We start from the raw sequence: 72,089 nt of genomic DNA, 5'->3' as shown, positions 1-72,089 counted from the left end.
GGGTCGGCGATGCCATCATTTCCGGCCGCCCGGCCGGATGCGGTAGTTAAATTCCGCTGTCTGCGTTTGACAACGGCATTTAACTAGTTAATAGGCGCGGACAGATCGCGATTCTGCCCACGCCTATTACGGGCGAATGTCAAAACAGCTGACATGTCCCGGCTTTGATGCGGGCTCACCGTTGGAGCTCGCATCAAAGCGGGGCTTCTGACCTCGGACGTACTATCCCATCCGAGGTCAGAAAGGGGTTAATTGAGACATCAGTAGTTTAAGTGTTTTTGAATATCCATATTGAACGAGGTGCCCAATATAATGCTCCATACAGTTCATGATGGGCCCCATAAGATACTCCATACAAAATACGCCCCATATAATTCTCCATACAGTTTATGATGGCCCCCATAAGATGCTCCATACAAAAAATATGCCCCGTATAATGCTGCACAAATGTTGATTATGGCCCCATAAGATGCTCCATACAGACATTTGCCCCATATAATGCTGCACAAATGTTGATTATGGCCCCATAAGATGCTCCATAGACACATTTGCTCCATATAATGCTGCACATGGCCCAATAAGATGCTCCATAGAGATATTTGCCCCATATAATGCTGCACATGGCCCCATAAGATGCTCCATACAGATATTTGCCCCATATAATGCTGCACATGGCCCCATACAGATATTTGCCCCATATAATGCTACACATGGCCCCATACAGATATTTGCCCCATATAATGCTGCACATGGCCCCATAAAGATATTTGCCCCATATAATGCTGCACATGGCCCCATAAAGATATTTGCCCCATATAATGCTGTACATGGCCCCATACAGATATTTGCCCCATATAATGCTGCACATGGCCCCATACAGATATTTGCCCCATATATACGCTGCTCATGGCCGCATAAGATGCTCCATACAGACATTTGCCCCATATGCTGTTGCTGCGATAAAAACAAAAATAAAAAATTACATACTCACCTCTCAGGCCCCCGGCACTTGCTATATTCACCTTTCCCATTCCACCGCTGAGCGTCGCTGTGTCTTCCCCGTCCTCTGCTCTGACTGTTCAGGCAGAGGGCAGCGCGTACTTATCGCGTCCTCTGACCTGAGCGTCACTGCAGAGGACGGGGAAGACACAGCGGCGCCGATGGTGGAACAGGGGACAGGTGAATATAGCGCACTGCGTTATACTCACCTGCTCCTGGCGCGGTCCCTGCATGTCTGTTCCTTGGCGCCGCCAGCTTCTTCCTGTAGTGAGCAGTCACATGGTACCTCTCATTACAGTAATGAATATGCAGCTCCACCCCTATGGGAGTGGAGCCAGGTCCCTATTTATTACTGTAATGAGCGGTACCATGTGACTGCTAACTACAGGAAGAAGCTGCCGGCGCCCGGGAACCAGGGATGTGCAGGGACCGCGCCAGGAGCAGGTGAGTATTATTACACAGCTGCCGCTCCCCCTCCCCTGCAGACCCCTGGGAATGACTAGAGTGTAAGCCGAGAAGGGCAATTTCAGCCTAAAAAAATGGGCTGAAATTCTCGGCTTATACTTGAGTATATACGGTAATAAAGCTAATACTGCCCTCCCGTGCCGCTCCAGTGGGGTCGGCACTCTCTCTCCCCGGGGCTGTGATGTGGTGTTGGGACACGTGACACTGCCACCCAATCAGCGCTGGAGTCACTGTTTCTGCCTTCGGACAAACTGACAGACGGTCCGCAAGAAAACATGGACATGATAACAGCCCTGTGGACTATAAAGGGTAAATGTTCTGTGAAAACCACAGATTGAACATGTATAGTGGTGGAAATAAGTATTTGATCCCTTGCTGATTTTGTAGGTTTGCCCACTGACAAAGACATGAACAGTCCATAATTTTAAGGGTAGGTTAATTTTAACATTGAGAGATAGAATATCAAAAATAAAATCCTGAAAATCACATTGTATAAATTATATACATTTATTTGTCTTTGTCAGTGGGCAAACTTACAAAATTAAGGGATCAAATACTTATATTCCTTCACTGTAAGGGAAAAGCGGACATGTAAGGCTGCTTTCACACTAGCGTCGGTACGGGTCCGTCGCAGTGCGTCAGGCCGACGTACTGACGCATGCTATGACGCATACTGTGAAAGAACAACGGGGGCAGCGGAAGCAGTCTTCCCATTGTAAGGTCCGGGGAGGAGGGGGCGGAGTTTCCGCCGCACATGCGTGGTCGAAAATGGCGGACTAGACGCACAAAAAAAGTTGCATGTAACTTTTTTTGTGCCGGCGGTCGGCCAAAACACGACGTGTGGCGATACGTCGCAATGCGTCGGTAATGTAAGTCTATGGGGAAAAACAACAACTTTGCAGGATGCGTTTTTTCTCCTAAACGACGAATTGCGATGTCCACCGAAAAAGGCTAGTGTGAAAGTAGCCTAAGTGAAGTCTTATGGTGGATTCGGGGATTTCAGGCTATACATCTGTTTAAAACCCATCTGCAACTAGTTCATGCACAGGCAGGAGAATAGTGGCATGTTTCATCACATCTGTGTTACAAACCCCTACTTGTACAGAAGCACCATTGGGCAGCACAGTGTGACTACCATTCATGATTGTATGCCACCATGTAGAACCAGTGCACACAGCAGTATGTGAGAGAACTTGCACCATTTTGCACACTGACTTGTGTTATTCAATGGGGCTGTTCAGGTGACTGATATTTCTATTGGTCTGTATATCGGATGAGACTCACTTATTCAAGTCTAAGGGAGCATAAAAAAAATTAAAAACTCCGGATTACTTAACGGTAATACTCTTTTATGGAGCCACGACAGCACCCACTTGAGAGAGGGGATCCGCCCCTAGGAACAGGAAACCCTATGGAGAGATAAAAGGGTCCCCCTCGCTCCCACAGTTGGGTTAAAGAGATTGCGAGGAACCGCCCATCAGTTTTAGTAGGCAATTCAATATCATTATTTATCTTTAGTTAACTTAAGTATGGCTAACTATAAGAACCAATCACCCTTAACATTGCTCATATCCAAAATTAACTTATTAGGGAGGGAAGTGAAGGGGTGCTGTCGTTGCTCTATAAAAGAGTATTACCGGTAAGTAATCCGGTGTTTTCTCTTCGCCACGAGAGCACCCACTTGAGAGACTTTCAGAGATAGTCATTTGGGAGGGATCACCGTGTTAAGAACTGATCTACCGAAAGACAAGTCAGATGAGGTAGATAAATCCAATCTATAGTGATTATAAAAGGTAGTAGGAGGAGACCAGGTTGCGGCCTTACATATTAGTTCTATTGGAACCTCCGCTCGTTCAGCCCAGGTTGATGCTATCGCCCGGGTGGAATGGCGGGCTCTCCCCTTTAGATGAATAGGCCAGACATATTGCACCTCGAATCCACCGAGATAAAGTACCTTTCGTGATTCCAGCTCCTTTTCTATGCCCCTGGAAGGAAACAAAGAGAGCCCTGCCCTTCATCCAGGCGCTAGTTCTGTCTAAATAAGCTATTATAGCCCTCCTCACATCTAATGTATGGTATTTTTCTTCTTCCTGATTTGTAGGGTTATTATAGAAGGAAGGAAGGAAAATTTCTTGTGATCTATGAAATTTAGCGCAAACTTTAGGTAAGTAGTAAGGGTCCGTTTTTAGGACAACTCTGGAAGCACGGTGGCGCAGTGGTTAGCACTGCAGCCTTGCAGCGCTGGAGTCCTGGGTTCTAATCCCACCTTGGACAACATCTGCAAAGAGTTTGTATGTTCTCTCCGTGTTTGCGTGGGTTTCCTCCCACACTCCAAAGACATACTGATAGGGAATTTAGATTGTGAGCCCCATTGGGGACAGCAATGATAATGTGCACAAACTGTAAAGCGCTGCGTAATATGTTAGCGCTATATAAAAATAAAGATTATTATTTATTATTATCTGGAAATATTGACAGAAAAGGAGGATCTATTGACAATGCCTGTATGTCACTTACTCTTCTTGCCGACACTAAGGCGACAAGAAGAGCTGTCTTGAGGGAGACGTGTTTTATGTGAGCTGAATGTAGTGGCTCGAAAGGGTGCCCTGTCAGAGCTTCGAGGACTAAATTAACATCCCAAGGTGGTATGTGGGGAATTTGGACTGATTCTGACCTTTGGCACGCTGCAACAAATCTGGCTACCCACTTGTTACCTGCAATATTGTGACTATATAAAGCTCCAAGGGCAGAAATGTGTACTTTTAAAGTACTAACTGATAGACCTAAATCACACCCTTTTTGGAAAAATTCTAAAATCACAGGAATAGGAATTTCGTTCAACAAGGCTGTCGGGTAGAGGTTTAAAAATTTTTTCCACACCCTTACATATATAGATGTGGTGCATTTTTTTCTACTTAGTAGAAGGGTATCAATTACTTTGTTTGAAAAGCCTCTTAGTTTTAGCAGCTGCCTCTCAAATTCCAGGCTGTCAACCGTAGGCCCTTCACATGAGGGTGGTTGAAGGGACCCTGGAAGAGAAGATCCTGATCCTCTGGGAGAATCCATGGATCTGAGATTGACATGGCTTTCAGCCAGGAAAACCATGGTCTCTTGGGCCAAAACGGAGCTATTAAGATCACGTTTGCTCTGTCCTCCCTTATCTTTCTGATCACAGTTGGTAGAAGTATCAACGGAGGAAAGGCATATGCTTTTCGGAGTGTCCATGGGACTTGCAGGGCATCGAAGATATTGGGATTGTCGGACAGGAACAATGAAGCAAACTTTTTGACTTGTCTGTTTTTTTGTCGCAAAAAGGTCTATTTCGGGAGTGCCCCATTTTTTGGTTATCATTAAGAAGATACGACAACTGAGTACCCACTCTCCTTGGTGGAGGGTGTGGCGGCTGAGGAAATCTGCCTTTGAAATGTCGACTCCTCTGACATGCAGTGCTGATAAGGATAGAAGGTGTTCTTCGGCCATGGCTAGAATGTCGTCGGTTATAGACATGAGAGCTTCCGATCTTGTTCCACCTTGTTGATTTATGTATGCGACTGCTGTCATGTTGTCTGAAAAAATCCTTGTATGCGTTCCGTGTAGCTGCGGACGGAATTTACACACGGCATGATAGATAGCTTTTAGCTCTTTTTCATTAGATGAATCGTTCGATTCCCTAATAGACCACTGAACTTGAACTATCTGATCTCCTAAGTGTGCTCCCCAACCACTAGGACTGGCATCAGTGAAAATCATCTTTGAGGGATTAACCACCCAGGGGACCCCACTGACAAAATGATTCGGCTCTAGCCACCAGGTCAGAGATTGTAATACGTCCGTTGGAAGGGATAATCGACCATCTAAATGACCCTGTAATCTTTCTTCTTCCTGTAAGATTGTATACTGTAACCGCCTAGTATGGAATTGAGCCCATGGGACAGCCGGAATGCATGATGTGAAAGAACCAAGAAGGGACATACCTTCTCTTAGGGAAATTAGGGGGTTATTAATCACTGATTGTACTTTGTGTCTAATTGCTAATTGTTTAGAATCTGGAAGGAAACACCTCTGATTTACGGAGTCTAAAATAAGTCCTAGAAATGTTTGCCGAGTTGTGGGAGACAATCTGGATTTTTCCCAATTTATTAACCACCCCAATTCCTGCAGGGACGAAATTATATTAACCCCTTCATGACCCAGCCTATTTTGGCCTTAATGACCTTGCCGTTTTTTGCAATTCTGACCAGTGTCCCTTTATGAGGTAATAACTCAGGAACGCTTCAACGGATCCTAGCGATTCTGAGACTGTTTTTTCGTGACATATTGGGCTTCATGTTAGTGGTAAATTTAGGTCGATAATTTCTGAGTTTATTTGTGAAAAAAACGGAAATTTGGCGAAAATTTTGAAAATTTCGCAATTTTCACATTTTGAATTTTTATTCTGTTAAACCAGAGAGTTATGTGACACAAAATAGTTAATAAATAACGTTTCCCACATGTCTACTTTACATCAGCACAATTTTGGAAACAATTTTTTTTTTTGCTAGGAAGTTATAAGGGTTAAAATTTGACCAGTGATTTCTCATTTTTACAACAAAATTTACAAAACCATTTTTTTTAGGGACCACCTCACATTTGAAGTCATTTTGAGGGTTCTATATGGCTGAAAATACCCAAAAGTGACACCATTCTAAAAACTGCACCCCTCAAGGTGCTCAAAACCACATTCAAGAAGTTTATTAACCCTTCAGATGTTTCACAGCAGCAGAAGCAACATGGAAGTAAAAAATGAACATTTAACTTTTTAGTCACAAAAATGATCTTTTAGCAACAATTTTTTTATTTTCCCAAGGGTAAAAGGAGAAACTGGACCAGGGACGTTGTTGTCCAATTTGTCCTGAGTACGCTGATACCTCATATGTGGGGGTAAACCACTGTTTGGGCGCACGGCAGGGCTCGGAAGGGAAGGAGCGCCATTTGACTTTTTGAATGAAAAATTGGCTCCAATCTTTAGCGGACACCATGTCGCGTTTGGAGAGCCCCCGTGTGCCTAAACATTGGAGCTCCCCCACAAGTGACCACATTTTGGAAACTAGACCCCCCAAGGAACTCATCTAGAGGCATAGTGAGCACTTTAAACCCCCAGGTGCTTCACAAATTGATCCGTAAAAATGAAAAAGTACTTTTTTTTCACAAAAACATTATTTTAGCCTCAATTTTTTCATTTTCACATGGGCAACAGGATAAAATGGATCCTAAATTTTGTTGGGCAATTTCTCCTGAGTACACCAATACCTCACATGTGGGGGTAAACCACTGTTTGGGCACATGGTAAGGCTCGGAAGGGAAGGAGCGCCATTTGACTTTTTGAATGAAAAATTATCTCCATCGTTAGCGGACACCATGTCGCGTTTGGAAAGCCCCTGTGTGCCTAAACATTGGAGCTCCTCCACAAGTGACCCCATTTTGGAAACTAGACCCCCCAAGGAACTCATCTAGAGGCATAGTGAGCACTTTAAACCCCCAGGTGCTTCACAAATTGATCCGCAAAAATGAAAAAGTACTTTTTTTCACACAAAATTTCTTTTAGCCTCAATTCTTTCATTTTCACATGGGTAACAGGATAAAATGGATCCTAAAATTTGTTGGGCAATTTCTCCTGAGTATGCCGATACCTCATATGTGTAGGTAAACCACTGTTTGGGTGTGCAGCGCCCCAGAGTCCTGGTCGTTGCAGTACTGTGGCTCCGCCACTACGGGGAGCTATGGTGCGTCTGATGGCACTGAAGGGGTTCATCTGATCAGGTATCACAGACACCAATACATTTCACAGCTGGGCCTCCGGGGGGAGCTAAGGGTGCTATTCATAAGGCCACTCCCCACCATAGTGGGTAAACTGGGGGTCAGGCAGGAAGTTAGATCAGAAAGCTGACTGGGTTGGAACCAGGCAACACCTTGTGGCAGAGGGTGTTGTAGGGGAAGATACAGTAGGGTCTCTGTCAGGGGTGGGATCCTGACAGAGGCTTGGCAACAAGAACGAACGTAACGGGACCATGCCTGCTCCGGGTAGCAGCGGTGCCCAAGAAAGGATTAGAAGAGAGATAGATTGTGCTGAGTGAGAAACGAGATCACGCAAAGGAGAAATACCAGTAGGAGTCGTGCTGTAAGACCGAAGCAACATCCTACTGAGGCGCACTACCGGTGGCCGGAACGCCGAGGGAGTAGAATAACATTCAGCTTCAAGCAATACTCCAAACAGCGGCAGGACAGTCAGTCTAAGGCGGGCTGTCTAACACATATCACCTATGCAGTCTTGGGGGGCAACTTGTGGAGAGGGGCGACTCTAGGGTCCCGGAAGAGCTCCGAGCCTACCCGTCAAACAGGTGCCGTCCCAACCAGAACATCAGGGAGGGACGGAGGATTAGCAGAACATCATCTAATCGAGTTGTGAGGGAACTTAAGAAACAGACACAACAGTTGTGGGGGACTTTCCGTAAGCACAGCAGGGAAGGACCACAACACATAGCGCTAGTAGGAAGGCACCGATTTCCACCTGTGAAGAGAACTCTGGAGGTGCCATTGGACCGGCCGGACTTGCGCAGCCTGGTGAACTGTGTTCCGGACTGAGGACCCAGAGATCTTCAGTAAAGAGGTAAAGAGACTGCAACCTGGTGTCCTCGTTATTTACTGCACCGCACCACCACAGCATCACCACCATCATCCACACCTGTTATTCACTTTGCGCCCCACGGCAGGGTCACGGACCGGGGCCTAGCCGCCGTGACAACCCCAGAGCAGAGACTCACAGGCCCGGTATCGGGTACCCCTCGGCCCTGCGGCAGTGGGGGCGCCACAACTTGGCGTCACAAACAGGATCTACTTAAGCCTGAAGAATCAGGTCATGTGTGCCTTGGAACTGTGATTTGTTGTGCTTGGACTGTACTTTATTGCAAAGACTGTGCTGTGCCCTTTACCGCCAAAATCCGCCGCCATTGCAGCGCTAAGGAGAGCGCCGAAGAAGAGGAGGGGCGTGGAGTAGGCGTAGGCAAGCTGGAGAGCGGGAACAGCAATGGCCGCCCAGTCTAAATATTTCTGTGTCCTGCGGACGTGTCCGTCAACAGCTGAGGTCCGCCTCCTGATCCTGTTTGGAGGGTGGAGACCATGGAGACGGGGCCGCCCACGAAAAAGACCGCGGGAAGAAGACACTGGAGAGGAAATAAAGATGGCGACACCGGAGGCACCGCGCGGGAATGGTCGAACCCGGAGAGAGGCTGGACAGCCCGAGGTGGCCCAGGGTACGCCGTCACTGCGAGAGCTGACCCTTACAGAACCAACGATGGGCCGACCTCCCCGGCAGCCGTCAGAGGAGCGTATGGCCGCGGCCGAAGCCCGGCGGATCGCTGCCCGCCTGGAGGCCGATGCCCGCGTGATTGCTCGGCTGGGCCAGCCCACGGAGGTCCGCTTGGCTCCAGTGTCTCCTGCTCCTCCCGACCCGGTCGCGGCTGAAAGTGCGCCGCAGATACAGGGCCTGAAGCTTATGCCTGAGGCCGAACACCTGCGGCGCCTGATGGCTGCATGGCGAGCCCAACCACAACCGGCGACCCAGGTGGATCTAACCACCGTTGCGGAGCCCCCCTTTTCCCACTGGGGTGTAGTGGTCTCCTTCAACCCCCGACATGGATGCGGGGTTATCCAGGAGATCGGGGAGCCGCTACAAGTCCACGTGGACCGAGGAGGTGGAACCTTGCAGTGGAAGGTTTGATCGCGACCTGGAGCCGGGTGACGCCGTCACGTACACCAGGTGGAGGAGAGCAACCGGCTAAGCAGGCTGGATGGCGCGGGGCGTCCAGCGATGCGTTGCGCTCCAGGCCGCCGCTGCAACCCCCGAAGATGAACCTCCCGCCGAAAAAACCACAGAACCTGATCCTGTGGAACAGCGGAGCAACCGGACTCACCGTGTACCTTGGGGGCGTACCGGAGCTTCGGAGAAAAGAACATCCCGGCGAGGGATCCTGTCGTTGTTGGGGCGGGACCCGATCCTTGAACCAGCAGGACGACCCGTTGGTCTGGTGATGCCCGGGAGGAAACCACCTTCCTCCCCGAAGAACGAGTAAGCATAATGCTTTAAAGATGTACATAGTTTTTTAACTGTTTGTTGGTTTCCTGATTGTTGCTGCTGAACCCGTCCAGGGTTAACTCTTAAGGGGATCCTTCTGTGGACCTAGGATCCCTATTGTTTGCTTTTGTTTGATTTTTCTAAAGTTTTGCACAAGTTTCTAGTTAAAAAGAACTGCTGAAATCATGAACAGTGCATGATCCGAACTTCTTGTATATAGTTTGCACCTTATTAAAGGTGACCCCTACTGGTTTTACTTAAAGAAGGACTCTTTGTGAAGATACCACACTGGAACCTTTGCTGAGTATGGACTGGTAGCTTGAGAAGGCGCGCTACCTCATAGAGACTTGGTCCCCTCTTAAAGGGGATGTTCATTTGTTGCGCTTAACCCGTGATATTGCTTAAGATAGGAAGCAATAATGTCTTGACCAAAGAAAGAGATGATAATGTTTACATGAGAACGTTATATGTATTTGATTAGTTAATTGTGAAGAAAAGCTGATGATGTTCTCTGAGAAGGAAAAAGTGAAAGATAGAAGGAGGATGCAGTGGGCCCGTAGGGATAGACGTGGTGTCCAGCATGCATGATAGAAAGAAAGATAATGAGAAGGCTTAATGTTCGATAGAAAATGTTTTGATAATGTTGATAGTTAGGATAGAAGGTAAACCCTGAGTCCTCATAGGAGTCATGTAGAGATGGCTCAGTGCTCTTAAACTGAAAGTAATGTTATGTTCTATACTGTGTATAGTAGTTGAAAAGGCAGTAGGCCCTGGCTGAACGGGGCGGTCCTGTAACCGAAAGGAGAGGCAGAAGGTCTGGTGCCGATAGGACAGGCGGTCCTGCAGATCTAAAGAAGGAGAATGAAAAAGTTAAATGACCTTATAATGTGATTATAGGAAGGTCTTTAGTGGATTTAGAGTGTATGTCCTTAAAGGCAATGTTAAATTATTGTCCAACAATTTTGCACTTAGTAGAATACCCGGTTGGGTAACAGGAGTTATTTATAGCCTGTAATTTATAACGTTAACCATGTTTGTAACGTTCAAGTGTCCTCACCTCCCATAAAGGGAAGCCTGTTCAAGTATACTTATTGTTATTGCACTCAACAAAACTGTATGTCTTTTTGCTAACTTGTATTGTTGTTTTCTTCCCAGTCCCGGAGTACTTTGTTTAACCAGGGGGGAGTGCAGCGCCCCAGAGTCCTGGTCGTTGCAGTACTGTGGCTCCGCCACTACGGGGAGCTATGGTGCGTCTGATGGCACTGAAGGGGTTCATCTGATCAGGTATCACAGACACCAATACATTTCACAGCTGGGCCTCCGGGGGGAGCTAAGGGTGCTATTCATTAGGCCACTCCCCACCATAGTGGGTAAACTGGGGGTCAGGCAGGAAGTTAGATCAGAAAGCTGACTGGGTTGGAACCAGGCAACACCTTGTGGCAGAGGGTGTTGTAGGGGAAGATACAGTAGGGTCTCTGTCAGGGGTGGGATCCTGACAGAGGCTTGGCAACAAGAACGAACGTAACGGGACCGTGCCTGCTCCGGGTAGCGGCGGTGCCCAAGAAAGGATTAGAAGAGAGATAGATTGTGCTGAGTGACAAACGAGATCACGCAAAGGAGAAATACCAGTAGGAGTCGTGCTGTAAGACCGAAGCAACATGCTACTGAGGCGCACTACCGGTGGCCGGAACGTCGAGGGAGTAGAATAACATTCAGCTTCAAGCAATACTCCAAACAGCGGCAGGACAGTCAGTCTAAGGCGGGCTGTCTAACACATATCACCTATGCAGTCTTGGGGGGCAACTTGTGGAGAGGGGCGACTCTAGGGTCCCAGAAGAGCTCCGAGCCTACCCGTCAAACGGGTGCCGTCCCAACCAGAACATCAGGGAGGGACGGAGGATTAGCAGAACATCATCTAATCGAGTTGTGAGGGAACTTAAGAAACAGAAAATAAGAATAATGGCGGGTGCACCACTAGAATATAGGCAAGTATATAATGAAGTAACAGGGTGCTACATTAGGCATGGAAACAGCAAATATGATCAAAGAAGAGAAAGAGCCAAAAAGAACGTGCACACCTACTACAAAATATATAGCAAAATATAGAATAAATTTTATTACAAGCAAAAACACCATACCAATATAAAATCAATTAAAAAACGTGTAACAAAGTACACAACACCCCAATATAACAGCCTATGCAGGAAATGCGAAATCTGCAAAAAACACGCTAAATACACTGTGCTGATAAACACCTAGTTCACAAGAGATACAATATGAGGTATGCCAACATAAATGTTTATAACAGAAATGCACGGACCAAGCCCTCTAAAAAGCACACACACATTATAGGCGTCCCTATATGTGTCCTAAATGAAAGCACATGTAAAGGGCATATAGCGTGTACACATATACAATATGCTAGTGGCCCTGAATGGGTGAAAGGAATGCTGCAAATGAGTTAAATTTCGCAAAGTACCAGCCTGCAATAAAACCTGGGAACCACAGAGAGTGGAGAGAAGCTCAGGTAAAACAGGCAATAAATGCAACCTGGAGCCCAGTCATGTATCTGGAAAAAAAAAAAAAAAAAAAAAAAAAAAAGTGGACCACAGAGAGAGCAGGAAACGCTGTGCAATGCTGAAAAGTGAAGGCAGCAGGGAAAATAGTCCACAAAACACCCAGATATGTCAGGGCCAAAATGTGGGGTGTGGAAAGATCTTTCCACACCCCACATTTTGGCCCTGACATATCTGGGTGTTTTGTGGACTATTTTCCCTGCTGCCTTCACTTTTCAGCATTGCACAGCGTTTCCTGCTCTCTCTGTGGTCCACTTTTTTTTTTTTTTTTTTTTTTTCCAGATACATGACTGGGCTCCAGGTTGCATTTATTGCCTGTTTTACCTGAGCTTCTCTCCACTCTCTGTGGTTCCCAGGTTTTATTGCAGGCTGGTACTTTGCGAAATTTAACTCATTTGCAGCATTCCTTTCACCCATTCAGGGCCACTAGCATATTGTATATGTGTACACGCTATATGCCCTTTACATGTGCTTTCATTTAGGACACATATAGGGACGCCTATAATGTGTGTGTGCTTTTTAGAGGGCTTGGTCCGTGCATTTCTGTTATAAACATTTATGTTGGCATACCTCATATTGTATCTCTTGTGAACTAGGTGTTTATCAGCACAGTGTATTTAGCGTGTTTTCTGCAGATTTCGCATTTCCTGCATAGGCTGTTATATTGGGGTGTTGTGTACTTTGTTACACGTTTTTTAATTGATTTTATATTTGTATGGTGTTTTTGCTTGTAATAAAATTTATTCTATATTTTGCTATATATTTTGTAGTAGGTGTGCACGTTCTTTTTGGCTCTTTCTCTTCTTTGATCATATTTGGAACTTAAGAAACAGACACAACAGTTGTGGGGGACTTTCCGTAAGCACAGCAGGGAAGGACCACAACACATAGCGCTAGTAGGAAGGCACCGATTTCCACCTGTGAAGAGAACTCTGGAGGTGCCATTGGACCGGCCGGACTTGCGCAGCCTGGTGAACCGTGTTCCGGACTGAGGACCCAGAGATCTTCAGTAAAGAGACTGCAACCTGGTGTCCTCGTTATTTACTGCACCGCACCACCACAGCATCACCACCATCATCCACACCTGTTATTCACTGTGCGCCCCACGGCAGGGTCACGGACCGGGGCCTAGCCGCCGTGACAACCCCAGAGCAGAGACTCACAGGCCCGGTATCGGGTACCCCTCGGCCCTGCGGCAGTGGGGGCGCCACAGGTGCACGGCAAGGCTCTGAAGGGGAGGCGTGCCATTTGACTTTTTGAATGGAAAATTAGCTCCAATCGTTAGCGGACACCATGTCGCGTTTGGAGAGCCCCTGTGTGCCTAAACATTGGAGCTCCCCTACAAGTGACCCCATTTTGGAAACTAGACCCCCCAAGGAACTTATCTAGATGCATAGTGAGCACTTATAACCCCCAGGTGCTTCACAGAAGTTTATAACGCAGAGCCGTGAAAATAAAAAAATAATTTTTCTTTCCTCAAAAATGATTTTTAGCCCAGAATTTTTTATTTTCCCAAGGGTAATAGGACAAATTGGACCCCAAATGTTGTTGTCCAGTTTGTCCTGAGTACGATGATACCCCATATGTGGGGGTAAACCACTGTTTGGGCGCACGGCAGGGCTCGGAAGGGAAGGCACGCCATTTGGCTTTTTGAATGGAGAATTAGCTCCAATCATTAGCGGACACCATGTCGCGTTTGGAGAGCCCCTGTGTGCCTAAACATTTGAGCTCCCGCACAAGTGACCCCATTTTGGAAACTAGACCTCCCAAGGAACTAATCTAGATGTGTGGTGAGCACTTTGAACCCCCAAGTGCTTCACAGAAGTTTATAACGCAGAGCCATGAAAATATAAAATAATTTTCCTTTTCTCAAAAATGATTTTTTAGCCCACAATTTTTTATTTTCCCAAGGGTAACAGGAGAAATTGGACCCCAAAAGTTGTTGTCCAGTTTCTCCTGAGTACGCTGATACCCCATATGTGGGGGTAAACCACTGTTTTGGCACACGTCGGGGTTCGGAAGGGAAGTAGTGACGTTTTGAAATGCAGACTTTGATGGAATGCTCTGCGGGCATCAGGTTGCGTTTGCAGAGCCCCTGATGTGCCTAAACAGTAGGAACTCCCCACAAGTGACTCCATTTTGGAAACTAGACCCCCAAGGGAACTTATCTAGATGTGTGGTGAGCACTTTGAACCCCCAAGTGCTTCACAGAAGTTTATAACGCAGAGCCGTGAAAATAATAAATGCGTTTCCTTTCCTCAAAAATATTTTTTTAGCCCAGAATTTTTTATTTTTGCAAGAGTAATAGGAGAAATTGGACGCCAAAAGTTGTTGTCCAGTTTCTCCTGAGTACGCCGATACCCCATATGTGGGGGTAAACCACTGTTTGGGCACATGCCGGGGCTCGGAAGGGAAGTAGTGACGTTTTGGAATGCAGACTTTGATGGAATGGTCTGCGGGCATCATGTTACGTTTGCAGAGCCCCTGATATGCCTAAACAGTAGAAACCCCCCACAATTGACCCCATTTTGGAAACTAGACCCCCCATGGAACTTATCTAGATGTGTGGTGAGCACGTTCAACCCCCAAATGCTTCACAGAAGTTTACAACGCAGAGCCGTGAAAATAAAAAATCATTTTTCTTTCCTCAAAAAAGATGTTTTAGCAAGCAATTTTTTATTTTCACAAGGGTAACAGGAGAAATTGGACCCCAATATTTGTTGCCCAGTTTGTTGTGAGTGTGCTGGTACCCCAAATGTGGGGGTAAACCACTGTTTGGGCACACGTCAGGGCTCGGAAGGGAAGTAGTGACATTTGAAATGCAGACTTTGATGGAATGGTCTGCGGGCGTCACATTGCATTTGCAGAGCCCCTGATGTGCCTAAACAGTAGAAACACCCCACAAGTGACCCCATTTTGGAAACTAGACCCCCGAAGGAACTTATCTAGATGTGTGGTGAGCACTTTCAACCCCCAAGTGCTTCACAGAAGTTTATAACGCAGAGCCGTGAAAATAAAAAATAATTGTTCTTTCCTCAAAAATTATGTTTTAGCAAGTAATTTTTTATTTTTGCAAGGGTAACAGGAGAAATTGGACCCCAACAGTTGTTGCCCAGTTTGTCCTGAGTACGCTGGTACTCCAAATGTGGGGGTAAACCACTGTTTGGGCGCACGTCGGGGCTTGGAAGGGCGGGAGCACCATTTGACTTTTTGAACGCAAGATTGGCTGGAATCAATGGTGGCGCCATGTTGCGTTTGGAGACCCCTGATGTGCCCAAACAGTGGAATCCCCTTAATTCTAACTTCAACACTAACCCCAACACACCCCTAATCCTAATCCCAACTGTAGCCATAACCCTAATCACAACCCTAACCCCAACACACCCCTAACCACAACCCTAACCGCAACACACCCGTAACCCTAATTCCAACCCTAACCCTAATCCCAACCGTAACCCTAATCCCAACCCTAACCACAACTGTAACCCCAACACACCCCTAACCCTATCCGTAACCCTAACCACAAGCCTAATCTTAACCCTATTTCAAACCCTAGCCCTAATTCCAACCCTAACTCTAATTCCAACCCTAACCCTAAGGCTATGTGCCCACGTTGCGGATTCGTGTGAGATTTTTCCGCACGATTTTTGAAAAATCTGCAGGTAAAAGGCACTGCGTTTTACCTGCGGATTTACAGCAGATTTCCAGTGTTTTTTTGTGCGGATTTCACCTGCGGATTCCTATTGAGGAACAGGTGTAAAACGCTGCGGAATCCGCACAAAGAATTGACATGCTGCGGAAAATACAACGCAGCGTTTCTGCACGGAATTTTCCGCACCATGGGCACAGCGGATTTGGTTTTCCTTAGGTGTACATGGTACTGTAAACCTGATGGAAAACTGCTTCGAACTGGCAGCGGCCAATCCGCTGCGGATCCGCGGCCGATCCGCGGCGGATCCGCTGCGGATCCGCTGCGGATCCGCGGCCGATCCGCTGCGGATCCGCGGCGGATCCGCTGCGGATCCGCTGCGGATCCGCGGCGGATCCGCTGCGGATCCGCTGCGGATCCGCGGCCGATCCGCTGCGGATCCGCGGCCGATCCGCTGCGGATCCGCGGCCGATCCGCTGCGGATCCGCGGCCGAACCGCTGCGGATCCGCGGCCGATCCGCTGCGGATTCGCGGCCGATCCGCTCTGTGTGCACATGCCATAACCCTACCCCTAACCCTACCCGTAACCCTAACCCTAGTTCTAACCCTAGTTCTAACCCTAACCCTAGTGGAAAAAGAAAAAAAAATATTTTCTTTATTTTATTATTGTCCCTACCTATGGGGGTGATAAAGGGGGGGGGTTTATTTATTATTTTTTTATTTTGATCGCTGTGATAGAACCTACCACAGCGATCAAAATGTACTTGTAATGAATCTGCCGGCTGGCAGATTCGGCGGGCGCACTGCGCATGCGCCCGCCATTTTCCAAGATGGCGGCGCCCATGGAGAAGACGGCCGGACACCGGGAGGGACATGGAAGCTAGGTAAGTATGGGGGGGTGGGATCGGAACACGGGGGGGGGGGATCGGAGGACCGGGGGAGCGGACAAGAGGACCGGGGGAGCGGACAGGAGGGAGGAGGGGAGCGGACAGATCGCGGCAGAAAGGACGACTGGGGGGGCGATCGGTGGGGTGGGGGGGGGGGCAGATCGGGGTCTCCAGCCATGGCAGATGCTATTGCAGCATCGGCCATGGCTGGATTGTAATATTTCACCATTTTCATAGGTGAAATATTACAAATCGCTCTGATTGGCTCTTTCACTTTCAACAGCCAATCAGAGCGATCGTAGCCACGGGGGGGTGAAGCCACCCCCCCCTGGGCTGAAGTACCACTCCCCCTGTCTCTGCAGATCGGGTGAAAATGGAGTTAACCCTTTCACCCGATCTGCAGGGATGCGATCTTTCCATGACGCCACATAGGCGTCATGGGTCGGATTGGCACGGGTTTTCATGACGCCTACGTGGCGTCATGGGTCGGGAAGGGGTTAAATAGACGTTGATGGCATTGTGAAGGAGAATTTCCTACTACCAAAAGGTCATCTAAGTATGGTATTATGAGAGTGTCTTTTAACCTCAAATATGACATCACGTCTGACATTAATTTTGTGAAGACTCTCGGAGCTATCGACAGTCCAAAGGGCATTGCTGTATATTGATAATGCCGTATTTGACCTTTCATGATAATCGCCACACACGAATATTACTGATGTTCAATGAAGATTGGTAGATGGTAATACGCATCTTTTAGGTCAAGCACTGCCATAAAGCAATAGGGAAACAGAAGTTTTATAGTGGACCAGATAGACTACATTTTGAAAGTTTGATTTTCTAAGAAGATGTTTAAAGGGAACCTGTCACCTGAATTTGGCGGGACCAGTTTTGGGTGATATGGGCGGGGTTTTCGGGTGTTTGATTCACCCTTTCCTTACCCGCTGGCTGCATGCTGGCCGCAATATTGGATTGAAGTTCATTCTCTGTCCTCCGGAGTACACGCGTAAGGCGAGTAAGGCGTGTACTCCGGAGGACAGAGAATGAACTTCAATCCAATATTGCGGCCAGCATGCAGCCAGCGGGTAAGGAAAGGGTGAATCAAACACCCGAAAACCCCGCCCATATGACCCAAAACTGGTCCCGCCAAATTCAGGTGACAGGTTCCCTTTACTCTTAAGGTTAATTATTGTTCTGAATGACCCGTCAGGTGTTGGAATCAAAAACCAAGGGGAATAAAATCCCTTTCCCTCTTGATGAAACGGAACTTCCACTAATACCCCTTTAGATAGATTTATTATTTCCTGCTCTAAGGCCTCTTGTTGTGATTGAGACTTTAACCCCTTCATGACCCAGCCTATTTTGGCCTTAATGACCTTGCCATTTTTTGCAATTCTGACCAGTGTCCCTTTATGAGGTAATAACTCAGGAACGCTTCAACGGATCCTTGCGGTTCTGAGATTGTTTTTTCGTGACATATTGGGCTTCATGTTAGTGGTAAATTTAGGTCGATAATTTCTGAGTTTATTTGTGAAAAAAACGGAAATTTGGTGAAAATTTTGAAAATTTTGCAATTTTCACATTTTGAATTTTTATTCTGTTAAACCAGAGAGTTATGTGACACAAAATAGTTAATAAATAACATTTCCCACATGTCTACTTTACATCAGCACAATTTTGGAAACAAATTTTTTTTTTGCTAGGAAGTTATAAGGGTTAAAATTTGACCAGTGATTTCTCATTTTTACAACAAAATTTACAAAACCATTTTTTTTAGGGACCACCTCACATTTGAAGTCAGTTTGAGGGGTCTATATGGCTGAAAATACCCAAAAGTGACACCATTCTAAAAACTGCACCCCTCAAGGTGCTCAAAACCACATTCAAGAAGTTTATTAACCCTTCAGGTGTTTCAGAGCAGCAGAAGCAACAAATAGGGGAAAAATTAACATTTAACTTTTTAGTCACAAAAATGATCTTTTCGCAACAATTTTTTTATTTTCCCAAGGGTAAAAGGAGAAACTGGACCACGGATGTTGTTGTCCAATTTGTCCTGAGTACGCTGATGCCTCATATGTGGGGGTAAACCACTGTTTGGGCGCACGGCAGGGCTCGGAAGGGAAGGAGCGCCATTTGACTTTTTGAATGAAAAATTGGCTCCAATCTTTAGCGGACACCATGTCGCGTTTGGAGAGCCCCCGTGTGCCTAAACATTGGAGCTCCCCCACAAGTGACCCCATTTTGGAAACTAGACCCCCCAAGGAACGTATCTAGAAGCATAGTGAGCACTTTAAACCCCCAGGTGCTTCACAAATTAATCCGTAAAAATGAAAAAGTACTTTTTTTTCACACAAATTTTCTTTTAGCCTCAATTTTTTCATTTTCACATGGGCAACAGAATAAAATGGATCCTAAAATTTGTTGGGCAATTTCTCCTGAGTACGCCAATACCTCATATGTGGGGGTAAACTACTGTTTGGGCACATGGTAAGGCTCGGAAGGGAAGGAGCGCCATTTGACTTTTTGAATGAAAAATTATCTCCATCGTTAGCGGACACCATGTCAGGTTTGGAGAGCCCCTGTGTGCCTAAACATTGGAGCTCCCCCACAAGTGACCCCATTTTGGAAACTAGACCCCCCAAGGAACTTATCTAGATGCATAGTGAGCACTTTAAACCCTCAGGTGCTTCACAAATTGATCCGTAAAAATGAAAAAGTACTTTTTTTTCACACAAAATTTTTTTTAGCCTCATTTTTTTCATTTTCACATGGGCAACAGGATAAAATGGATCCTAAAATTTGTTGGGCAATTTCTCCTGAGTACGCCGATACCTCATATGTGGGGGTAAACCACTGTTTGGGTGCACGGCAAGGCTTGGAAGGGAAGGCGCGCCATTTGACTTTTTCAATGGAAAATTAGCTCCAATCGTTAGTGGACACCATGTTGCGTTTGGAGAGCCCCTGTGTGCCTAAACATTGGAGCTCCCCTACAAGTGACCCCATTTTGGAAACTAGACCCCCCAAGGAACTAATCTAGATGTATAGTGAGCACTTAAAACCCCCACGTGCTTCACAGAAGTTTATAACGCAGAGCCATGAAAATAAAAAAATATTTTTCTTTCCTCAAAAATGATTTTTAGCCCGGAGTTTTTTATTTTCCCAAGGATAATAGGAGAAATTGGACCCCAAATGTTGTTGTCCAGTTTGTCCTGACTACGATGATACCCCATATGTGGGGGTAAACCACTGTTTGGGCGCACGGCAGGGCTCGGAAGGGAAGGCACGCCATTTGGCTTTTTGAATGGAAAATTAGCTTCAATCATTAGCGGACACCATGTCGCGTTTGGAGAGCCCCTGTGTGCCTAAACATTGGAGCTCCCCTACAAGTGACCCCATTTTGGAAACTAGACCCCCCAAGGAACTAATCTAGATGTATAGTGAGCACTTATAACCCCCAGGTGCTTCACAGAAGTTTATAACGCAGAGCCATGAAAATAAAAAAATATTTTTCTTTCCTCAAAAATGATTTTTAGCCCGGAGTTTTTTATTTTCCCAAGGATAATAGGAGAAATTGGACCCCAAATGTTGTTGTCCAGTTTGTCCTGAGTACGATGATACCCCATATGTGGGGGTAAACCACTGTTTGGGCGCACGGCAGGGCTCGGAAGGGAAGGCACGCCATTTGGCTTTTTGAATGGAAAATTAGCTTCAATCATTAGCGGACACCATGTCGCGTTTGGAGAGCCCCTGTGTGCCTAAACATTGGAGCTCCCGCACAAGTGACCCCATATTGGAAACTAGACCTCCCAAGGAACTAATCTAGATGTGTGGTGAGCACTTTGATCCCTCAAGTGCTTCACAGAAGTTTATAACGCAGAGCCATGAAAATAAAAAATTATTTTTCTTTCCTCAAAAATGATTTTTTAACCCACAATTTTTTATTTTCCCAAGGGTAACAGGAGAAATTGGACCCCAAAAGTTGTTGTGCAGTTTCTCCTGAGTACGCTGATACCCCATATGTGGGGGTAAACCACTGTTTTGGCACACGTCGGGGAGCGGAAGGGAAGTAGTGACGTTTTGAAATGCAGACTTTAATGGAATGCTCTGCGGGCGTCACGTTGCATTTGCAGAGCCCCTGATGTGCCTAAACAGTAGGAACTCCACACAATTGACCCCACTTTGGAAACTAGACCCACAAGGGAACTAATCTAGATGTGTGGTGAGCACTTTGATCCCTCAAGTGCTTCACAGAAGTTTATAACGCAGAGCCGTGAAAATAAAAAATGTGTTTTCTTTCCTCAAAAATATTTTTTTAGCCCAGAATTTTTTAATTTTCCCAAGGGTAACAGGAAAAATTTGATCCCAAAAGTTGTTGTCCAGTTTCTCCTGAGTACGCTGATACCCCATATGTGGGGGTAAACCACTGTTTGGGCACATGGCGGGGCTCGGAATGGAAGTAGTGACGATTTGGAATGCAGACTTTGATGGAATGGTCTGCGGGAATCATGTTACGTTTGCAGAGCCCCTGATGTGCCTAAACAGTAGAAACCCCCCACAAGTGACCCCATTTTGGAAACTAGACCCCCCAAGGAACTTATCTAGATGTGTGGTGAGCACGTTCAACCCCCAAGTGCTTCACAGAAGTTTACAACGCAGAGCCGTGAAAATAAAAAATAATTTTTCTTTCCTCAAAAAAGATGTTTTAGCAAGCAATTGTTTATTTTCACAAGGTAACAGGAGAAATTGGACCCCAATATTTGTTGCTCAGTTTGTTGTGAGTACGCTGATACCTCATATGTGGGGGTAAACCACTGTTTGGGCGCACGTCAGGGATCGGAAGGGAAGTAGTGACATTTGAAATGCAGACTTTGATGGAATGGTCTGCGGGCGTCACGTTGCATTTGCAGAGCCCCTGATGTGCCTAAACAGTAGAAACCCCCCCACAAGTGACCCCATTTTGGAAACTAGACCCCAAAAGGATCTTATCTAGATGTGTGGTGAGCACTTTCAACCCCCAAGTGTTTCACATAAGTTTATAACGTAGAGCCGTGAAAATAAAAAATAATTGTTCTTTCCTCAAAATTATGTTTTAGCAAGTAATTTTTTTTTTTTGCAAGGGTAACAGGAGAAATTGGACCCCAATAGTTGTTGCCCAGTTTGTCCTGAGTACGCTGGTATCCCATATGTGGGGGTAAACCACTGTTTGGGCGCACGTCGGGGCTTGGAAGGGAGGGCGCACCATTTGACTTTTTGAACGCAAGATTGGCTGGAATCAATGGTGGCGCCATGTTGCATTTGGAGACCCCTGATGTGCCTAAACAGTGGAAACCCCTCAATTCTAACTTCAACACTAACCCCAACACACCCCTAACCCTAATCCCAACTGTAGCCATAACCATAATCACAACCCTAACCCCAACACACCCCTAACCACAACCCTAACCCCAACACACCCGTAACCCTAAATCCAACCCTAATCCTAACCCTAATCCCAACCCTACCCACAACTGTAACCCCAACACAACCCTAACCCTATCCTTAACCCTAACCACAAGCCTAATCTTAACCCTATTTCCAACCCTAGCCCTAATTCCAACCCTAAGGGTACCGTCTCACATAACGATTTACCAAAGATCACGACCAGCGATACGACCTGGCCGTGATCGTTGGAAAGTCATTGTGTGGTCGCTGGGGAGCTGTCACACAGACCGCTCTCCAGCGACCAACGATGCCAAGGTCCCAGGTAACCAGGGTAAACATCGGGTTACTAAGCACAGGGCCGCGCTTAGTAACCCGATGTTTACCGTGGTTACCAGCGTAAAAGTAAAAAAAAAAAAACGTACATACTCACATTTCGGTGTCCTTCAGGTCCCTTGCCGTCTGCTTCCCGCTCTGACTGAGTGCCGCCATACAGTGAGAGCAGAGCGCAGCGGTGACGTCACTGCTGTGCTGTGCTCTCACTTTCCGGCCGGCAGACAGTCAGAGCGGGAAGCAGACGGCAAGGGACCTGAAGGACACCGAAATGTGAGTATGTACGTTTTTTTTTTTTTTTTACTTTTACGCTGGTAACCACGGTAAACATCAGGTTACTAAGCGCGGCCCTGCGCTTAGTAACCCGATGTTTACCCTGGTTACAAGTGAACGCATCGCTGGATCGCTGTCACACACACCGATCCAGCGATGACAGCGGGAGATCCAGCAACGAAAGAAAGTTCCAAACGATCTGCTACGACGTACGATTCTCAGCAGGGTCCCTGATCGCTGCTGCGTGTCAGACACAACGTCATGGATCGTACCGTCGTAGCGACCAAAGTGCCACTGTGAGACGGTACCCTAACTCTAATTCCAACCCTAACCCTAAGGGTATGTGCCCACTTTGCGGATTCGTGTGAGATTTTTCCGCACCATTTTTGAAAAATCCGCAGGTAAAAGGCACTGCGTTTTACCTATGGATTTACAGCGGATTTCCAGTGTTTTTTTGTGCGGATTTCACCTGCGGATTCCTATTGAGGAACAGGTGTAAAACGCTGCGGAATCCGCACAAAGAATTGACATGCTGCGGAAAATACAACGCAGCGTTTCTGCATGGAATTTTCCGCACCATGGGCACAGCGGATTTGGTTTTCCTTAGGTGTACATGGTACTGTAAACCTGATGGAAAACTGCTTCGAATTCGCAGCGGCCAATCCGCTGCGGATCCGCGGCCAATCCGCTGCGAATCCGCGGCCAATCCGCTGCGTATCCGCTGCGTATCCGCGGCCGATCCGCTGCGTATCCGCTGCGTATCCGCTGCCGATCCGCTGCGGATCCGCGGCCGATCCGCTGCGTATCCGCTGCCGATCCGCTGCAGATCTGCGGCCGATCCGCTGCGTATCCGCGGCCGATCCGCTGCGGATCCGCTGCCGATCCGCGGCCGATCCGCTGCGTATCCGCTGCCGATCCGCTGCGGATCTGCGGCCGATCCGCTGCGTTTCCGCGGCCGATCCGCTGCGTATCCGCTGCGGATCCGCGGCCGATCCGCTGCGTATCCGCTGCCGATCCGCTGCGGATCCGCGGCCGATCCGCTGCGTATCCGCGGCCGATCCGCTGCGTATCCGCTGCCGATCCGCTGCGGATCCGCGGCCGATCCGCTGCGGATCCGCTGCGTATCCGCTGCGGATCCGCTGCCGATCCGCTGCGGATCCGCGGCCGATCCGCTCTGTGTGCACATGCCATAACCCTACCCCTAACCCTACCCGTAACCCTAACCCTACCCCTAGTTCTAACCCTAGTTCTAACCCTAACCCTAGTGGAAAAAGAAAAAAAAAAAATTCTTTATTTTATTATTGTCCCTATGGGGGTGATAAAGGGGGGGGTTATTTATTATTTTTTTTATTTTGATCGCTGTGATAGAACCTACCACAGCGATCAAAATGTACCTGTAAGGAATCTGCCGACTGGCAGATTCGGCGGGCGCACTGAGCATGCGCCGGCCATTTTCCAAGATGTCGGCGCCCAGCGAGGAGACGGCCGGACACCGGGAGGATCGGTAAGTATGAAGGGGTGGTGGGGGGGGGGTGTCGGAGCACAGGGGGGGTGATCGGACCACAGGGGGGCTTTATTCACACAAGGAGGGAGCGGACAGGAGGACGGGGGAGCCGGCAGGCGGACGGAGGGGACCGGAGGACTAACGGAGGACTGGGGGGGCGATCGGTGGGGTGGGGGGGGTCCACTTAAGTATTTCCAGCCATGGCCGATGATATTGCAGCATCGGCCATGGCTGGATTGTAATATTTCACCAGTTTTTTAGGTGAAATATTACAAATCGCTCTGATTGGCAGTTTCACTTTCAACAGCCAATCAGAGCGATCGTAGCCACGGGGGGGTGAAGCCACCCCCCCTGGGCTGAAGCACCACTCCCCCTGTCTCTGCAGATCGGGTAAAATCGGAGTTAACCCCTTCACCCGATCTGCAGGGACGCGATCATTCCATGACGCATACGCTGCGTCATAGGTCGGGAAGGCACAGACTTTCATGACGCAGCGTATGCGTCAAAGGTCGGGAAGGGGTTAAGGAAGTCAATAAGAATGAGTCCGGAGGGACTTGGGCAAATTTTAATTTTAGACCAGAAGTTATGAGGCTAGTTGCCCAAGAGTTGGAGGTTATTGCTAGCCATTGTGTAGAGAAAAATGACAATCTACCACCAACAGGTAGATCTGTTCTAACGGGGTTTATCTTCAGATTTAAATGGGCGCTTCCCAAAAAATGCTCCTTTCTTTTTGAAGTCTCTATTGGCCCAGCGGTCCTGGTTTTTAAAATCCTTCCTCTTATTAAATACGGACTTCCGGAATGCTCTCCTATAGGATGGAAAATAATTATTAGGGAACCCCTTTTTCCTCTCACCCGCTTTGGTTAGTATCTCATCTAGCTTAGTACCAAATAGGTACTCACCCTGGCATGGAAGGCCACATAACTTAGACTTCGTTTGGGGATCTCCTTTCCACCCCTTTAGCCACAGAGCTCGGCATGCTGCGTTAGTCAGACCTGCCGATTTGGCTGCTAACCGTATAGTCAGCAGATGAATCCGACAAGAAGGCTGTAGCACCTCTGATCAAGGGTATAGAAGAGATCAGTTTATCTCTGGAAAGGCCGCCTCTCAACCCTTCCTCTAGGTCGTTCAACCAGACTAACATGGACCTAGCTATACATGTAGCTGATATAGCTGGTCTGAAAGCTTCTGTACAAGATTCCCATGCCCTTTTTAATAGGGAGTCAGCTTTATGGTCAAGCGGGTCTTGTAAAGAACCTGAATCATCCACTGGCTGCAAAGATTTCCTAGACGTGTTTGCTACTGCCGCATCCACCTTTGGGGCTTGTGACCATGTGGAAAAATCTTCGTCATTAAAGGGATGGCGTCTTTTTGATGAAGTTGGTAACCCTCTTTGCCCCTGGCTTTCCCATTCTTTTTTACCAAATTTTTTATTGCTGGTATTACTAGAAAAGAAGGTCTTTTTCTTTCTGATAGGCCAGCAAACATTATGTCTTGTGGTGTTTTAGGGTCTTTAGTGTCTTCAATGCCCATGGTGTTACATACCGATTTGACTAAATTATCAATGCTATCTGTGGGAAATCATGTATCTTGTTTACCATCTCAGGAAACAATTTCTTGGGAAACGTCCGAATCTCTATCCTCAAAATCAGAAGACTGTTCAGACCTGGGCAAATTTTATTTCTTTCTATCCTTACACTCAGGAACACTGTCAGAACCTCGTAAGGTCCGTAATTCATCTCTTATCATTTTCCTTATATCTTCCGACCTTACTGAAGATTCTTCACGTAAGGTGGATTCGATGCATGAGTGACAAAATTTCTTTATATAACTATCCGGGAGAGGCTGGGAACATAAAGCACACTGCTTGTGTTTTGTTTTTCCTGTTCTTTTCGCCTAGGGTATATAGAAGAAGAGGGAACAATAATCAGCTTAATAGGGTAGATACACACTCACCCCAGTGAAGCTGCTGTCAAGGTACCGGCTGATGAGGAGACAGAGGCACAGATTGAGGAATAGATCGGTCCGATCTTTTATCCTTGGTGCTCTTTGTAGAGGATCTGCTTTTGGAGCGTCCGCTGCTTGTATGGCTGCCTGGTGTAATAGCGGTGACTTCAAGTGAAGCCATCGCAGGGTCCTGGGGAGATGCCATGATGGACGCCGGAGTATCAGCTTCGGCATCCGTTTGTTAATGGGGGCCGCCATCTTCTTCCTGCCGAACCCGGAAGTGATCGTTACTTCCGGGTCGCGGCCATGCTGTATGCGCCTGCGCACCCACCGGTGTCAGCGCAGGCGCCGTCCATCCTCCTACATCACCCCGGAAGTTCTGGCATCACTTCCGGGGGAAAATATACTGGGGCTCCACGCTGCCTGTGCACCACCGAAGATGGCGCCACAGGATCTCCTAACTCAGCGCTTCGTTCCCCGCAGGCCAGCCGGTTGGATCTCCGTGAGCCAGGCGACTCCCTGGACCTGGCCTCACGGTGCCTGCCAGCAGAGGGGGGAAAGCTGAATTAGGACCCCCCCGACGCTGCTTCCAGCTCTGGAGCCCTTGCCGTCCTCAAGGTAAACTGCGCAAGCGGCATCCAGGCTGGGTATCCTCTTCTCTCCATGCGTTTCCCGTAGGAACACACACACAAAAAAAACTAAAGTATTTTTGTCTGTGTTTTTTTTTTAATTCCTGAGTTAGTAATGGAGGTGTCTGATAGATGTCTCTCCATTACTAACACCAGGGGCAAACATCAGCTGAGTGGCCGATTCACAGAGGACAACCACAAGCACCAGGGCATCGGCGAAGCCATGGACCTGCCCAGTCTATAATATCAGCTGTCTGCCATGGACCTGCCCAGTCTATAATATCAGCTGTCTGCCATGGACCTGCCCAGTCTATAATATCAGCTGTCTGCCATGGACCTGCCCAGTCTATAATATCAGCTGTCTGCCATGGACCTGCCCAGTCTATAATATCAGCTGTCTGCCATGGACCTGCCCAGTCTATAATATCAGCTGTCTGCCATGGACCTGCCCAGTCTATAATATCAGCTGTCTGCCATGGACCTGCCCAGTCTATAATATCAGCTGTCTGCCATGGACCTGCCCAGTCTATAATATCAGCTGTCTGCCATGGACCTGCCCAGTCTATAATATCAGCTGTCTGCCATGGACCTGCCCAGTCTATAATATCAGCTGTCTGCCATGGACCTGCCCAGTCTAGAATATCAGCTGTCTGCCATGGACCTGCCCAGTCTATAATATCAGCTGTCTGCCATGGACCTGCCCAGTCTATAATATCAGCTGTCTGCCATGGACCTGCCCAGTCTAGAATATCAGCTGTCTGCCATGGACCTGCCCAGTCTAGAATATCAGCTGTCTGCCATGGACCTGCCCAGTCTATAATATCAGCTGTCTGCCATGGACCTGCCCAGTCTAGAATATCAGCTGTCTGCCATGGACCTGCCCAGTCTAGAATATCAGCTGTCTGCCATGGACCTGCCCAGTCTATAATATCAGCTGTCTGCCATGGACCTGCCCAGTCTATAATATCAGCTGTCTGCCATGGACCTGCCCAGTCTATAATATCAGCTGTCTGCCATGGACCTGCCCAGTCTATAATATCAGCTGTCTGCCATGGACCTGCCCAGTCTATAATATCAGCTGTCTGCCATGGACCTGCCCAGTCTATAATATCAGCTGTCTGCCATGGACCTGCCCAGTCTATAATATCAGCTGTCTGCCATGGACCTGCCCAGTCTATAATATCAGCTGTCTGCCATGGACCTGCCCAGTCTATAATATCAGCTGTCTGCCATGGACCTGCCCAGTCTATAATATCAGCTGTCTGCCATGGACCTGCCCAGTCTATAATATCAGCTGTCTGCCATGGACCTGCCCAGTCTATAATATCAGCTGTCTGCCATGGACCTGCCCAGTCTATAATATCAGCTGTCTGCCATGGACCTGCCCAGTCTATAATATCAGCTGTCTGCCATGGACCTGCCCAGTTTATAATATCAGCTGTCTGCCATGGACCTGCCCAGTCTATAATATCAGCTGTCTGCCATGGACCTGCCCAGTCTATAATATCAGCTGTCTGCCATGGACCTGCCCAGTTTATAATATCAGCTGTCTGCCATGGACCTGCCCAGTCTATAATATCAGCTGTCTGCCATGGACCTGCCCAGTCTATATCAGCTGTCTGCCATGGACCTGCCCAGTCTAGAATATCAGCTGTCTGCCATGGACCTGCCCAGTCTATAATATCAGCTGTCTGCCATGGACCTGCCCAGTCTAGAATATCAGCTGTCTGCCATGGACCTGCCCAGTCTAGAATATCAGCTGTCTGCCATGGACCTGCCCAGTCTATATCAGCTGTCTGCCATGGACCTGCCCAGTCTATAATATCAGCTGTCTGCCATGGACCTGCCCAGTCTATAATATCAGCTGTCTGCCATGGACCTGCCCAGTCTATAATATCAGCTGTCTGCCATGGACCTGCCCAGTCTATATCAGCTGTCTGCCATGGACCTGCCCAGTCTATAATATCAGCTGTCTGCTTTACCTTAGCTGGTCATCCAACAGGAGGGGGAGGTGGGAGGGGGCACGTTGGTTCTTCATTCATTAGGCTAATACGTGTACAGTAGATGCACGGCACTAATTATACACAGCACACATATCTATTTACCCCATAGCTTTCTCTATGTTACACATTTAACACCGAAACAGCTGTCATTTCTATTCTGGTGTGTGGCCCATGGATGCCACACACGACAAACACAGCGCACACACAGTGGAACTAATGCTGTGACCAGTCTTCAAGGGCATGTCCTGTAGTCACCAGCACGGTCCCTGCAGCAGCCGACACTTGCTCGGTGACACACACGCTGCACCCTCGTGTCTCTGCTGACGTCACTAACGATTCCGACTCCTCACTTCCCAAAACTAAGGTCGAATGCGGCCTCCTATAACTCCGCCTCCAAAATTATTTTGTCCAATTGCAGACAGCCATGTGTTGACGTAACGGCTCTGCTGCCCGCCCACTCGCTATAGTTTTGGGCACTGTTTGCTCTGTCATTGGCTGCTGCTTAGGAGGCGGGGCTATCCCTGGAGAAGCTGACCGTAGAGACACTCCCCCATCGCGCGGCTTAGCTCCGGGTTAGTGAAGGATAAGGGCGGCGCAGTGGAGCCCAGACAGTGACCCGGCACAACGAGGACGGCTCTGTGCACACCCGGTGTATGTGCGGCAATAACATGTCCGCACCTCTGCCTGCCATAGTGCCCGCCGCCCGCAAGGCCACGGCCGCGGTGAGTCTGAGCATGTAGTTAGTGTGAGCTTCTCCCCGCCCCTTCCTATATGTCATTCATCAGGTCTGTGTCCTGCGTGTGATCCCCCTACCGTCACCTGTCAGTGCTCCAGAGCGGCACTCCTCCGCCATCTCACGCCTGTGTAACTTCTTATATTCCCTGTAAGTGGTGTATGTATAGATCTGTCTATACATAGGGCTGTGGGGAGCTTACAGCTGTGTATATACGCACACACCCCTTTGTATGGCCATATATAGAAGACTACAACTCCCAGCCGACAATCAAGATGCCTGTTGGAGGTTGTAGTTCTTCCCACCATGTGTTGGATCTGCCTGCTCTAATGATGTTGTCGCCTGAGTGTCATCATACGTGACGCATCGTCGCTGTGATATGGGGAACGACTGATCATTTCTGTACGGATTAATTGGGTTAGGAGTGTAAATGACTGGCGGAGAAATACTGAAATGTTTCTTTTTTTATGTTATGCCGTGATTATGATTTAACTCTTCCTCCAACCTGTGACATATGCAGACCACCCATAGGTTTTCTCAGATATTTTAATTGTGTACAAGATCAGAACTACTGTCAGTACATGAATCCATCATCAAAGCCACTGTCCGTACATGAATCCATCACCACAACAACCATTAGTACATGAATCCATCATCAAAGCCACTGTCAGTACATGAATCCATCATCAAAGCCACTGTCAGTACATGAATCCATCATCAAAGCCACTGTCCGTACATGAATCCATCATCAAAGCCACTGTCAGTACATGAATCCATCATCAAAGCCACTGTCCGTACATGAATCCATCATCAAAGCCACTGTCTGTACATGAATCCATCACCAAAGCCACTGTCCGTACATGAATCCATCACCAAAGCCACTGTCCGTACATGAATCCATCACCAAAGCCACTGTCAGTACATGAATCTATCATCAAAGCCACTGTCCGTACATGAATCCATCACCACAACAACCATTAGTACATGAATCCATCATCAAAGCCACTGTCAGTACATGAATCCATCATCAAAGCCACTGTCCGTACATGAATCCATCATCAAAGCCACTGTCCGTACATGAATCCATCATCAAAGCCACTGTCCGTACATGAATCCATCATCAAAGCCACTGTCTGTACATGAATCCATCACCAAAGCCACTGTCCGTACATGAATCCATCACCAAAGCCACTGTCCGTACATGAATCCATCACCAAAGCCACTGTCTGTACATGAATCCATCACCAAAGCCACTGTCCGTACATGAATCCATCACCACAACAACCATTAGTACATGAATCCATCATCAAAGCCACTGTCAGTACATGAATCCATCATCAAAGCCACTGTCCGTACATGAATCCATCATCAAAGCCACTGTCCGTACATGAATCCATCATCAAAGCCACTGTCCGTACATGAATCCATCATCAAAGCCACTGTCTGTACATGAATCCATCACCAAAGCCACTGTCCGTACATGAATCCATCACCAAAGCCACTGTCCGTACATGAATCCATCACCAAAGCCACTGTCAGTACATGAATCTATCATCAAAGCCACTGTCCGTACATGAATCCATCACCACAACAACCATTAGTACATGAATCCATCAAAGCCACTGTCCGTACATGAATCCATCACCACAACAACCATTAGTACATGAGTCCATCATCAAAGCCACTGTCAGTACATGAATCCATCACCACAACAACCATTAGTACATGAGTCCATCATCAAAGCCACTGTCGGTACATGAATCTATCATCAAAGCCACTGTCTGTACATGAATCCATCACCACAACAACCATAGTACATGAATCCATCAAAGGCACTGTCCGTACATGAATCCATCACCACAACAACCATTAGTACATGAGTCCATCATCAAAGCCACTGTCGGTACATGAATCTATCACCAGAACAACCATTAGTACATGAATACAGAATCAAAACTACTCAGTACACAAAAGATGCACCCGAAATATCGTCAGTACATGAATCCAGCAGCAGAGCCACCCACAGCACATGAATCCAGTACCAAAACCACCATCGGTACAGGAATCCAAAATTACATTCAAACTTGAATCCAGAGAAATAGAAATAAATCGTTGACACACAAGAGAGTGCACCTGACCTAGTAGGTGTGGGTTGCAGACATTGTTTTATTAACAAAATAGTCTGAGTTAATAAAGGTAAATGGGAGAGAAGAAAAATCACATTGAAAGTGACATGACAACTGTCTGAACAGCACTTTAGATATCCAAATGTGAGGGCTAGATACAAGCAGTATTCTATAATTTCATGGAAGACCGATCAGGGGTACCAGCTCCTGCTAAAGGAGGAGGCTGTGTTCTGTGATGATATCAGGTCCTCCATTCTCATGATCTCATTGACCCTGAAGAACCACAGGTGGCGTGAGGATCAGTGTGAAGAGAATGCAAGAGCGAGCTGCAGTGATCATCAGGTGGTGAAGGGGAACGCACTTGTATCTCTGGATAGCGATATCACAATGATGCAGTAGAAGTAGTTTGGGTGCAAGAAGTTGTTGAGGCTGGAAAGTCTAGAGGTGATCAGTTGGACACTCTCAGAAAGGGACAAGACCAGAAGGTACAGAACACGGTATGTTCCTCCTCCAACCACCTCCAGCACGTGGAATGAATGAATGATTGTAGACTGTGAGTGCAAAAAGGCACATGGTACCATCTGTGTAACGTCTTGTACCCAGATTCCTGAAATCTAGAACTGATGGAGGGCTTGTGGGAAGGTCAAAAAATCCTCTGCCTCCACTCCTCCAAGAGGTAAAGACCAAAGTCTTGTTCGTAGTTCAGTAAAAACGGAGGTCAGGAGGAGACAAAAATCATGTACATTAAAGAGACCGTGTGTCTGGAGGGCCCTGACCCCAAACCTATGTTCTGAAAGGAAGTTCTATCCCTTGTTATCTTCGGGCAGAGTAGAAAACGGTGGCATTGGAGGGATCTCCACAATCCCTTCCAGCAGGGTTCCTGAGCAGACACTAGACAATCTCGTGTAGACCATGCCAAGGCCAAAACTGCGAAGCTGCCCATTTACCAAGTGCTTTGTAATGCAGCATTGCTTCTTCTTATGGAGCACTCCCGACGACTGTACACTGGAGGGGATGGTCAGGATTTTGTTTTTAGCAGATATGCTCAAAAATTAGTTTAAAAAAACCCCCACACTAACTGGAGAATTCTTCTTTTGGGGGGCGGGGAGTTCATGTCACTACCTCCGCAATGTTTACAAGGAGTTTTTTTGATGCGTTCAAATCCATTGAGTCTTTCACACCTCTGCAGGAAACGCTCCTTTTTCGGGGAGTTTTTCTGAGCATTGTGGAGGAGGTTTCTTTTCCTGTAGGGTATTTTACAAAACCCATTTGATTGGCCTGAGACAAGTTTGGAGCAGATTCCATCAGGATTGATGCCCTTTTTCCCATCAGGCTGTTTTCAATATCTTTTCACAAAAAATTAAACACTCAAAAACTCCTCATAAGAACAGTGATGTGGATTTCCTCTAGAAATCACTAGGAAGAGTGTTCCACACAGCTTTAAAGGGAACCTGTCACCCCCCCCCCCACCTTCCTGGGCATTTGAAACTAAAAGAGCCACCTTGTGCAGCAGTAATGTTGCATTCTGACAAGGTGGCTCTTTTAGTTATTGGTGCTGTAACTGCAGAAATAATCCGTTTTGTAATTTGTCCCAAATACCTTTCTTCAGTCCTGGAGGCCGGCCTTTCCCCCCCTGCTGCAGACGCCACACAGCCGTCACTCAAATCCTCTTGGCGCCGCCTCCTCAGCGCTGTTTTGAAATCAGCCTGCGCTCTTTTGTCATGCCTTGGGCAGGCGCAGTGAGCGCTGCCCGTCTGTCCTCATATGCAGTCCAGCTGACTGCGCCTGTGCGGCCGCCCTGCTTGTGAATCCCAGCCCCGCAGTGTCTTCTGATTTATTCACATTGCGGGGCTGGGATTCACAGGCAGGGCGGCCGCACAGGCGCAGTCAGCTGAACTGCATATGAGGACGGGCAGCGCTCACTGCGCCTGCACCAGGCAGGAGAAAAGAGCGCAGGCGCCGGCTGATTTCAAAACAGCGGTGAGGAGGCGGTGCCCAGCGCCAAGAAGATTTGAGTGACGGCAGTGTGGCGTCTGCAGCGGGGGGAAAGGCCTGCCTCCAGGACTGAAGAAAGGTATTTAGGACAAATTACAAAACGGATTATTTCTGCAGTTACAGCACCCAGAACTAAAAGAGCCACCTTGTCAGAATGCAGCATTACTGCTGCACAAGGTGGCTCTTTTAGTTTCAAACGCCTGGGGGGGGGGGGGGGTGACAGGTTCCCTTTAAGAAGGATTTTTGTTGTGGATGAGCTTTAAAAAACCAACAAAAAACAAACAAATCCAAAGCCCATGTTAACATAGCACTGACGTCTTTTGCGGTAATTTTCTGCCAGCGTTTTATGTTTTCAGGTTGTATGCATATGGTTTAGCCGTTTCCTGAAGAAAGGTCCACTCAATTCTTTTAGCCCCCTCGCAGGTTTGGAAGTCTGAAGCGGTTGGAAAAAGCTCAAAAAGACTGAACCTACGAACAGGGAGTCTGTTTTACGTTTCTGTGCACGCGTTCATTGTTTTTTTTTGTTTATTTTCAAGTGTGTTCCGAGCTTAATCTGCCTGAAGTAGATGCTGCGTGCCCAAACCCTTACGTTATATCCATGTTTCCGATTTTGTGCAGCAAATTTCAGCAGCATGTCTACCACAATCTGCAAAGGCAAATTAGCACCCAAATTGTGCAAATGTTGTTATGGTTTTCCCTTTGGCAAAAAAACAAAACGTTCCTAATCCCCTGCCACTCTGGTGATGGTAGTCGCCTGGTTCCCCATCAGTCTCTGTATTTTGCTCCTCAGCAATAATCTGCCTATAAGTCACATGTGGACGTGTCGTGGCTGGAGATACGGTGGTCTAGGAGAGCAGGGATGGGTCCTCACCAGAGCGGCAGGGGATTTTTTTTGCTATAGATCTGCAGGCAGTTGGTATCACCAAGGCTTTATTGTGGATTTTTCCCTAATCTTCCTTCTTCCTCCATACAAGTGATTGACACATTGTGGATTTCATACTTCTCACCTCCGGTCAGTTCCTGTGTGGAATCCTGCAACACGTAGACGACGTTTCTTCAGATCTCGTGCACTGACCACCTACTAAATTTGCAGCATTTCCATCCCATGTGCACTCGCCTTAGGGCAAGTGATGAGGTCTGTCTCCAATATTTTGTTTCCCCTGATTTTCATCCGTTTTTCCTCAGCTTCCATTTCTACCATCAATGTTGTGCAGCCTATGGAAAAACAAGAAAAAATGTCAAGTTTCTGACTACCCATGAAATGGGCGGCCCTCGGATTAGTGCCCATTAGACTGTACATGTTCTACATGCGATAATCACTGAAGGATCACGTATGGCCATCACAGACTTCTGAAATCAGCCTTACTTTGTAGAGCATCATCTGTTCTTCGTTACAAAAAGCCATTACTAATTGATTGTAACCCAAGTTATATGTCCATTCTCCTGGGCCGGGCCATACTGCGGCCATCTTGCTGTAATGCTTTGTGACAGGCTACAACATTCAAGCTCCTTCTACGTCATATGTCACCAGAGTGCGTCTCTCCCGTCAGGGACCTTCTTGTTATTTCACTCCCAGAGTCCGTGGTTATGGGACTGCAGATTTTTGCATTAAAGGGAATCTATCAGTAGGATAAATCCTCCTAAGCTGTCTATGCGGACATGTAAGTCATAGGAAGCTGAATAAAATGATACCTTAATATCTTTGATCTGATATCTTATTCCAGAAAAAACAACGTTTTTCTTATGGAAATAAGTTAAGATCTATGGGCTGGACATAGATCTCTCTGAGAATCTGCCTCCAGAGATTATTGTAAATAAAAGGGGGCATAACCAGGGTGAGACATGTAATGACTGACAATCTGCGCTCCTGATCTACACGTCTTATACTGGTAACGCCCCCTGTAATTTAAAACAAGCTCTGGAGGCAGATTCTCATATAGATCTATGTCCGGCCCTATAGATCTTAACAGATCATTTACATATAAGACAAATGTGGATTTCTCTGGAATAAGACATCCGATCGCTGGTATGAAGGTCTTGTTGTATCCAGCTTCCTATGACCTACATGCCCATATAGACGGCTCAGGAGGGACGATCCTACTGACAGATTCTCTTTCCAATCTGTGCACAAGACTCTGGCCAGATTAGTTGCATTGTACTATGTAAGATATTATGTGTTAACCCCATGCTTTTCTTTTCTGCAGGTTATATTCCTGCACGGCTTAGGAGATACTGGGTATGTATCATGTCTGTTCTCCATGTGTCCTACATACGGGTATGGTCTGCGGACTCCTCCTCATGGAGTCGGAGAGGAATGTGGTTTTACCATTGCACCTCGGGGTGAGGCCAGGCTGTTAGACCAGGGGCTGGAGAATTGTCAGGCGTTTCTACCACTGTCGGTTACAAGGCAGACTTGGTTTTGCCATTTTGTAGATATTGCATTCTGTAGACTAGTGTCCCCTAACTCCAGTCCTCAGGAGCCACCAACAGGTCATGTTTTCAGGATTTCCTTCGTATTGCCCAGGTGATGGAATTCTTGCCTGTCCATGTGATGCAATTATCACCTGTGCAATACTAAGGAAATCCTGAAAACATGACCTGTTGGTGGCTCTTGAGGACTGGAGTTAGGGGACACTGCTGTAGACAATCCCAGGGATACCTTTCCATAAATGTGCGTGTTTGTGCCATCACTAGTGGTGTGCACCTCTAATAAACCTGGGGCACTGTACTCCAGCCCGCCCTTCATTATGACCAGTATGGGCCCCGATGGCTTCCATTGATGTCACTGGCATCATCAGCGTGTGCACAATAATAAGCCAAGCGAGTCTCCGCTTCTGCGAGCCGGATCCACCCCATCTTGTCCCGGAGCAGGGCTGCTGTAAATCCTGCTTTTTTTTACAAACTACTTAGAAATTGGGCCTAGGCTATTGGTGCTTCTATATTTCATAAATTGTGAAATATTTGTGGGGAAAAATTGTAATTACAGGAATGCTTTTTATTTATTCTATTACAGCACTTATGTTCTTCTCAAACCCTTTACATTTTTCCTTAGGCCTCATTCACACTCTTTTTTTTCTCGCACGTGTTCTGTTCATAGTTTTTGCTGTTACTACATGTACTCCATCGTTTATGGAGCTGTTCGCATGTCCGTGTTTTCCTTTTTTCGCGGACCATGTAAATGAAGAAAACACAGCGACGTCTCTGTTTTTTAGTCGGAGTCACAGATCAAAATTACCCATAGAAGTCTATGGGGCATTGACAGCGTGCGGGAACCATCAGTGTGCAGTCCGTCATTAACACTGTAAAGTATAGGAGAAGCGCTGTCATTTATTTTATACGTGAAAATCACTGATGGTAAAAACAGACCAAACACTGATGAACTCGTACCATTGTTTGTTTTTTTTGTGTGTGTGAAAAATCCCTTATTTGTGAATGAGGCCTTAGTTGGAGTTCTCTACCGGCTATTCGGCACACACAAGAAGTGCGCACCTTTGTGTTTGGCACCTGCCGCGTGCTTGTACGCTAGGATAGCCCTTTTGGCGCGGAGGACGTGTGCGGCTGCTGCTACGTAACGTTTGGGTAACAGCAGATGGGTGTCTGAATCTCTTGGCATGCAGAGTTGTAGGGACTGGCATGGGCGCGCTGGGTGAGCGGGCGTGCTGGGTGAGCGGGCACGCCGGGAGCAAAGTGCAGGATTGTTAGTGTTCTCAGTGCGTAGGGTGAGAATATGTCTTTATATCGCCCACAATGCTCAGGGATACAGAGGGGTGACATGCTGGGGGCATGCAGGACCCCTGGAGCTCGGTTTATCTGACTATGTATGTACATTAATGTCTTGTCTCTACCCTCCAGGCATGGCTGGGCAGAAGCAATGGCGACCATCAGAACTCCCCATGTGAAGTATATTTGTCCACATGCGTAAGTGTTATATGTCTGCATGTTAGAAGACGAAAGATAAGCTATTGTTTTACCTAGATGTAATATGGTCCCTGCAGCCATGATGTTGTACCTGACATTTCATTGCCACTTTATTGTCTGCTGCGGTGTCCCTGGGAAATCTCTCGGCCTCTCCTCTCCAGCTTATCCACCATGATATCACATTGACATATATGCTGGCGCTATAAATGCCAGCGTTCAGTCATAGCCTAAAGCACTATAGGGTTAATTTCTTATAATCTAGTCTACAGACATAGAAAAGTCATTGTTCTTCAATTCTTGTAAAACTACAGATTTTATTTTATTTTTTTATTTCAGGCCCATCATGCCAGTTTCTCTGAACATGAACATGGCCATGCCATCCTGGTGAGTAATGACAGGCTGAGCCTGTGACCGCTCCTGGCGTCTTAGGCCTCTTTCACACTTCCGTCGTTTAGGGGCCGTCGCAATGCGTCGTTCTGCACAAAAAACGCATCCTGCAAAGTTGCCCGCAGGATGCATTTTTTGCACATAGACTAGTATTACCGACGCATCGCGACGTATGGCCACACGTTCCACACGTCGTGCACTGGATGCGTCGGTATTTGGCGGACCGTCGTAGTGAAAAAACGTTCAAGGGAACGTTTTTTTCGTAAGTCTGGTCCTGCAATTCCTACCGCGCATGCGCGGCCGGGACTCCGCCCCCTCCTCCCTGGGACTATACAGTGGGCAGCGGACGCGTTGAAACACTGCGTCCGCTGCCAACGTTGCACAGAATTTTCACAGCGTTCGTCGGTACGTCGTGCTGATGCTTAGCGACGGCCCCATTCTGACGGAAGTGTGAAAGAAGCCTTATCTGACTTACTTAAAATGTAATTCACAGCCATTTTAGTATGTAGCCTTGTATTCTGTAATTCTTTTAATCGACAGAGCAGTCAGCAGAATGCAGCCTAAGGGCTCGTCCACATGGACGTATTGTCAGTCTGAATTGATCCGACAAAATGTCAAAACGCACCAGGACCAATGTTATTCAACGGGGCTGTGTGCATGTCTGACATTTTTGTTTCCGACATCTTTTATTCATCCTGCAAAATCAGATCTCTGTGTGCGCTCGCTGTGTACTCTCTGTGTGCGCTCGCTGTGTACTCTCTGTGTGCGCTCGCTGTGTACTCTCTGTGTGCGCTCGCTGTGTACTCTGTGCTTGCTGTGTACTCTTTCTGTGTGCTCGCTGTGTACTGTCTGTGCTTGCTCTCTGTTCTCGCTGTGTACTCTGTGTGCTTGCTCTGTTCTTTCCACGTTGTGGACGCACTATATTCTGACTCTGCTCACTACATGTAGATGCCTCATCTCAATCTCTGATTCCCAGTTAAACCTGGTACTGTTTCTATCACTTCTGTTTGGAATCCTCTATGTAGTGACGTTTTCTAACTGGAAATTGTAGAAGATATCTTCATAGATAAAGGGGGTTCTCCCAGTAGGATATCCCCCTTCTGTGGAGCGAATGCCCTGACCTGCCCAGGAAAGCTGCAGCGTATCCGCCATACATTTAGCCTTTTGCAGCTTGTCAATTATAGGAGTGGTTGTGTCATTAGTGGACGTGCTGCTGTGGTTTGTATAGGGGGACACTGCTCTGATACCGACCTGTCCTGCATCTTATCCTTCATCCCTATATTTCTGTACATGGTGATGTATAGGCGGCCACACACATCTAGGTAATGTCAGCCAAACTCATTCATTTCATCAGGGTCGGCCATCATTCTAATGTTTGTGGATGACCTGATGCAAAAAAGGATCAGAAATATTGAATTTTACCATGCTCAATAGTTTGTTCTCAAGCCGTGCCCAGAACTGTTTAACAGGCGCTTACTTACCTGTTTCTGTTAATAATACATGCACACTCAGCTGAAATGATCGTGCATGTGTATGGGGCGCTGAGGAGGAATAGCTGCTCCCTCAGCTGAGGAGGCCACTATAAAGCTCTTGATCTGAGGTCGATCTCCGTTCATTTAGCACTTTCTTGGGTCACGGTGGACTGTGTAGACGCAGTTCACAGCACGATGACTGTAGCTTTGGTATTCAGCGTTCCTATCCAAATGTGGGCCAAGTATTAGTGATCCTTTCTTTTGGCTAGCTTAGCAGGTGTTGCCATATGCCACAGTATTAGATTGGCGCTGACTCTGGAGTTGAGGAGGCATCTGCCTGACAGAAAAGCGGCATGTGCTGTTATCATGTAACACCCTCAACTATGCAACACCAGCCATGTCCCATCGTTATCCTGAGGGAACCGTAGCTGCTGATATGTCTTCCTGCTAATAAAAATGATTGTCCAAAAAGGACAATAACTCTATTTGTGAGATCAGCCGCTCTGTCCCTCCTCCACAGACCAGCACTTCATTTCTGTTCATTCACATACCACCAACATACGCCACAGCGCTGTACAGAGATGGCCCTAAAGGGGAATCTGTGAGAACAATATGGACCCAAAGCTGTTGATATGGTCGAGTTGCCTTCTGAAGGACAACACCATCCACCTTTACTTATATAAGTGAAGTCTGCTGTCTCTATATTACTGCAGACCTCTGAACCTTCACGTCGCACACACCACGCGATGCGAGGATTCTCTGGTGCCAGGTCAGGCGGTCATGTAACCACAAGGATGTGATATGCATACCCCCGGCCACATTCCGACTAGACTTTTGTAGCCTCGCTCAGTGTAAGTAAATGAGTGAGGCTGCGCATGTCTAGTGGGAATGTGGCTGGAAGTATGCATATCACATATCGCTGCACAATTGTCTATTCCCAGCATCGGTTTATCCTGAATGCACTGTGCACAATGTAAGGATTGACAAGTCTGCAAATTTTTATGCTAAACCAGGACAACCCCTTTAAGTGCTCTGGGAGAGTCAAAGCACTTCCAAAAGTCTATTACCATGCTCTGTAGTGAAGCTAGGGAGCAGTCAAGGAGAAGAAGATTGGGCTGGGGAGGCAGAGGCTTGAGAAGTGCTTTCACACTCGCAGAGCGCTTAAAAGGAATCTGCTAGCAGGTTTTTGCTATGTACTCGGACAGCAACATGAGGCAGGGGCTGAGACCCTGATTCCAGCAATGTATCACTTTGTTTACTGGGTGCAGCAATTGTGACAGAATCAATGTTTTCCCTGCTGCAGATTAGCAGAGCTTGGAAAGCCGGATAAAGAAGTAATAGCATCCAGACATGTATGTACCCTCCGATGTAGGGAAGGAAATGTTCCCTCTTTTATAGTAGCAATCATCTCGGTCTGTGACGTCCCTCGGCTCTGGACTTTGCAGTATAATAAATTGAATGCGAGCATTGTAAATGGATTAGATGGATCGGAAATGTCGACTGCTACAGATTAGTGGAGTCTGGAGAATGAGCTCCGTAATGTGGTGGTAACGTCCCTCCACCCTGTACAATCCTTCCTCTATTAATACCGTACATGTTTTGTCTGGCATTGCAGCCCCTAGATCTTCTCTTTCTCACCATTACAGGTAGTAATTCTCCTGCTGCTTCTCCGTCAGGGGACGTTAACTATCTCCGCTTCTTTCTAATTAATTTTTAAATGACATTATAATTAAAAATTCAGCGTCCACAGAGTGAAGCTGGCTTAGTGTTGTCTGGAAACAACATGACAAACATAATGGTCCTTGAGGCTTTCGGAGAAGTGCTGCTCCGCAGGATATTAATGCTGCTTTTTGTATTAGGGAATATAATGACGGGCACACGGGGCCCTCTCGTTAAATACAATGGATACCTGCAGCCTTTTACTTAATAATCTGTGTTTAATACATTGTTGTTTTAGGTTTGACATAATTGGATTGTCTCCGGACTCCCAGGAAGATGACACTGGCATCAAGCAGGCTGCGGAGAATAGTAAGCGGGTTCACTGTGTATTGTATAGAAGACCCAGCCAGCAAATGGCTACAAAGGCAGTATCTGCTATGGGCAATGGTGATACAACACGTCGGCTATTAATATGGCAAAAAAGGCAATGTCCACTGTACACATAGGACTACACAGCAAAGCTGCAGCTCCGAAGTACTCCCAAATAAGCTGCTGTAGGCATCTATGGTGTCACGTCCAAGATCTAGAGTTCCTTGTCACACTGATGGACTTACTATGAGTCCTAGGACCTTGTCAGGGCCGCACTACGGAGGCCATAATGAGATCGTCTCTCCATCGGCTATGGCCTCCCTTCTCATCAGCGGCAAAAACATGGACTTGTATTTCTCTATGTCATTACCAATTAATTGAAGCTAATGCTTAATCGCCAAAACCTGGGATGATGTGGGGAGAGAAGTCCTGATAACGTGCACCCATCGCCTGGTGCTGCTGACAACCTTGGCTGAATGATACAGCGTTAGTGGCAACACGACCCCCCATCAATGTCAGGTCGCCAGCAGGCATGTCACTGGCTATGATGGACAGCCCCCTGCAGTTACATGATGCTGGTGTCTGAGACAAAATGGCGGGGATAGCGGCTTCAGAGAAGAGTCAAGAGGATTCTGGGACTTGAAGTATTTTAGTACGCATTGAAAGACTAAGGGCCCCCATACATGTTAGTCTAAAGTCAGCCCAACCCGCCGACCGTCTGTGTGTGAGCATCGTTCAGCTTTTCCCTGACAGATGAGGGGTCTTGGGAGAGAGCTGACGGCAAATGAGCGCCCAGCCATCCATGCCAGAAGTAAATCAGTGGAGCGAGCAGTACATGGCCGTGGTGGGGGATGAGGACTGTCACAGCGAGTCATATGACATATTACACTCGAGCAGTCCATGGCCATTGTGTGGGATGAGAACCATGTCACAGCGAGTCATAGGACATATTACACTCGAGCAGTCCATGGCCATGGTGGGGGATGAGGACCATGTCACAGCGAGTCATAGGACATATTACACTCGAGCAGTCCATGGCCATTGTGTGGGATGAGGACCATGTCACAGCGAGTCATACGACATATTACACTCTAGCAGGCCATGGTGGGGGATGAGGACCATGTCACAGTGAGTCATATGACATATTACACTCGAGCAGTCCATTGTCATGGTGGGGGATGAGGACCATGTCACAGCGAGTCATAGGACATATTACACTCTAGCAGTCCATGGTCATGGTGGGGGATGAGGACCATGTCACAGCGAGTCATAGGATATATTACACTCGAGCAGTCCATTGTCATGGTGGGGGATGAGGACCATGTCACAGCGAGTCATAGGACATATTACACTCTAGCAGTCCATGGTCATGGTGGGGGATGAGGACCATGTCACAGCGAGTCATAGGATATATTACACTCGAGCAGTCCATTGTCATGGTGGGGGATGAGGACCATGTCACAGCGAGTCATATGACATATTACACTCGAGCAGTCCATGGCCATAGTGGGAGATGAGGACCATGTCACAGCGAGTCATATGACATATTACACTCTAGCAGTACATGGCCATGGTGGGGGATGAGGCCCAGCAGTTAGATAGGGACAATTTTGAGACGCCCCTCCATAGTCACTTGAGTCAGTGAGTGTGTTTTTTTTTTTTTATGATGATTGATTATAAGAAAACCTAAGAAATGGCTGAATATAACTTTTAATTAAAGGGTTATTCCCATCATGAGTGTTTTTATTACCTGCTCGCACAATTCACTATGGATGTGTGGTAGCAGAAACGGGGTCTCCAGTTCATGATGCTCGCCCGCTCCATAGAGTACAATAGAGGTCTGTGGGAATTACAGACTTGTGCAGTGTAGAGAATAACCACTGCAATATAATAGCTGGACAGGAGACGACATTAGTGTCTGAAATTTACTGATGATGAGGGCCTTTATATATGGAGGACTAAGGACTAAAACCGGAATATTTAGATTTACAGCCCTCTCATTGTCATCTCTTTCTAGATATTTCTTTTGGCAGTTTCTTTATGAATTTATTCCTCCTGAAGAATTCTACTCCGGATGTAATTTTTCATAGTTTGGAACATTTTGCAGATTCTGATCCTACGTGTTCTCACATTCTGCCGCCTTCTTGTCAGACTATTGCTGAGCAAGGCTGGAGCTGTTAGCAATGCTTGTGAAACCATTCGCCCTATGTAGGTCTCCTGCCTCCAGATCACTTGTGAGGTTTGGCTGTGCGTGAGATCGTGAGCAGATATCGCTGCCATGCACCCACATTGGCGTCATGCACGTGTACAATGGATGCAATGCCTCTTCTATTTAGTATGATCACTGCTGAATTATCAGCCCCCTTCAATACCAGAATTTCCTCGTCTATAACCACCAGTTTTTCTTTTTCCCAACAGTTAAAGCGCTAATAGATCAAGAAGTGAAAAACGGGATACCCTCCAACAGGATCATCTTGGGAGGATTCTCTCAGGTAAGAGCAGTGTACTTGTGCACGATGCTGACAAGTTTGGGACAACTCGCTTAAGGTAAATCTGTAGTTTTGGTGCCGCTTCAAATATCGGGAACTTTATTAATTTCCTAATTTAGTGCTTTTAGATGACGTGGTTTCCTTTTACTAGCAGCTGCGTTTAACCCCTTCACCCCCGGAGCTTTTTTCTTTTTCGTTTTTCGCTCCCCTCATTCCCAGAGCCATAACTTTTTTTTTTTATTTTTCCGTCAATATGGCCATGTGAGGGCTTATTTTTTGCTGGACGAGATGTACTTTTGAACGATACGATTGGTTTTACCATGCCGTGTAACAAAACGGGAAAAAAATTCCAAGTGCGATGAAATTGCGAAAAAAGTGCAATCTCACACTTGTTTTTTGTTTGGCTTTTTTGCTAGGTTCACCAAATGCTAAAACTGACCTGCCATTATGATTCTCCAGGTCATTATGAGTTCATAGACACCTAACATGTCTAGGTTCTCTTTTATCTAAGTGGTAAAAAAAAATTCCAAAGTTTGCTAGAAAAAAAACACAAAAAACATTGCGCCTTTTTCCGATAACCGTAGCATCTCCAATTTACGTGATCTGGGGTCAGGTGAGGGCTTATTTTTTTGCATGACGAGCTGGCGTTTTTAATGATACCGTTTTGGTGCAGATATGTTCTTTTGATCACCCGTTGTTGCATTTTAATGCAATGCTGCGGCGACCAAAAAAACGTAATTTTGGCGTTATGATTTTTTTTCTCACTACGCCATTTAGCGATCAGGTTAATCCTTTGTTTTTATTGATAGATCGGGCGATTCTGAACTCGGCGATACCAAATATGTGTAGGTTTGATTTTTTTTATTTTTTTTATTGTTTTATTTTGATTGGGGCGAAAGGGGGGTGATTTGAACTTTTTTTTTTTTTAAATGTTGGCATGCTTCAATAGCCTCCATAGGAGCCTAGAAGCATGCACTACACGATCTCCTCTGTTACATAGAGGTGAAGCACAGATCACCTCTATGTAGCAGAAATGCAGGGTTGCTTTGAACACCGACCACAGGGTGGCGCTCAAAGCAATCGGCCATCAACAACCATAGAGGTCTCAAGGAGACCTCTGGTTGTTATGGCAATGCACCGATGACCCCCGATCATGTGACGGGAGTCAGCGGCGCGAGCACCTCCGGCCGGGAGCGCTAGTTAAATGCCGCTGTCAGCGTTTGACAGCAGCATTTAACTAGTTAATGGGTGCGGGTGGATCGCTATTCTGCTCGTGCTCATTGCGCGCACATGTCAGCTGTACAAAACAGCTGACATGTCGCGGCTTTGAGGTGGGCTCACCACCTGAGCCCACCTCAAAGTGGGGGTTCTGCTAGCTGACGTACTATTCCGTCAGCTGGCAGAAAGGGGTTAAGGACCAGGGGTATTTCAGTTTTTGCGTTTCCATTTTTTTTCCTCCCCTGCTTCCCAGAGCCATAACTTTGTTGTTTTTCCATCACTATGGCCATGTGAGGGCTTGTTTTTTTGCGGGACGAGTTGTACTTTTGAACGGCACCATTGATTTTAATATATCGTGTACTGAAAAATGGGGAAAAAATCTGCGGTGAAATTGCAAAAAAAAAGTGCAATTCCACGATTGTTTTTGAGATTTTTTTTTACCATGTTCACTAAATGCTAAAATTGACCTTCCTTTATGATTCTCCAGGTCATTACAAGTTCATAGACACCAAACACGTATAGGTTCTTATTTATTTAAGTGGTGAAAAAACAAACACACACATTTTGTAAAAGAAAATAAATTGCACCATTTTCCGATACCCGTAGTTTCTCCATTTTTCATGATCTTGGGTTGGGTGAGGGCTTTTTTTTTTTTTTTTTTTTGCACTGATCTGATGTTTTTATTGATACTATCGTTTAAACCAAAAAAATAAGACCTCACCCAACCCCAGATCACGAAAAATGGAGACTCTATGGGTCTTGGAAAATGGCAACTTTTTTTTTTTTTTTTCCAATCTTTGGATTTTTTTTTCACCACTTGAATAAAGAAGAACCTACACATGTTTGGTGTCTATGAACTTGTAATGACCTGGAGAATCATAATGGCTGGTCAGATTAGCATTGTGTGAACATGGTAAAAAAAAAATTATTGTGGAATTGCACTTTTTTTGCAATTTCACCACACTTTGAATTTTGTTCACGTTTTCCAGCACACTATATGGTGAAATCAATGGTGTCATTCAAACTACAACTTGTCCCCCAAAAATCAAGCCCTCACATGGCCATATTGAGGGGAAAAATATAAAAGTTAGGGCTCTGGGAAGAAGAGGAGCAAAACACGGAAATTAAAAAAAAAAACAGAAAAACCCAAGATGGTGTAGGGGTTAAGAGGCGCACACCTCATAGTGAATCAGGAGCATTTGACAAGTGGCGTGCGCCTCGCCAGGAACCTTACTACTGTCAGGGACTGCAGTAAGATTTTTCTTAACCACTTAACTACCAATACGCATTGAGACAGCGGTCATTAAGGGGCCTTATTCCCTCATTGCCGTTTTAAAATGGCGATTCCCTAGGGTGTCAACTGTACATGACAGAAAACACCCTGCACTATCAGACCTGGCCGGATTTGCAACCGATCGAGCCCGATTAACCCCTTAAATTCCATTCAATCGCGACAGTGGTATTTTAAGTTGTTGCAAGGGGGTCACAAGACACCCTTAGTAACCATCAGACCCCACAATGAGAATTGCGAGTCCCGATGGTTACCATGGTACTCTGAGGTCATGTGATGACCAGAGGGTATGGTGGCCTGTGAGATCCTGCAATAAGCACAATCAGCGAGACACTGACATGAGACATGAGTGTATAAGACAAGTGATCAAAATAAAAATTACACATGTCTCACAGTGGGATTGTGAAAAAAAAAAAAAAAAAAGTAAAATTGAAAAAAAAATTAAAATATAACATCTATAAAAATAAACACACAAAGTGCCCACAAATTATTAAACTCTATTTCACCACTCCAAACGCAGCGTTTGTGATAAAACAAAAATAAACTAAAAAAAGTTCACATAATTGGTATCGCCACATCTGGAACAACCTGCTCTACAAAACTAGCATGTTTTTTATTGGGTTTGACAAATGCCATAAAAAATAATAATAAAAAACATGCCAAAAATGTTGGTTTTTTTCATCACACTGACTTACAAAAATTTGAATAAAAAGTTATCAAAAAGTAATATGTTAAAAAAAAATAAAAAAATAAAAAATTGTATAAATGTTAACGCCAAACCGTCATGCAAAAAAGTAGCCCTCATATGGCTCATTTGGCAACAAAATTAAGTTACAGCTCTCAGAATAGGGCGATGCAAAACAAATTAATTTTAGTAAAATATTGTTTTTAATCTATAAAAAGAACAAAGCATTAAAAAAATATAAATCTGGTATCACTGTCATCGTACCAATCCGACGAACAAATCTGTCACTTTGACCCCATGGTGAACAGTGCAAAATATAGTAAAAATAACTGAATTGCTGGTTTTGTCCATTATATGTCTGAAAAATCTGAATAAAAAGTGATCAAAAAATATTATGTACTCCAATAGGGTACCAAAAAAATCTGCAAGTCATCCTGCAAAAAATGAGCCCTCATACAGCTCTGCTCACCAAAACATAAAAAAGTTATTTCTTTCAGAATATGGCGACAAGAAAAACTACTTTTTACCATTAAGACTTTTTTACTGTTATAGCGGCAAAATCTAAAAAAAAACAAAAGCAAAAAAAAGATATAAATTTGGTATCGCTGTAAACACGACATACTTTCCTCTGTAATCCTAGAGCTTCAGCTCTTTGAATTGTCCTTCGGGCATCACAGCTTTTGCTTTGAATTCCAGAGCGAGTTTACCAATCTTAGCGTTTCCGGCAGACATGATGACTTAATGGTGCGGGTGCCTAAAGAATAAATTTGCCGAATGACTTATACCGCACTGAGAACAGGCAAAAATAAAAATAAGAACTATTCTTGTACTGCTGTCTATTTGTTCATTCTACTTCCCAAAAATCGGAATAAGGCTCGGCTCACACTTATCCTGTGCTCTCCGCTGATTGATACGTCGGGGTTTCCGTGTAAATTCCCCAAAAACGCGATTTAGAAAAAAATCGTACGGAACCACTCAATTATGAGGCAGATGGAGTCACTTTGGACTGGTCTCTGGAGTTCGAAGTGTCTCCACCTGCTGCATGGTGGGTGGTTCCGTTGGAGGTTTCATCTGACTCACATTTTTGTGGGATTTACACAGAAACCCCAACGTAAGTGCTCAACGAAGAACACAAGAATGTGATCCAGCCTTATACTGGAACCAATAAAAAATTATGTACCCCAAAATGTTACCAATAAAAACCCTAATTTATCCTGCCCAAAACCAGCTCCCACTCAGGTCCGTCATCTGTCACTTGAACTATAGTGGGTTCCCATGTTACTGGTAGAACAAAGATTCTGGAAAAGTGACATGGCTCCCCCCCATATAAAATCTTTTAAATGCCCCCCTCCTGAGCCCCACTGTGCCTAAACCACAGAAAGAAGCCATGTTTGGTATTATTGTAATGGAGAGAAGGCACTTAATTTATGGGTGCGTATCCCCAGAAGCACAAGCTGTGCACAATGTATGGGGGCGCTATAATATAGGGGGGGGCTCTACACTGGGGACACAATGTATGAGTACTAGACTGGCAAATTTGCAATTCTCCAGAAAAAAAGCCTGGCGTGGCTGTTACACAATAGTCATTGCAGCCTTAGATGAATTAATTGACAGGTGCAGTGACAATGACAATAGGGTCACTTTGGGGTTTTTCTTCAGTTCTGGCACCTTTTGGGGCTCTGCAAATATCGCCCGTAAACTAGTCTACCAAAATCTGTGCTCCGAAAGCCAAATGGCGATCCTTCCTTGACAGGTAGTCTAACAGTAATTTCTGACAACATATGGGGCAACACCACGTTTGGTGGAAATTGAGCAATAAATTGTGGTGTCTAGTTTCACCTATTAACCCTTGTGTACCTGACAAAAATTACATTTGTACCACTAAAATGTCATATTTCCACATCTCAATGTTATAAAATTCTGTGAGGCACCTATAGGTTCAAGATGCTCACTACACACCTAGATGAATTCCTTGAGGGGTCTAGTTTCCAAAATGGGGTCACTTGTGGGGGTTTCTGCTGTTTTCACATGTCAGGGGCCCTTCAAATGCGACATAGCATTCACAATCTATCCCAGGCAAATAGCGCTCTCTCCTTTCCTAGCCCTGCCATGTGCCCAAGCAGAAGTTTTTCACCACATATGGGCTATAATCACGTTCTGGACAAATTGCACAATGCATTTTGTGGTCTGTTTTCTTCTATTATCCATTGTAGAAATTACAAATTTGGGATGAAAACAACATTTTCGTAAAAAAATGAAAATTTTCAATATGATGACCTAATGTTATCAAATTCTGTGTAGTACCTCCAAAATGGGGTAACTTCTGGGGTGTTTCCACTGTTTAGGCACATCAGGGGCTCTCCAAACGCGACATGACACCTGCAGACCATAGCATCAAAGTCTATCTTCCAAAACGTCACTGCTTCCTTTCCAAGCCCTTCTGTGCACCCAAACAGTGGTTTTCTCCACATATGGGGTATCAGCATACTCAGGAGAAATTACACAACAAATTTTTTGGACAATTTTCCCCTGTTAGCCTTGTGAAAATAAAAAAAATTCGGCTTAAAAGTACATTTTTTGTGGGTAAAAGGTGACTTTTTTTATTTTCACCGCTCTACATTATAAACTTGAAGCACTTGTGGATTCAAGGTGCTCACCACACATCTAGATACATTCCTTAAGGGGTCTAGTTTCCAAAATGGGGTCACTTGTGGGTGGGTTTCCACTGTTTAGGCACATCAGGGGCTCGCCAAACGCGACATGGTGTCCGCTAATGATTACAGCCAAATTTGGGCTCCAAAAGTCAAATGGCGCTCCTTCCCTTAAGAGCCCTGCCGTGCAACCAAACAATAGTTTTCCCCCACATATTGGGTATTGGCATACTCGGGGATTCCAAAACAAAATTTGTTGTACCGTTTCTCCCAAGTGCTTCACAGAAGTTTATATAGTTGAGTTGTGGAAATAAAAATCATAGTTGTCCCACAAAAATGGTTTTATCCACAATTTTTATTATTTTCGTAAGGGTAACAGGAGAAAATGCACTGTGCAATTTTTTTTGCAATTTCTCCTGAGTGCACCAATACCCAATATGTGGTCGAAAACTACTTTTGAGGCACAGTGCAAAGCTCAGAAGGGAAGAGGCTCCATATTGGAGTTCAGATTTTGCTAGAATGGTTTGAGGGTGCCATGTCACATTGGCAGAGCCCCTGAGGTGCCAGAACAGCAGAAACCTCCCTAAGTAACACCATTTTACAAACCACCTTTCATTGAATTCATCTAGGGGTGCAGTGAGCATGTTTACACCACATTTATACCATGAAGAAAAAATAATTACATTTATACTGCTAAAATGTTGTTTTAGCCCCAAATTTTAAATTTTTATCAGGGCTAATAGGAAAAAATGGACCTGAAGGTTTGTTGTGCAATTTCTCCTGAGTACGCCAAAACCCTGCATGTAATCAGGAACTACTTTTGAGGCACAGTGGGAAAACTCAGATGGGAAGGCGCGCCCTACTGTAGTTCAGATTTTAGTGTTGTGGTTTGCAGGTGCCATGACCCGCTGGCAGAGCCCCTTAGGTGCAAGAACAACAGAATCCCCCATAAGTGACCCCATTTTACAAACTACACCTCTCAAAGAATTCATCTAGGGGTGCAGTGATCATATTAACAACACATGTGTGTCACAGAATTTTATACCATTCGGCAGTGAAGAAAAAATAACTATATTTTTACCACTAAAATTTTGGTTTAGCCCCAGATTTTACATTTTCATATTGGGAAATGGGTAAAAATGGCATCAAAATGTGTCACATAATTTCTTTTGAATGTGGCAATACCCCATATGTGGCTGTACTTCTTAGCCATACAGCGAGACTCCGGAGGGATGGAGCACTATTTGACTCCTGGAGCACAGACTTTCCTACAATAGTTTGCAGACTCCATATACGCCGTTCTTTGTGCTGGATAAGTGATTAGATGACTTTATTTTCAGGTCGGTGCGATTGCAGCGATACCAGGTTTATATCTTCTTCTTTTTTCTTTTTTTTTTCTTTTTTTAGAGCTATAATTTTTCCATATTTCTGCCGACAGTCATATGAGGGCTTGTTTTTTTGCGGGACAAGGTGTTTTTTTGGGGGGGTCCTTTTTTTTTTTTTTTTTTTTTTGTGCTGTTTCGTATGTGGTAAAATTGATAAGACAGCTTTAGTCTTCGGGTGAGCACGATTACAGCGATACCCCACTTTATATGGTTTTTAGATTTTATAGAAAAAATAACTAATTTTGCTTCGCTTTAATCTGAGAGCTATAACTTTTTATATTTTTTTTTCACTGATAGAGCTGTATGACGGCTTGTTTTTTTTGAGACAAGATGACGTTTTTCCAGAGATACCATTTTTATTTACCTTTGTCTCTTTATTGTGTTTTATTCCACTTTTTTCCAACAGAATGATGAAAAACCATAGTTTACCACATTTTTTGGTATGTTTTTTTTAACAGCGTTCACTGAAGGGTTTAACTATTGTGACAGTTTTGTAGATAGCAAATATGTGCACTTCTTTTTTTTTTTTTTATACATAAAAATGGGTTTTTATTGGTGTGATATTTTTTCAAATATTTTGACAATTTTTATTTTTTTTTACTTTACTTAGTCCTTCTATGGACCTTTTACTTTTTTTTACTTTGATCGCAGGTACAATGCATTATACCTGTACAGAAAGTTTCTTATACCATGCTCTGAACAGCTTTCCATACCTTGGTGACCTGCTGGTAGTCAACAATTGGGCCCCACGATGATGTCGCGGGGGCGCCAATCTGAAAGCAGAGGGAGCTCCCTCCCTCTGTCTGCCTACAAAATGTTGTGATCGTGGTGCTGGCACCATTCCTGGCTGGTAGTGCAGGAGCTCGACCACTGGCAGTGCTGAGCTCCTGCTGTGATCAGGCGGGAGGTGCTGAATAGTGATGAGCGAACGTGTTTGGATAACATGTTATCCGAGTATCGTGGGTGTGCTCTGATAATATGTACTGGTATTAAGTGATAATAGACATACGTCATGGTGCGGGAATGGCCACCCGCTCATGATGTCCTGTGTCAGTCATTGGGCGTTAAGGGGTAAAAGTGTAACCATTGTTTATAATTTTTGTTTCATAAATGAATAGTACCCATGAAAATAAGCAACTTTGTAATATCTTATGATAGAAATAGAAATCTGCTTCTTTCTCCGCCAGGACTGATCATTCAATCTGAAAATTGTCAGTTTTCAGGTAATATCAAGGAAGACCAATATTTACATCACGGAGATAGATGACGGCTGCTGCTGCTGCTAACATTCTGGAGGCAGAGCTCCTCCCCGGACTATTTTCATTTGCCATCTCTCCTCTCCGTGATGTAAGACTGTCTTCACTGGATACAGATCTTACCTGTGAATTGAGAATTTTGAAAATGACTGAAGGTAGAGAAAAAAGCAGATACATTGCAAAGTTTCTTAATTTCATGTCTAGTCTTGATTTTCTGAAATAAAAATTAATACGACAGTTACACTAGGTTATGTGCACACGTTAAGTGTTTGGTGCAGGAATTTCCTGACCATCACTTGGCAGGAAAAACACAGCGTAAAATAGGTGCATTGTTAATGCTTTTTTTGTTTCAGATTTTTCCCTACTTATTAGTGAAATCTGCAGGAAAAACGCTGAATAAATTGGGATGCTACAGATTTAAATCTGCAAGTCACAATTAAGCAGCGTGTGTATGAGACTTCAGGAGTCTCATTCAATTTGCTGTCATCAGGAAACCCTTCAGGTTTTGTGACAAATCTGTGCTGAAAAAAGATCTACAAATCTGTAACATGTACACAAGGCCCTAAGTGCTGCTTTTTTAAATTAGCATCTCCGAAACTGCTGATCTGCCATCCTTATGTCAGCATGTTCTTGCAGTAACATAGTGACAATATAAAGAGAAGCAAATTCCAAGGTGACAACCAGTATGGCAGTATGAACGAAAGTGCACTCACCGGTCCTGTAATATACGATCCTTTATTTAGAACATGTGCAGGTAACCATACGGAGAACGTGGAATGAACGGACGACGGCCGTTTCGCGCTGCCGCCCTTTTACGGGTCCTGATGCCGAAAGGAAGTGGGAAGGGACCCTTTAACTGCCACAATCAAAGGGAGCCTCCCACTTGACGTCACCATGAAGGTAAAAGCCCACCCACCAAACAGTGAATTGATTAAAAACAAAACCTTATTACCAAAACTAATAAAATAACCAAAAAACCGAATCATAAGCACACAATGTAAAATACACAAGCTCCCAGGAAGACTTCACACATTTTGTCGACTTCCTGGACCATTCCAATACCATGAATTTAAAGTTCACGTCAAAATTCGGGGGAGATGCTCTGGAATTTCTCGATGTGAAATTGGTGATACAAGAAGGTAGAATTCATACAGAAATCTTCCGGAAATTGTCAACGTCCAACTCTCTATTGCACTTTCATAGTGCCCACCGCCATTATACTAAACGGGCTCTACCATATAGCCAATTTTTGAGGGTAAAGAGAGCTAATAGTACATTCAGCGGGTTTATTAAACGATCACAATAACTATATAAGAGGTTTGAGCAACGGAGCTATCCCCACCCATTACTTGATACAGCTTTACAAAGAGCTGCTGTGAACACAGTCAGCAATTCTTTAAGTGATAATAATAAATGCAAAGAAAAAAGGTTTGTATTTTCATTCAAATTTGGCCCTATGGACAACTACATTAGATCATTCGAAAAAACTGGTACATCTTAGAAAAAGACGTAGATTTGGCAGAAATGACCAAGAATGGTCTCTTATTTGCAAGCCGACGTGGTAGAAATATAAGGGACTTAAGGCCCCGTCTCACTAAGCGATTTACCAACGATCACGACCAGCGATACGACCTGGCCGTGATCGTTGGTAAGTAGCTGTGTGGTCGCTGGGGAGCTGTCACACAGACCGCTCTCCAGCGACCAACGATCAGGGGAACGACTTCGGCATCGTTGAAACTGTCTTCAACGATGCCGAAGTCCCCCTGCAGCACCCGGGTAACCAGGGTAAACATCGGGTTACTAAGCGCAGGGCCGCGCGTAGTAACCCGATGTTTACCCTGGTTACCAAAAAAAACAAACAGTACATACTCGCCTTTCTGTGTCCAGGTCCCTTGCCGTCTGCTTCCTGCTCTGACTGAGATCCGGCCGTACAGTGAGAGCAGAGCGCAGCGGTGACGTCACTGCTGTGCTCTCACTTCTCACTTTCCGGCCGGCAGTCAGTGAGAGCAGGAAGCAGACGGCAAGGGACCTGACGGACATCAGAAGGCGAGTATGTAGTGTTTTTTTTTTTTTTTACATTTACGCTGGTAACCAGGGTAAACATCGGGTTACTAAGCGCGGCCCTGCGCTTAGTAACCCGATGTTTACCCTGGTTACCAGTGAAGACATCGCTGGATCGGTGTCACACACACCGATTCAGCGATGTCAGCGGGGCCTCAACGACCAAAAAAAGGTCCAGGCCATTCCGACACGACCAGCGATCTCGCAGCAGGGGCCTGGTCGCTGGTACGTGTCACACATAGCGAGATCGCTATGGAGGTCGCTGTTGCGTCACAAAACTTGTGACTCAGCAGCGATCTCGCTAGCGATCTCGCTATGTGAGACGGGGCCTTTACTAGTCCGTAATTGCTTTGTGAAAGATCAAGCCGACTGGTTAGAAGCCGGGGCCCCAAAGGGGAACTAGAAGTGCGGCCATTGCAACTTTTGTTCCTTTCACATAACGGGCAGCAAGTTACAAGTCGGAGCTATTTCCCATTATGTGCGACAATTTATTTCATGTAGGTCTACACATATAGTCTACATTATCACCTACCCGTGCGGTTTTTTCTATATTGGGAAAACCATCCGTCTGCTTTTTGTCAGAATAAGGGAGCACTTTAACTCCATCCGGAAGGCAAAGGGAGCCCCCAGGCTAATTAGCCATGTAAGACAAGTTCATGCAGGCAATACAAATATACTGCGATTTGCGGGGATAGAACAGGTGACTTTACCGCAACAAGGGGGGAACCTCCACAGACTGCTTTTAAGAAGAGAGGTTAAATGGATCCTACGTACTAATGCAATGGGCCCATTAGGCCTAAATGAGAAGATCGATATGGCAGTGTTTTTTGTAACTATTTTGTTTTTTCTTATGTTCCTGATAGATTGTGTATTTTACATTGTGTACTTATGATTCGTTTTTTTTGTTATTTTATTGGTTTTGGTAATAAGGTTTTGTTTTTAATCAATTCACTGTTTGGTGGGTGGGTTTTTACCTTCATGGTGACGTCAAGTGGCAGATAAAGGGTCCCTTCCCACTTCCTTTCGGCATCAGTACCCGTAGAAGCACGGCAGCGCGAAACGGCCGTCGTCCGTTCATTCCACGTTCTCCCTATGGTTACCTGCACATGTTCTAAATAAAGGATCGTATATTACAGAACCCTGTGAGTGCCCTTTCGTTTTTTTCTATTTTTGGACTCTTAAATTACACTTAATATAGTGCACCTGAGTGTCCGTTTTTAAAGGCAAAAAACAGCACAGCAGCGGCACATAGCTGTGGGAATATTGGGACACTAGTAGCAAGGTGCCGTGTTACTTTTCTCTATTTTTGTACAATATGGCAGTATGGCTACCACCATGAAACAGAAAAATGACGATATCTCGGTTGGTAAAGCAACTGTGACGGCTGTAGTGTCTGACCTAATGACACATGGCCATCTTTCCATTATGACTTTTGAACATTTCTCCTATATATGTGTGTAGTACTCTTGGCTGAGCTGTATCTTGGGCACACGGTGGGCAGTATGTGTCAGTAATTGGGGGATGTGTTTGTGTATTCTCTGCAATGTCTCTGAAGATGATTTTCTATTCTAGCGTTATCATGTGTCCCATGCTGTCCATAATAACCTGAGCCCGTGTCTTCTGCAGGGAGGAGCGCTGTCGCTGTACACGGCTCTTACATCAACCCAAAAGCTGGCGGGGATTCTTGCTCTAAGCTGTTGGCTGCCACTTAGGACCTCTTTTCCTCAGGTATTATAACAGTGGCCATATTATGTGTGTGTGTATAGTTCATTAAACTACATTTACAGGGATTTTCCCACTAACTAAAGTTCATTTTAATCAATATATCTTGGAATAATAATTTCCACAATTGGATGTGATAAATAAAATGCTCCTGTGCTGAGATAATCTTATAAATGTGCCCCTGCTGTGTACTGTGTAATGGCTGTGTCTGATCGTACAGGGACATGGTCTGATCATACCACAGCTCCTGGGCAGGGGAAGCAAGAGTATACAGACATTATAGCTGGGATCACGGCTGATTCTTTTTGTGAGGTAAAACATTTCCTTGCCGGTTTTAAAACAATGTTTTACCTCACAGAAAGAATCAGCTGTGATCGCATGCTGTAAGGCTACATTCACATTTGCGTTCGGCGCCGCAGCGTCGGGCGCTGCAGCGTCGCCGCATGCGTCATGCACCCCTATATTTAACATGGGGGCGCATGGACATGCGTTGCATTTGCGTTTTGTGACGCATGCGTCGCTGTGGTGCATGCGTCGGGGCGCAGAGAACGCATCAAGTTGCAGTTTTTTCTGCGCCCAAAACCATGCAAAAGTGGACGCATGTGTCAAACGCTGCGTTGTGCATGCATTCACATTTGGATTGTGCGTTGCGTCGCCGACGCTGCGGCGCACAACGCACATGTGAACGTAGCCTAATATCTGTATTCTCTCTTTTCTCTTCGCCACGACAGCACCCACTGAGAGAGGGGATCCGCCCCTAGGAACAGGAAACCCTATGGAGAGATAAAAAGGGGCGGTCCCCTCGCTCCCACAGTTTTGGTTTCCTGTTCCTACGGGAATCCATGGAGAGAAGAGGATACCCAGCCTGGATGCCGCCTGCGCGGTTTACCTTAGAGGACGGCAGGGGCTCCAGGGCTGGAAGCAGCGTCGGGGGTCCTGTCTCAGTTTCCCCCCTCTGCTGGCAGACGCCGTGAGGCCAGGACGGTGGTTGCTGGCTCTCGGGATACCAGCCGGTTTCGTCTGCGGGAGCAACGCTGTGATGCGGTCAGCGTCGCGCCGTTCTCGGCGGACGCATACACAGCATGGAGCCCCAGTGTATTCCCCCGGAAATACAGGTAACTTCCGGGGTGATGGAGGAGGAGGGGGACAGCGCCTGCGCTGACACCGGCGGCAGCGCAGGCCCATACAGTGTGGCCGCGACCCGGAAGTGACTAGCGCTTCCGGGTACAACCGGAAGAAGATGGCGGCCCCCATATGAAAGGACGCCGGCGATGCCGCTCCGGCGTCCACTATGGATTCTGCGCAGGACGCTGTGATGTCTTCTTTAGAAGCCACCGCATCCACTCCACGCAGCCATGCCAGCACCAGCCGCTCTAAGCAGAGCGGATCTTCTAGGAAAAGCAAGTCGGATCGTGCTATTCCTCAACCCGTGCCTCAGTCTCCTCCCCATCAGCCGGTACCTTCACAAACAGCTTCACTGGGTGAGTGTATATCTACCCTATTTAGGCTGATTACTGTTCCCTCTCCCTCACACCCTAGGCCAAAAGGACTGAAAAAACGAAACACAGACAGTGTGCGTTATGTCTCCAGCCCCTTCCGGATAGTCATAAAAAGAGGCTGTGTAAACCGTGTATTGACTCTACCCTACGGGAAGAAGCCTCGGTTAGATCTGAGGATATTAGGGTCATGATCAGGGAAGAATTACGAGCCTTACATGGTTCGGACAAAGAGCCACGTACTAAAGTGAAAAAAGGATACGTTTCCCCTATATCTGACCAGTCGTCTGACAGAGAAAATGCAGACTCGGACATTTCCCGTGAATACGTTTCCTCTGATGAGGATCAAGATACATGCTTTCCCACCGATAGCATTGATAACCTGGTAAAATCAGTCTGCAACACCATGGGTATTGAAGATTCTAAGGTCCCTAAAACGCAGCAGGATATCATGTTCGCTGGTCTGTCAGAAAAGAAAAGGCCCTCCTTTCCTGTAATATCAGCGGTAAAAGATCTAATCAAGAAAGAGTGGGAAAGCCAGGGGCAAAGGGGTTTACCACCAACCTCAAAAAGACGTTATCCCTTCAATGATGACGAGTTCTTATTATGGTCAAAAGCCCCGAAGGTGGATGCGGCAGTGGCATCCACATCCAAAAAATCCTCACTGCCCGTGGAGGATTCGGGTTCATTACAAGACCCATTGGACCGCAAAACCGACTCTCTTTTAAAAAGAGCTTGGGAGTCATGTACGGGAGCCTTTAGGCCGGCAATATCGGCTACATGCACCGCTAGGTCCATGCTAGTCTGGCTAAATGACTTGGAGGAAGGACTAAAAAGCGGTCTCTCTAGAGACAGATTAATGTCCTCTATACCCCTGATCAGAGGGGCTACAGCTTTCCTGGCGGACTCATCTGCTGACTCCATACGCTTGGCGGCTAAGTCAGCGGGACTCACGAATGCAGCACGTAGAGCCCTGTGGCTTAAAGGATGGAAGGGTGATCCCCAAACAAAATCTAAATTGTGTGGCCTCCCGTGTCAGGGTGAGTACCTGTTTGGTACTAAACTAGACGAAATTTTAACTAAAGCGGGAGAGAGGAAGAAGGGCTTCCCTAACGTTAATTACCTTCCATCCTATAGGAGAGCATTCCGGAAGCCCGTGTTTAATAAAAGGAAAGATTTTAAGAACCAAGACCGCTGGGCCACTAGAGACACCAAACAAAGGGGGGCATTCTTTGGGAAGCGCCCTTTCAAACCTGAGGACAAACCCCGTTAGAGCGGATCTACCTGTGGGAGGTAGATTATCCTCCTTCTCAGATAAATGGCGGCTGATAACATCAAATAGTTGGGCAAATGATCTTGTCACCTCCGGCTTAAAATTAAGATTTTCCCGAGTCCCTTCGGACTCATTTCTATTGACTTCATTAAAATCTCAATCACAACAGGAGGCATTGGAGCAGGAAGTAATGAGTCTTCTGTCCAAGGGGGTTCTGGTGGAAGTTCCACTTCCTCAGGAGGGCAAAGGGTTTTACTCCCCTTTATTTCTAATACCAAAACCGGATGGATCATTCAGAACCATTATAAACCTTAAGAAATTAAACACCTTCTTAGAAAATCAAACCTTTAAAATGGAGTCTATCCGATCCACCATAAAACTCCTGTTTCCCCATTGCTTTATGACGGTTCTGGACCTGAAAGATGCGTATTACCATCTCCCAATCTTTAAAGAACATCAACAATATCTCCGCGTGGCGGTTGTCATAAAAGGATATATATGGCACTTTCAGTATACAGCAATGCCCTTTGGACTATCAATTGCTCCAAGGGTATTCACTAAACTAATGTCAGAGGTCATGTCATTTCTAAGATTAAAAGACACCCTCATAATCCCATATCTAGACGACCTTTTAGTGGTAGGAAAATCCCCCTCACAATGTCAACAAAGGTTAAGTCACATGATTTCATCCTTGCAGAACTTAGGATGGATAATAAATTGGGAAAAATCTAGGCTGATCCCAACGACTCGGCAAGTATTTTTGGGGATTATATTAGATTCTATAAGTCAAAGATGTTTTCTCCCAGAATCTAAACAAATAACGGTGAGGAATAAAGTTCAGTCTATACTAGATAAACCCATAATTTCCCTTCGGGAAGGTATGTCCTTACTTGGCTCCTTCACGTCATGTATCCCGGCGGTTCCATGGGCCCAATTCCACTCGAGGTGCTTACAGTATGCAATTTTGCATGAGGAAATAAAATTACAAGGGCGGTTAGACGGTAAAATATCCCTTTCTAATGACGTAATCCAATCTCTAACCTGGTGGCTACAACCAGATCATCTAATTAGCGGGGTTCCCTGGGAAATTAAACCCTCAAACATAATATTTACGGATGCCAGCCCTCATGGTTGGGGGGCACACTTGGGGGACCAGGTTGTCCAAGGGTTATGGTCGGTTACGGAGTTAGACGACTCGTCTAATAAAAAAGAACTAAAAGCCATCTATCATGCCCTATGTGAATTCCTCCCACAGTTGCACGGAACACATACCAGGGTACTCTCAGACAACATGACATCAGTGGCTTACGTCAACCATCAAGGCGGAACAAGATCAGGCACTCTCATGTCTATAGCCGAAAACATCTTGACTATAGCCGAAAATCATCTTCTGTCCTTATCAGCACTACATGTCCGAGGGATAGACAACGCAAAAGCAGACTTTCTCAGTCGTCATACCCTCCATCAAGGGGAGTGGATGTTAAATCGTCGGATATTCAATATGATAACTATAAAATGGGGTATACCCGACATAGATCTCTTCGCTACAAGGGACAACAGGCAAGTGAAAACATTCGCCTCAATGTTCCGGACAGACAACCCCGATGTTCTCGACGCCCTCCAGATTCCGTGGACATTTCAGAAAGCGTATGCCTTTCCCCCGATGATTCTTCTTCCAACAGTAATCAGGAAGATAAGGGAGGACAGAGCGAATGTGATCTTAATTGCCCCGTTCTGGCCAAAGAGACCATGGTTTTCTCTGCTCAGAGCCATGTCCATCTCGGATCCATGGATTCTCCCAGAGAATCAAGATCTGCTTTTCCAGGGGCCCTTCAACCACCCTCATGTGAAGGGTCTGCGGTTGACAGCCTGGGATTTGAGAGGCAGCTGTTAAAGTTAAGGGGCTTCTCTGATAAAGTAATTGATACCCTACTGCTGAGTAGGAAAAGATCCACTACATCGATCTATGTAAAAGTATGGAAGAAATTTTTAAGCCTCTATCCCTCAGCCCTGTCAAAGGAAATTCCAGTCTCTCTCATTCTCGAATTTCTCCAGAAAGGACGGGACTTAGGCCTTTCAGTTAATACCTTAAGAGTGCAAGTTTCTGCGCTAGGGGCTCTGTATAGTCACAACGTTGCGGGAGATAGGTGGATATCCAGATTCATTTCAGCCTGCCAGAGAGCAGAACCGGTCCAAATTCCCCACTCACCTCCTTGGGATGTTAATCTGGTCCTTGAAGCCTTGACAGATCACCCATTTGAGCCTCTACATTCTGCTCACATTAAACATGTCTCCCTCAAGACTGCTCTTCTTGTCGCCTTAGTATCGGCAAGAAGGGTAAGTGACATACAGGCACTATCAGTAGATCCTCCATTTATGTCAATATTGCCAGATAGGATTGTCCTAAAAACAGACCCTTCCTACTTACCTAAAATGTGTACTAAATTCCATAGATCTCAAGAAATTCTTCTTCCTACCTTCTATAATAACCCTACTAATCAGGATGAAGAAAAGTACCATACTTTAGATGTGAGAAGGGCTGTGATAACCTATCTAGACAGGACTAGTCCCTGGAGGAAGAGCAGGGCTCTCTTTGTTTCCTTCCAGGGTCAAAGGAAAGGAGCTGGTGTTACTAAAGGCACATTATCCCGATGGATTCGGGAGGCGATATACCTGGCCTATTCATCTAAAGGGGAAGATCCACCTGAGACTGTAAAGGCACACTCCACCCGGGCGATAGCATCATCCTGGGCAGAGCGGGGAGAGGTTCCAATAGAACTCATATGTAAGGCCGCAACCTGGTCGTCCCCTACTACCTTCTATAGTCACTATAGACTAGATTTATCTGCCTCCACTGACCTGTGTTTCGGTAGATCAGTTCTTAACACGATAATCCCCCCCAAATGACTATCTCTGAAAGTCTCTCAGTGGGTGCTGTCGTGGCGAAGAGAAAACACCGGATTACGTACCGGTAATGCTCTTTTATAGAGCCACGACAGCACCCCTTCACTTCCCTCCCTTATATATTAGTTTGCATATGAGCACGGATAAGGGTGATTGGTTCTTGTAAATATTAGTAGTCTAAGATAAAATGATAATAAAATTGCCTACTAATACTGGTGGGCGGTTCCTCGCAATCTCTGTAACCCAAACTGTGGGAGCGAGGGGACCGCCCCTTTTTATCTCTCCATAGGGTTTCCTGTTCCTAGGGGCGGATCCCCTCTCTCAGTGGGTGCTGTCGTGGCTCTATAAAAGAGCATTACCGGTACGTAATCCGGTGTTTTTCTTCCTCCCCCGCCCAGGAGCTGTGGTATGATCAGACCATGTCCCTGTACGGTCAGACACAGACATTACACAGTACACAGCAGGAGCACATTTATAAGATTATCTCAGCACAGGAACATCTTATTTAAACACATTATGTTGATGAATAAAAAATCTGCAGGACTCTTTTTCTCAGAAGAGGCAATCTGCATACATAAAAAAACTGCAGAAACCCAACGTGTGAACATACCCTTAAAGTGGAACTCTGAATGTTTTCTTAATTACTAAAACTGATCTCTTGGGGTTATATAACATACCAGACTGCTTATTTTTTTCCTGGCCATTCACCAAGTGCAAGGTTTAAAGATGTCCAGTCTGCACCCTCTTGGTGGGAATAACCAGTTGTTCATCTATTTCCTGGAGGAACCACGGAGGATCTGCACAATGCAGAGCTGTAATAAAGAGATTCTAGAATTGTTGTTTTACTGATGAAGAGAAGTATTGTATAAAATGAATATATCAGGAAAAACTAACGTCTCTTCCCATTCCATGATGTACCATTGCATTATGCTGCAAAACTCATATACTGATGTATATAGTACAAGTAATTAAATTATCGCTGGTTCAAGACCCCACCGGGGCGAGGATTAGAAAATGTAAGCATTTTTCAAAATATTTAAAAAAAACAAATTTCAATCACTCTCTATGTTCTCATCCAAAAATTAAAGAAATTCCTAAAAAAAAAAAAATATTCGGTATAACGTCTATAAAATGATATTACCAGAAAAAGCCAAAAAATTATAGCTCAACCAAAAAACATGAATTACAACCAAAAACAAGAATTGGACTTCAGAGCAATTCATCTAATTTATAATTTATTACAAATGATGTACAATAAAAAAATCTTAAAATTAATAAATAGGATAAAGCTGGGGGATAGGGAAACCTAAGTGCCACCACGTCCAGTGAGGTTGGTACATAATACAAAAGAGATTGTCATAAAATGTCCAAAAGAGTAACACAAAAAAATGATTGTTACCTCCAATGAAGATTAGATAAACAGCACGTGCAACTAATGGTATTTGTATGGCAGGGATAATAAAACTGCATAGACCGATTCTAATTATAATATATAAAGTGCAAGTGCAATAAATAATCCAACCAAAATTATAAACAAATATCGAGCCAGTCTGCAAGGTAAAAGCCTTTGGAATCACTGCCAAATCACAAAGAACAACATCCTGTGGCTGATGTATTACCATAGTAAGCCACTTGAGAAAGAGAGAAACACATGTGCTACAGGGTGTAAGAGAGAAGACCATACAATCAGACTGTAAATAGTGATACCAACCTCAAAGAGGACATGGAAGAAGAACCCCAACGCACGTTTTGCTATGGTGCTTCTTCGGGAGGCCACTTTTTACCTTGCAGACTGGCTCTATATTTGTTTAGAATTTTGGTTGGATTATTTATTGCACTTGCACTTTATATATTATAATTAGAGTTGGTCTATGCAGTTTTATTATCCCTGCCATACTACTACCATTAGTTGCATGTGCTGTTTATCTAATCTTCATTGGAGATAACTATCTTTTTTTTTTTTTTGTTAATTACTCTTTTGGACAATTTGTGACAATGTCTTTTGTATTATGTACCAACCTCATTGGATGTGGCACTAAGGGTACTGTCACACTCTGCAACTTTCCAACGATCACGACCAGCGATACGACCTGGTCGTGATCGTTGGAAAGTCGTTGTGTGGTCGCTGGGGAGCTGTCACACAGACAGCTCTCCAGCGACCAACGATGCCGAAGGCCCCGGGTAACCAGGGTAAACATCGGGTTGCTAAGCGCAGGGCCGCGCTTAGTAACCCGATGTTTACCGTGGTTACCAGCGTAAAAGTAAAAAAAACAAACAGTACATACTCACATTCCGTTGTCCTTCAGGTCCCTTGCCGTCTGCTTCCCGCACTGACTGTGAGTGCCGCCGTAAAGTGAAAGCAGAGCACAGCGGTGACGTCACTTCTGTGCTGTGCCACTGCCTTACGGCCGGCAGTCAGTCAGAGCGGGAAGCAGACGGCAAGGGACCTGAAGGACACCGGAATGTGAGTATGTACGGTTTGTTTGTTTTTTTACTTTTTACGGCCCTGCGCTTAGTAACCCAATGTTTACCCTGGTTACAAGCGAACGCATCGCTGGATCGCTGTCACACACAACGATCCAGCGATGACAGCGGGAGATCCAGCGACGAAATAAAGTTCCAAACGATCTGCTACGACGTACGATTCTCAGCAGGGTCCCTGATCGCTGCTGCGTGTCAGACACAGCGATATCGTATGGATATCGCTGGAACGTCACAGATCGTACCGTCGTAGCGATCAAAGTGCCACTGTGTGACAGTACCCTAAGGCTACGTTCACATTTGCGTTGCGTCGGGCGCAGGTTCGGCGACGCATAGCGGCGCATGCGTCATGTGCCCCTATATTTAACATGGGGGCGCATGGACATGCGTTGTCTTGCGTTTTGTGACGCATGCGTCATTTTTGGCGCAAGCGTCAGGGCGCACAGGACGCTGCATGATGCATTTTTTTTGCGCCGAAAATCATGCCAAAATTGGACGCATGCGTCACAAAAAGCTGCGTTTTGCATGCGTTTTGCGTCGCCGACGCAGCGCCGCACAACGCAAATGTGAACGTAGCCTCAGGTGTCACTATCCCCCAGCTTTATCCTATTTATTAATTTTTAGATTTTTTATTGTACATCATTTGTAATAAATAAATTATAAACTTTTTTTTTTTATTGGAGCAGTGCTTTTAACCGAAGATCCCTGTTCTTACATACCTGCCGTCGTATTCCCCTTCTTTCGCTACCGCTCCCATCAGTCTCCTGCAGTTTTTGACCTGAGGAGGTCACTTTTCAATACAACTCTGTGAGAGCATCGTTCTGGCCTTGTTCTGGCTCTCAGACTTGCTTTGAGCGCTTGTGACGTAACTTCTGACTTCCAACCAGTCAGAAGTTGCGGACACAAGATGACACAATATTTTCTGCAACCTCTAGGTGTCTAAAATCTGTGCCAAAGGATTTCTGGTTTATGCTACAAAAGTACAGCCCAATCATTCTGGAAATTGGTGGTCTGAACTTATAGATGCCCCACGACTACTTCCTTTTTTGGCCATTTATCTTGCATAGCACCAGATGGCTTCATGTAAAGTTCCCATCAGTTTGACTGGTTTTCCTTGCAGTAACTAATGCTGATTCTCATCTGTTCCCTTTCAAGGCTGCTTCTAATAGTGCCAACAAAGAAGTGTCTGTTCTCCAGTGCCACGGGGAAAGTGACCCACTAGTTCCGATTATGTTTGGTTCTATGACTTCGGAGAAACTCAGATCTATAATGAACCCAGCAAATGTCAGTTTCAAGACGTACCCAGGGTTGGCCCACAGCTCGTGTAGCCAGGTGAGTAATCTTTTCACTTTCTAAATGATGTAACTATAATGTTTCATTGATTTATAATTTGGGGTTGTTTAGAGGATCGTGTTATTATTAACAACAATAATAATATTATTAGATCTTGGAAAAAAAAACATAGTAATGCAGTGAAGCATCAGTTCTTTTGGTTATATTTATATTATTGCCATTCTACCTTCTTTAAAAATATAAAATATCAGCTGAACAAGCTCTTTTAAGCCAAGTTTTCTAATTTGCATATGTATGTTTTTTTAGAAGTAGTAATGCAGGGTTACCCATAAAAGTAAACTGATAACGGGATTTTTTCCACTTTGTAAATGGGTAAAAGAAAGATTTTTAATGTTCTAATGTACAGCTCGTTGCTAAGTTTACCGGCCACTCTGCAGTCCAAGTGTAGTGAAATATGTATAGGTATGGATGTATGACTAGCAGTAATTTAACATCTGTCCTGAGATTGCAGGTCTCACAGGGGTCACAGCATATGTTGTCCTGAGAAGGCAGGCTCCTGTCTCCAATCTCACCAGGGGGCCTTGCTAAGAACCAGGAAGTGGAAACATATCACACCTTCTGGCTCTTTTGAAGAGATATGCCAATTACAGCCTGACACTATCTATCTATGAGAAAGCTTACACAAAGGGTTTCAGAGAAAATAATATGTTCATTGGTGGAGTGGCCATGGTCCAGTCACAAACCAGCAATTATAATATTAACATGAGAGGCTGGTCTAGAAATTTGACCTCCAGGTTGACTCTATAAATTAATCTTTACACATAGAAAGATGTTCACATGTGGGGGCAGCCTGGAAAGCTGATGTGGGCCATTCCATATTTCTCCCTCCCTCAGGGACAGAATACCAGACTGGAAAGTTCGATATTTGTCAGTTCTCCCTTTTATTTTATAACTGTTTTTGCATATTTGTATGTTACTTTTTATTTTAATTTTTATATTCCTTTTATTGTAAGCACTGTACCTTTTTCTATTAAAGCTTAAAACTTTAATAAGTCTGAACCTTGTATGCTCTAAAGAATCCATAGCCTTAAAGTGTGTGATCCTTATGACTGGCAGACAGTAGTAGTAATATTTTCAGGACTCATCGCCCATGTGTTCGGTGAGTGGTGGCAGTGTGTATGAGCGGGGTGTGTGGCCTGTGTCTGTGTGTGATTTATGCTCCCATTACAGAATAAGACAGATTTTGAATGCTGGACTGAGTGAGAGGGTGGTAGATTAACCCTTGCAGGCACAACCCCAAGTCACGTGCTGAGAAGTGGGTACGTGACAAATTGGTGGCAGTGCGGTGGGATAGAAGTAACTCCTATTAGTGCATGGTTTAAGCAATTACTCCCTGTACTAAAGATTTGGTATCCTTGTGAGGAGCGCACCAGTTCTACAAGGTTCGACTCGGTGCTTACTTAGACATACTTGCAAACAGTTTCCCTTCCCCGTTTTTCTTTTCTATCTTTTATTTGGCAAAGGCTGTTCGTTGATATGGCAGCCCAGTACAAGAAGCAGAGCAAAGATGCTCTGACCGACCTCTGTGAGCAGAGAGGAATAGAGACAGCCGGCAAATCCAAAGAACTCCTACTGTACCAGTCGTGACTTGTATTGTTTAAGATTATTGTACGTGTTTTTATGTATACCCCTCCTCACTTGTAAAGCGCCATGGAATAAATGGCGCTATAATAATAAATAATAATAATAACTGCTGATACGCGCCTTGGTCAAGCAGGACATAGAGCAAAGAACTGGAGCATCTGGCCAAGGAGAGAGTCCACCTCAGAGGGACCCAGCAATGCCAGCTCTTGCACCGTAGATACCTGATGGAGATGCCAGTAATGCCAGTGCTGAGGAGCCTCTGGACTTTACTTTACCAATGGACTTACAACAGCTGGGAACAAGTGATCCCAATCTGCGCATGCAGCGTATTCTACAGTACCGACAGGCTGCTGCTGCCGAACGCCGGGCCAGGGCCAAAAGAGAGGCTGCAGAATGCCGGGAGTAGAGAACTTTCAAGCTTCAGATGGCTCAAATAGAAAGGGGTAACATCCCGCTGGTTGGTAACCCCCTCCCAGGACATAAATCCAAGGAAACTACATCTGGAAAACTTCCCTGTGATGGAGAAGGATACGGACTTAGATACTTTCCTTAAAGGTGTTGAAAAACCTGCAGGCAATACCATCTACCCCGTGAGCAGTGGGCGCAGTATCTAATCCCAGGGTTGAGAGGCAAAGCCTTGGAAGTTTTTGCTTGCCTCCCACCAGATCTAGATGGGAACTATGAGGCAATAAAAGAGGCCCTGATCAGGAAATACAACCTAACACCAGAAGTGTATCAGAGAAAGTTCCGGAACCTACAACGTGGATCAACTGACAGCTATGCGGATGTTGTGAGCACCTTGAGGACCACGTTTCACCAATGGATCAGGGGACTTTCTGTCACCAGTTTTGAGGACTTAACGGATCTTATAGTCAAGGATCAATTTCTTAATATGTGCCCCACGGATGTACGGCAATGTGTGTGATCGGGAGCCACAAACTGCGGATCAGGCCTCAAAGATTGCTAACTGCGCTATGTGGCTAACAGGATGCCTGAGGTGCGGAATCCATCGGGATTCAGCTGGGAGGTACGCCAAACGAGGACCCTTCTCCCTCTGCCGGCCGATCACCAATGCTGTCCAAGCCCACCTCCTATGGGGTCCCGGGGACTAGACATTCTTTAGGTGATGCACGCCGGTGCTTCTCCTGCAACAAAGTGGGACATGTTAGCGCTGTTTGCCCTGATGGGGGAGAAACGCCCAACCACAACCACAAAGCCGTCTGTGTCCCAACCTTCTATCCCCTTTTATGCGAGGAATAATGAGAACTGTCAATCTGTCACTGTTGGCAATAAAGTCACCATTGGTCTCAGAAACACTGGGGCAGAGGTGACCAGCAATGGTAAACCCTGCCGATATCATACCAGGAAAGACTATGTCTATAACCGGGTTTGGAGTGGTCAGCACTGCTGTGCCCATGGCCCGTGTGTACCTGGACTGGGGAGCAGGGAAAGGACTGAGAGAAGTGGGAGTATCAGAGGCTATTCCTACCAATGTGGTGCTAGGCATAGACTTGGGTAGGATGGTGTCCCACTATATTCCTCCCTTGCAAGTAAATGCTGCAGGGAAGGTGGAAGCAAGTGACCCACCTGAGATCCCCTGCGAGGAGGGAAAATGTACCAATGCACAGGAATGTACTGGCAGTTGTGACCCGGAGTCAGGCTGGCATTTGCCAGAAGTGCGATGGCCAGTCCGGCCCTGTGCTCAGTAGTGAGGCAGGGCTGTGGAGTCATAGGTGAGATGAATCTGCTGCACTTTATGTACATGCTCAGTAGTGAGGCAGGGCTGTGAAGTCGTAGGTGAGATGAATCTGTGCTGCACTTTATGTACATGCTCCGTAGTGAGGCAGGGCTGTGAAGTCGTAGGTGAGATGAATCTGTGCTGCAATTTATGTACATGCTCAGTAGTGAGGCAGGGCTGTGGAGTCGGAGTCATGCGGTCGGAAACGGGAGTCAGGAAAATGTCGGAGTGGGAGGTTTAGCTTACCGACTCAACAGCCCTGCTTTTAAAAGATGCCCCCTAAAGCATCCATACCTTTTTAAATGGTGTTTGTAAAGAAGCTGTAGATTTAAGCTGAAGTGCTGACTTGTTCTTTGAGGGGGTTCAGCATCGCTCTCTTTCGCAGCATCAGGTGAGCGGCGCTGATGACTGTCTCTACATATACCTGCTGATCCTCGTGCACCCGTCCTGTTCATTGGAGTAGGGCACTTACCCAGGTCCTGGCAGGTGGTGCAGACGGGCAGTCATTGAAATGGCTCCCCTACTAAACTCAAAACTGAGCGGTAGTGGAAAACTCCACGTTCCTATTTGTTGCATTAGACATGTTCACACATTCAGTATTTGGTCAGTATTTGTAAACCAAAACCAGGAGAGGAACAATCAAAGGAAAAGTATAATAAAAACATGTCACCACTCTTGGATTTATCAACCACTCCTGGTTTTGGCTTACAAATCCTGATGTAAAATACTGACCAAATACTGAACATGTGAACTAATACATATGATGCTAATACATATTGTTTTTGTTCTTTTCTGCCATTAGGAGATGACCGACATCAAGCAATTTATTGAGAAGCAGTTACCTCCCTGTTAACTGAGAATGATGCCTTCTGGAATAATTCACCAGCAGAAGACGCTATGCTCTTTTTACTGTCAAAAGTAAAAAAAAAAAAAAAAAAATTCCAAGCTGTACAGTCACATTGGGGTTCATTGGAAGCAACCCAATCATTAAAGGGGGTCTGTCAATGGTTTTAGCCCCACAAAACTGCTGAAAGTGCTTCATAGGTTACAGGGAAACCCCAGTTTAGTTCTTTGTAGGATTATGACCGAGAAAATAATTTTCAATTTGTCACGAGTCGCATGCCAAGTGTCCTCTGGGCAATCATTAATGTTAAAGTGTGCTGGGCCGGCTGCAGAAAAAGCTCTTGAATTCCTCCCCTCTGCTGCTGAGTGATGGCTGTTGCGCCCCTCAAGGAGACCACTATAGATTTCATTGTAAAGCACAGGGGAAGGAAGAGCTGACAGCGGTGAGCCCAGGACTAGGAATGAGCGGACCCGGGGAAGTTTGAGATCCGCCGAACTTAATTCCAAAGTTCGGTTCGAGCACCAGAACTCTACCTTAACCAGAACTCAAACCTCATAGAGGTTAATGGGGACCCATGAACTTTGGTGCTGTAAAATGGTCTCTCTTGCTCCCGAACTTCAAACACGGTAACAGACTTCCAGGAGAAGTCCATGTTCGGAGTTTCACCCCGAACACTAGGTGTCTGGTACAAACCCCCGAACTTTACAGTTGGGGTTCGCTCATCTCTACCCTGGACATGTCACTGTTGAGCCCCGCAAACATTTGGCATTGCTCTATGGAATAGAAAAACCCCACATTGATTTGCAGAGATAATAACTGCAGTACAAACAATGCATTTTTTTACCTTTCACGATTCTTCACCTACTTGTGTTCACATTGGCCCATTTTGTTCTTAGATTTAGTTAGTTGTTTTGTGTCTTGCATGCGTTTTCTTTGGAAGCCTTAAAAGGATTGTCCACCTTTTGGGCTCTTTGTTTCCCTGCACGTTCATTTTGATGTGATCATAAACCAGCTGACGGGAGCCCAAAGAGAAAAAACAGATAAAAGATTTCAAACTCTCCCGCCAGAATGAGGTTACTGATGGATCCTCCGTTAACTTTGCAGCCAGCAATAGACATGAGGCTAGAGAAGGCAAACGAGGCAAAATTTAATGAAACCTGATTGGGAAATATAATTTTTAGCCCAAATGGATGTATTTAAGATATGTTCAATATGACTCCCTCGTCACCTATCAGGCACTGCCAGAGGTTTTGCAGAGTCAGAATTACTGCCTGCTTCCATGTAATCTTTGTTGTGTTTTTTTTTTTTTTGTTTTGTTTTTAAAAAAAATCCCTTAGACCCTGCAGTTCCCATGACCTGAGGGAGAGCGATAGCTATATTACTATAGCAGTGTAAGGGCTATATAAGTAGTGTAACTAATGTCGTGTTCACATCACAGAATCGCCATCTCTACCTGTGTACAGTATGCCAATAGTTGTCTCCATTTTATTACATTGGTTTACAGTCCAGAAATTTTTATTTAGGTTTTTTCCTAGAATAAAGTCATACGTTAACATCTTAGGATCTGCATCGCATTTCATCTGTATGACATCTGCTGGCTCCTTATATTTCATGTAAGAACATGAAGCTATAGCTGAGGTACGTGAGCTCCCAGACAATGGAGGACTCTGAGGTTATACACCTGTTCCTTCAGCAGATCTTGGCTTCTGAGTTCTCTTACAAAGTACCAGAATGGTGTAGGTGTTAGAGGACCACCATTGCTACATGGCGTATTCAGCATCGGACTGGAGTAGTTTGGGCCCACCAGAGAAAATCATTCTTGGGGACCACCATGCATAAGTGGTGCTAACAGCAGAGTTCATCTCCCATCTTGCCAAGCTGATAATCGGGAAATGAGCTTTCATAGGAATGGTTGTTCCCAACTTTCGACTTGTCTAAAAAATGCAGTAATCACCTGATAAATCGGCAAAACGCTCATTTGTCAGGTGCAGTGATTTTTAGCTAACTTTAAAATCCTCATTCTTGGAAGCATATCATTATGTATAAACAGTAAGTGAATTGTTGTGATCCTCCCGGTCCTCTGGTGGGCCAGTCCAATACTGGTTGCATGCACCATTACAGTTGTCTGTATAGTCTTCACAGTCTGTGGGTTTGGGATTAAATTAGTTCAGTGATGGCATATGTGGGGTCTGGCACAAGATGGTAT

General features: G+C 45.6%; 1 protein-coding gene across 3 annotated transcripts; it reads left to right on the top strand.

The window, feature by feature from the left end:
* Positions 1-29,286: 29,286 nt before the first annotated feature.
* Positions 29,287-71,441, top strand: LYPLA1 (lysophospholipase 1). 3 transcript variants are annotated; one of them, XM_077270498.1, is made up of 9 exons: positions 29,287-29,515; positions 35,852-35,883; positions 37,500-37,565; positions 37,902-37,949; positions 41,382-41,452; positions 43,871-43,944; positions 56,115-56,216; positions 65,520-65,696; positions 69,842-71,441. In XM_077270498.1, the coding sequence occupies exons 1-9, from the start codon at positions 29,447-29,449 to the stop codon at positions 69,890-69,892; spliced, it is 690 nt and encodes a 229-aa protein (XP_077126613.1). In that variant the 5' UTR covers positions 29,287-29,446; the 3' UTR covers positions 69,893-71,441. The 3 variants fall into 3 exon arrangements, with proteins under 3 accessions (XP_077126613.1, XP_077126614.1, XP_077126615.1); XM_077270499.1 differs by having other exon boundaries at positions 29,330-29,365; XM_077270500.1 differs by lacking the exon at positions 29,287-29,515 and adding an exon at positions 29,597-29,676.
* The last annotated feature ends 648 nt before the right edge of the window (positions 71,442-72,089 follow it).

The sequence above is a fragment of the Ranitomeya variabilis genome, chromosome 6, assembly GCF_051348905.1.
Source record: "Ranitomeya variabilis isolate aRanVar5 chromosome 6, aRanVar5.hap1, whole genome shotgun sequence".
In the NCBI taxonomy this organism is placed as follows: domain Eukaryota; kingdom Metazoa; phylum Chordata; class Amphibia; order Anura; family Dendrobatidae; genus Ranitomeya; species Ranitomeya variabilis.
This window is presented reverse-complemented; position numbering and strand designations above follow the sequence as displayed.

What these genes read in the sequence shown, in the direction of transcription:
- LYPLA1 (XM_077270498.1), top strand. Translation starts at nt 29,447, where the DNA reads ATGTGCGGCAATAACATGTCCGCACCTCTGCCTGCCATAGTGCCCGCC. An exon ending in CCCGCAAGGCCACGGCCGCG is followed by an intron (nt 29,516 to 35,851) that starts GTGAGTCTGAGC and finishes TCTTTTCTGCAG; the next exon opens with GTTATATTCCTGCACGGCTT. An exon ending in CAAGCAGGCTGCGGAGAATA is followed by an intron (nt 41,453 to 43,870) that starts GTAAGCGGGTTC and finishes TTTTCCCAACAG; the next exon opens with TTAAAGCGCTAATAGATCAA.